This window comes from Ptychodera flava, chromosome 11, assembly GCF_041260155.1.
Source record: "Ptychodera flava strain L36383 chromosome 11, AS_Pfla_20210202, whole genome shotgun sequence".
Classification (NCBI taxonomy): Eukaryota; Metazoa; Hemichordata; class Enteropneusta; family Ptychoderidae; genus Ptychodera; species Ptychodera flava.
In genome coordinates, this window is record NC_091938.1 from 24,455,958 (window position 1) to 24,511,539 (window position 55,582).

The 55,582-nt window shown below is 38.3% G+C and overlaps 1 protein-coding gene across 1 annotated transcript; it reads right to left on the minus strand.

Moving 5' to 3' along the window:
• Positions 1-12,105: 12,105 nt before the first annotated feature.
• Positions 12,106-45,127, minus strand: LOC139143892 (neuronal acetylcholine receptor subunit alpha-10-like). Its single transcript, XM_070714485.1, has 7 exons — positions 43,700-45,127; positions 34,715-34,854; positions 33,631-33,675; positions 32,531-32,640; positions 21,223-21,425; positions 14,613-14,939; positions 12,106-14,127 (listed from the first exon to the last, which is right to left on the minus strand). The coding sequence occupies exons 1-7, from the start codon at positions 43,779-43,781 to the stop codon at positions 13,604-13,606; spliced, it is 1,431 nt and encodes a 476-aa protein (XP_070570586.1). The 5' UTR covers positions 43,782-45,127; the 3' UTR covers positions 12,106-13,603.
• Positions 45,128-55,582: the final 10,455 nt, after the last annotated feature.

A 55,582-nucleotide genomic window follows, 5' to 3' on the forward strand; every position in this document is an offset into this window, starting at 1 on the left:
TTCTTTACTTCGGTAATTTTTGTTTTGACTGGTGTGTCTTTTAGATTTTTGCGGAGGTTTGTGAATTTTTAGGCAATAAGTACCACTGCGGGGTACGGATTTTATGTTTATTGGATCAAGATACTTACAAGTATCCTGGTTGATGTGCTTGTTCTCGTACATTTTAATTAATAGTTCGTTTACTTTGTTTACTGTTTGTTCTGGCTTGTTGTGTATAATACTGAGTGTTACGTAATTGCCTTTCGCATTCGAGTACGTAATCGTTTGTGTTGACAATAACGAAAAACCGACCCTTGTCGAAGGGTTATTTTCCCAAAATTTGTCCAATGTTTGCAAGCTGGTTTATCGCGATTCTTTTGGCACGCGACATGTTTTGTTTCCTTGTTTGAAAGGGTATCTCTAGAAGTGCGAGTTTAGAAGCTTCAGATAGCTTTCAAGTTTTTGTTTTTTTGTTGTTCGTGGAGTCCAATTTGACTTTTCTTTGAATTGGTGTTGTTGCGATTGTTTGTGTCTCACGATGTAGCGTAGTCACATTATACGACTTTATTTGTTGAAATCCTGAGGTGGTTTTATTCTGTTTGGTTTTGTTGGTGTCCGAATGAATTTTAAGGCTTTTGCCTAGTACTATTTTTCGGAGTTTCATAGTTTGAGCGATGATAGGTTGTTGTTGAATTTCATGTTGTTGTCGGCTTTTCTCTGGAAATAGCTGATTTATTTCCACGGCCATGTTTTCTGTTACGTTACTGTGATTGTTTATTTTGTATTTAATGTTGTGTTTCAGTTGTTTGTTATGAGTACGATTTTTGTTATTTCTTTTAAGTGTTTGTGTGTTCTATGTCATTTTATCGTATTTTCTGGTAGTTCCCTTTTTGGAGTATTTGGTGGCCCTGAAAAGGGCCGCTTGGTATGGGTTTTTGTTAGCGCTTGGCGCGTTTGTTTTGGCGATGAGCCTAGCTTTTTTATGCTTCTTTTCGCCGATTCGATGTGCTTGGTGAGTAGGTGTTTGCCGCCTTCTTGTCACTGTGTGTGCGTACATGGACAGTCTGCATAGCCCTTGAATGTGGTCTCGATTTTGATCAAACTTACAATTTAGGAGTATATATCAAAACTGATAAATGATTTATGTGATTACTGTAGCTATAGATAGGCTACATTCAGGACGGGCAGCGCCCGGGGGCAGCGACGGGCAGTAATTAGTAGGCAAAACAGGTGGTTTTCACCGTGGGCAGAACTCGGTGCAATGATACTGAACATTAATAGTAAGCCTGTCACCTTGAAGGTAATGCTGTAGGTGAAACAAGGACTTCAAACACACGATGGTACAAACAACACCACAAGTGAAACGTACACATAGAAATACACGCGTTCCTACGTTGTGCCCACCCGGGCCACGCGATTAATATGACTGATACTGCTGGATAGTGTTAATTGGGTCGGTAAACAGTCAATTAATAGTTTAATTGACTACCTGGGTGATTGGCAGGTCGTGTCCAACGACGCATATGCAAAGCAGGCCAAAAGACAAAAGCCCCCAAAGTTATTGACAGCTGGCCAGGGGTCACCATGAATACGTAATGAAGCTTCACTACGCAGAAACTGCGTAGTCAAGCCCTTCTTAACCGGTCAAACTCTCTTGGCATTTTCCGGCATGTGACATGGTTTCTAACCTATAGCAATGAACATTTTTTGGGTTACAAGAGTAACAGTACAACGAAATCATTTAAACCGAGCGGCTTATACGTTTAGCAGCTGTGCGAAATTAGTGTGATCGACACGGAGATGATGCCGTCTCCTGTGAAGTGCATTAGTAAACCCGGTCTATCGCTTTTTCGCGTGTGCAATGCATTTCAGCTCTGCTGAATGAGTGCATCCCTTCAGTTAACAAGCTACAGGCACCTATGCAATAGTTTCCAATGCCAGGAATTATGTGGAGTATACAAAGTAAGGCGATTTTCTTCTCGACGGGCAGAGCGCGAGTGAATGACCTCTCCGCTTGGAACTGTCTAGACAAATCATCCACGTTGGCTGGTTCTACCCAATTTGCGAGGCTTGTAGAGAGCTGTACGCAGTGTGGGTCCAGTTCAGACACCATATCAGTAGCAAGCAACCGATGATCTTCTTCAAGAATCGCAGCGGACGCAACCCGGTACAACGTTTAAGTTGAAGACGCCGACAAAAAAAAAACGTGAGCCAAGTTTTTAAAGAGTGTGACTCAGGGTCCCTGTAATCATAGTAAACGTCATATCCTATTATGATGATGTAAATGTCGGATGATGTGTTATTTTACACCATAATTACCTACACGCGATTCCGGAAAACTCTGTTCATCAAAAAATACCTAAAACTTGAATGGGCTGTTATACAAAATCTCCTTTCTTATATGTAATACTTAGGTTTTGAACATTGTTTTCTGAAAAAGCTGATATCATCCTAAAGGTTCTGCATGGAAAATGTCTGAAAAAACACAACAAAAACTGTACGTGGCCGTTTTGATAATTAGGACTTTGGCATTTCCAAGAATATTGATTGTGTTTATCAGATCCAAATTGTTTTAGACTGTTAACTGCGATTTTGATATGCTGATCACGGAAACAGCCGTACGTTGGGGCTTAATGGCTCCAAATAGCGGATATGAACCGTCTAAATGTTTTAGGCGGGCTGATTTCCCTCTAAGGCAACGGAGAGCGATTCACAGAGGCCCTTGACGTCATCACTAAACGGCATGGGCGATCTGGCGAGCCCTTTAGAGTGAACAAGGCTGCTTGTCGGATCCGTGCGAATTAATCGCTCGCTTGTCATATACATCTCTCTCGAAAACTGTTTTGACTGGCGATGTATAACGGTCACGTGACCCCGAACGACCTGAGAAAAGTGTACTTATCTCGCTCATATCTATCTCACGTAGTAATCACACATTAGTAGCCAGCCCAGCACGCATTTACTTCGATTAAGTATTGACCGAACACCGGGATGCATTACGCCATAAAAAACACCAGAGCGTCAGGTTTTGAACTGAAAAAGATGATGCACAGAGTAGTGGCACTTCTTTTTGATTTTGATTCTTCCTTCCTTCCTTGAGTTGGCAATTTACTTGGATAACAGCAGCAGAGTCTGAAATCTCCGTTAGCTGTAACGTATGACGTATTTCCAAGTAGTTTTATTTTCTATTTGTGGAAAATATTTTCTTGCTTTGCTCCCAAAATAGTGTTAAAATTGCATTGTTTCCAATTTAGTGATACAGCCGTATTTGTGAAATGTCCAGTGTGAAGCTTATATTATGTACCTTTGAATTTTAGTCCGGACCAAAATTCACTTGATACATACCGCGTGATAAAGGTAAAAGTTTGGATATTAACATATTTTAGAGGCGGAAAAAGAATCGGCCTTTATTTTATAGAAGAAAATATCGAAATTTTAATTAAGAGTTTCGGCTATGCCCCTTTGATCAGTAGTATTGTTTTCAAATACCTCCAGTGTTTATTAGGGTGCATTGTTCAAGCATGAACATATCCTTGCTTTGTTTTCCACAGAGACTCAAGTTGAGGATCCTGACAATGGGATCAATGAGAACAAAGGAAACTTTATCGCGCCCAGAAAAAATACTCTCTTAAGGTAGAACGCGCCTCGGGGACATATATTCGGACTTTCAAACTTTTTTCAATTCTTTTCTGATACACCACCTGTGGGGGTTCATTTTAAAGCTCTTGATGTAAGAAAACTTTTCACCAGCTTAGTTTTGCGAAAATCTAAAATTTTGGTTTTTTTCTTCATAGGGTTAACACAGGGATGGTGGCCATTTTGAATTTTAAATATCGGTAAATCTTGGGTTATTTGTTTCTCTAGTACCAAAATTTGCTCGGTGTACCCTAATTTTTATGCTTGATTTTGAAAGAGAATGGTTGAAAGATTCCTTAAGGAGAGTTTGAACAAAAGTTTAAATCTTTCACTATCGAGGCGCATACTACCTTAATCCGCAACGATGTTTGGCCTTTCTGTATATTTCTCGAAGGTCACGACATCTCGCTGATAAATACCATAGATATGTTGTCAACATCTGAAAAAGCATTCTCGCCATTTTCTCATGAATTACGATGGCACGAAATTGTCGTTATTTGTTTCAAAGCTTCACGAGCTCTAAGCTTGAAACATCTGCCACCAGTAACACAAATGAATTATATATTGACTTGATCATGAACTCTTTAACTGTCCTTGTATCAAATTTCCTTTGAATTATTGCTTGTAGGCAGCCATATTTAAGTGCGGCACCCGTTTATTTATCATGTTATACATGCAGTCATATCAGTGGTTGATAATAATTGTAGATACATCCGTTGATATCCACAAGGAATACTTTTAGTTGAAAGTAAATCCATGAAAATGATGAAAAATGTTGCATTCCGTTGCCATTCAAAGTTAAACTGAGCCTCGTACTTTCGCGCTCGACTGGCTCATTTGAGCCCAGTAGACGTCGTTGGAGATTTGGAGATTATAGATATCAATCACTCAAAAACATTCACCGTGAAGAGGTCAAGGTCGTTGACAAGGAAACAGGCTAAGGAGGTCTCTGTGTGCAGATTAGTTTCAAGGGAGTGGGTTAGAATGAATGTACAAGTAGTGCAGAAAATATGTGTAAGATTTTATCGAAGTTAGTGTGGTAATACAAGGTGTTCCCAAGACACTATAACGACACGTCAGCTTGGATAAACTTTGTGACTATAATGCTGGACGTGCCACCACATTGGTCGAGTTATTTCCCGCGAGCAAAAACCGTAAAACCAGTTATTTGAAAACAGACGAGGTAAAGAAGTTTAGTTCCAAAGTTTGCTCTCCTTTCATTATTCCAATCTTTAATTATTTCAAATTAGTGAATTTACTTTTGCGATTATTTTCAACGTGTTTAATTATAAGTCAATGACAATTATTTTTCAGGCACGCACAAATAGATTCGAACCCCTTGCTTATCATGCTACAGTTTTTTAAAATGAAACCCGTTACTACTGACAGGTGTAAAGAGATCTATAATAATCCAACTATTTCCTAGGGCCGTGTGATCATTCCATCTTTAGTTTAACTTTCGTATCTTTTTAGGGGTTAAAAATGTTTAACTTTCGTATCTTTTTAGGGGTTAAAAATGTAATAGCATTACATCGGCAAATCGAACAAGCCAATACAAACCGTCAGCCGTACGTGGCTATGAAATGCAATTCTGATTTCCAGTTCCCGTGTCTACATGGAATGCAGCCATCGCTCAGTCACGTGACAATCAGGTTATTAGCAATGCCCAAGGAAAGTATTGATAGTCTCCATCGGTAATAAGATTAATTTAGTGTCCCGTATCGGTTACACATTCCGGAGCAAGTCATTGATTGTGAAAATCTTATTAAGTTGGTGGTCAATCAAAAAGTCGATGGATGCTACAGTGACTCCGTAAAGGAAGGGCATTGCGTTGATGTGAAATGTCGTGGGATGTTGTATACAATGCTAATTATATAGAATCTAGGGCACTGATAAACTCTACTTGCAGAGTTCTGAGTGTGATGTTATTCCTGGTTTAGTCAGAGGTGGTAAAAGCATGTTCTTCTGGCCAGACGCTGTGATGACAAGAAGTGATACCTGGTGCATATATTTGTATCGTTTGTATGTGTACAGTTCACAAGGTGACACAATCGTACCTGCAGACGATTCAATTTATGCGTAGCGAATTCTGAACTTTTGAACTTTTCGGTTCCAAACGAATGATGCAAGTTGTGGAATGAATAAATGTAGTAGACCGTACGGCATTGTAGAAGACGTCATGTTACGTCCCCATCATTTTTTAATCATTTTTGACACATAGCATGTACAGATGCGACCAAAACCGCAGATACAGTCCACCTTGCATTACGTATGTAAACATTTAAGATGCACTGTGCCAATTCAAATCTATTTCGATTCGATCACATGTCAGGTCTACAAAAGCAATATAACCGTCCTCGTTTTGAAAGTTTTTTTAAAAAAAATACTAAATGCTGTCTTCTGGTAATAATTGATATTTAAGGAAACCAAGAGTGTACTCTGAATTATATAAAATGAACAACAATAATTGTGAACTGTATGTTAAAAGAAAGAGATTTAAGTGAACCTAATGAGAAAAAATAGTTTCAAATACTACAGTAAAATAAGATATAAGTTTGATATATATAAATATAATTATATCTTATTTTACTGTATTTAAAACTATTTTTATGATTGTGTCTGTGTATCTGTGTGTTTACGTACGTATGTATGTGTGTATGTATGTGTGTATGTCTGTATGTATGTATGTATGTATGTATGTTATGTATGTATGTGTGTATGTCTGTATGTATGTATGTATGTATGTATGTTATCTAGGTATCTAGGTATCTATGTGTGGACGTATACAGCTACAAAACGATTCCCTTCGTTTGCTCTGCTTTTTTTTCTTTCAGAGAAATTATTCTTGCCGATCACGGACGTGTTGATCCCAAGCAATGTGTAAAATTTATTACACCACATGTATTTCCTCCGTATTTCTAGCTGTGTTAAATACGCCAAATTTTACACACTCACGCCCTGCTCTGCCGGATAGATCCATCTTTATGTTGTCTTCTGGTTTTTGTCTCTGAAGATCACGAGTTATCGGTTGCAGTCAACATGTAAACTCAGACAAGTTTGTCTCCACGGGGGGTAACAGCGCCGAATCGCTACAAATGTGAGAAATTCTGCATGACGGATAGCGCGGTGTGTGAGAACACGGGAACGGTGATACATTCAAGCGAGGTTTCGTGTTGACGCTTCTCTCGAAATGCCACGAAATCAGTTCGCGCGTCGTGCGGGGAAACCGAATCGATCGATAACAGCGAGCTGCCAAAATACATGTTTCAAAAAAAAGCAGCTAGTCATTGATGAAATTGTATTTGTCTAGCACGTCAGATGTTATTGCTTTCATTCTTGATGGTTTGGAACTGGTTGCTGCACACAAACCCGAATCAGTGCACAATTATGGTCTCAGACGAGACTATGAAAATGATATCGATCATTTTCCAATGTCCGTATATGCATTATCTGTTACTTGCTCACGATAATGTATGAATCTAGCCCCATTCCCATTACTTCGCGGATTTAGACTTTTTCATACGTGATTTCTTCTATATATTCTTCCCAGTGCGTTTTGTGATAATCATTACGAAAAAGTTTAACCAGGGCGCTGTGTAATGTGGTAAATTGTCGGGCCCTCTGTTCAGTCATATGTCTTGGACAGGATGTCCCGCGGAGCAATAGAGGAAGACGAAGCTATAAGGCTGGATGTACGAAGTATTTTAACACGTGAATGGTTTATCCCATCCAATTATCAACCACCACACACTAGAGTGTGTTCGAAGTGTCCCAGTAGCAACCTACAGCTACTTACAAATTACGTGTACATACTTTTCATTTCAATTCCAAACACAATATTCTTTATTTTGTGTTGGCGGACCAGACATCAGTAGACCTAATACTCCGAGGTTACCTTGCATTGATTCCCTTGTTTTCACTCTGCACGTATACTGTTAAAGATAAAGATATTATGCTCATCCTCTTAAAATTATGAAGCATTTTTTGTAATTGGAATGCTCAGTCTCGTCGCTCAATTTCACCATGCTTTCTCATCTTCCGCTGTGAAGTACAGTCATTCCTGCTCATCTCCTGAAATCATATCCTATTATAGTGTTCAATCTATGCAGGAAGTATTCGCCTCGAAAGTGAAAGATATAAACTTTTGATCAAACTTTCGTAAATGAAACGTTCAACCATTCTCTTACCACATCAACAATACAAATCAGGGGTCACCGTGCATAGTTTGGAACTAGCGAAACAAATTACTCAACATTTTGCGAGATTTGAAATTCGAAATGGCCGCCATCCCTGTGTTAACTCTATGGGGTAAAAATAAAATTTTGGATTCCCGAAAAACTAATCCGGCAAAGGATTTTCTTTCTCCGAGAGCTTTAAAATGAACCCCACAAGTATTAGACAAATCACAATCTATTGGTTTTCATTTCAATGAAGCGTGCTGAATACAAGGTACCAGCCTTACCTACCAACTCAATCGTGTTCACCGTCTAGTCGGTACTAAAATTTATTCATAAAAAACAACATTAGTTACACAAAATCACAAAGACTTACTAAAGGTAGAACGCGCCTCTGGGACAGATATTCGGACTCTCAAATTTCGACAATTCTTAGTTATGTTGTTTTGTAAAGCAATAATGAAAATATTATTAAATGTTTAAGATATTGTCCATTTTAAAGTATGTTTCTTCTGGATGTACACAGGACAGGTTTTAAATCATACAGCAATGTGTTAGAATTCTAACACCCTTTCTTTTGCTGAAAACGAAAAAATAACTTGGCTCGCGGACATGGCCAAGGCTTAAGGTAAATGATTGAACATTATTTCAAGTGTTGGCATCAATTGCTTGTCAACAAGTAAAATGGATTGTGTTTCCATAGTCACTGTAGCCAGGCAACTAGGGTCATTCTAAAACTATTTGCATTGTTTTTTATCAAAAGACGGAAACATGATTTTGTCGTTTTCTGAAAACGATAATAACTGTCGTCGTCTGTTGTATGTGCCGCCAATAACTCGTGTCAAATCCATGGTAACGCTCAAACAGCGGACTTAGACCAAGCGTTCATTGATTTTATGTCGAACAAGTCTCGGGGGCTTTGTCCAAAGGCAGAATATCAAATCGTATTAACGTGCAGGTTACATTATTTTGCGGGAACTTTCATAGATCAGAACATCGGGACGTTTCGTCTTCCATTATTGAGTTAGCCCACAGGTATTTGAGTTCACATTTTGAAAACATCGTACACTTAAAGAACCCACGAAAACGGTGTAATGCGAGCCCACGGGAGGACCCTGAAACTAATCTTTATTACATTTGGTGCTCTATCTTACATCCTTTATTCAGGTCCTTGGAGACAGTGAAGTTTCATCTCGCCCGCTAGGTTTCAGTCGTAAATGAAGTGTTAGATTTTCGGCGATGGGCTATCTTTCACCGATCAGAATGTAATAACAAATAATGGCCCTGAATTTGCTCGTTGACAATCTTTGTGTCTTGCCGAGAGATACGGCGGGCCATGCATTACAATAAAAGTTTCAAATCCTATGTAACCTTCCGCGTAATGAAGGTCTAGTATCGCATGCCACATGATAAGTGTGGATATACTTTATTATTTTATTAATCGCCTATATTTAAACCAGATTGTCGACGTCACCGGCTCATGCTGTCTACGACAGTGAATTGTGTTCCGACACCTGTCTCCACTTCTGATGCATTCATCAGCGGGTGGGTAACAGCGGCCCAGATGTCGAAAACTCCCGTAGCCGCGAGAACGCGAATCGGTGGACAAACAAAACGTGCCTGCGCACTGTTTGTCGATGGTTCTGCATTGAAAGTGTGAGAAATCTTAGAAGGAACGCCGACCTTTTTTACGGCATCGATTGTCATGTGATAGAGTGGTATTTTATTTTGTAGTGCACCTTAATTGCATTTCATTGATCCACTGCTACGGGAGTGCAGCGCGCATAACATAAAACCGGCAACACCGGCTTGTTCGATGTGACATTTACCTTCACCTTGCGGTACAAGATCAGTCGGTTGTCTTTTAAGTGCTCCTTTCAATCGCATTAAAGAGTACAGAGATGCCATTGAAGTTCGTTCGTCGTTTTATAGCACTTTTATTAGGCTTCTGTTTTGCACATTCGACGGTTGCAAATATATCACTCTCATTTCAAATGGCTGCACTGAAAGTAAATTTCACAAGACAGTTGCGTCGGATTACATCTATACGCCGTAAATCCGAGTTTCGCCCGGGCAAGGGGATTCGCCACAGCGTCGTGTGTGAGAAACGGTGACGCTGAATTTCCTTATCGTTGTCACAAAGATCGATTTTGTCACGCACAATGAAAGTTACGCCGACGCAATGTCTTCATCTACAAGCCTATACATGGCCAGTAAAATGTCAACATCTGAATCAAAGAAAATTTCGAACCTGCTCGTGAATTCTAGGCAGTATGATAGCTATCTATCTCTGTTTGTGGTTTGGTTTAATTCTGTTATAGCTATATTTGTCACCCAAAGGCTGTCGAATCTTAACTGGTTGTATACTGCAGGGTCGATATCATAATAGGAGGAATATCAAATACATTGGCAGAATCTTGTCACGTATTGTATTAGATTTTTTTTAGTTTCCAAGCCTTGTCGCTGCAATGCTGTGTGAATTGTACAGCTCGTTACTGTCTTCGTTTGAACACCCAATTATCTGTCTGTCACTCATGAGACGACATTTCTCGAGGTTTGCGTCACCTAGAGGTGAACAATTTTTACCGTTTAACTGACACATAATCAAACGATTCGTACTCCAAGTTGCGATTAGGTTGTGTTTTAGGCTAAACAGAGAAAGATTAACCGAAAGACGTTATTCATGAATGTCGTGGTTTGACAAGAAGGCCCGGTGCTAGCCAAATTACGTGACGGCGTAGATGGCCATTTCGTCTCATTGTGAAATTGATCTTCGGTGAGATGTGTTAAGAGAATTGCCTGTCTGGCAATGTCATGAATTCAAAAAATCCTCCCTACAGGGCTGATTTCGAGACAGTACGGCACACTTTTGTTGCAGTATTCATTCATCTTTCGGTGACTCAAGCCTGAGGCCCATATACATTCATTCTTAGGCCATCTTTTATCAAACCCCCTCCTCCGCGAGATCGCTCGTTTCATGACTATGCTATCAATATCTATGAGCTCTGTCTTTCCAGACTAGTGTACAAATTGTGTGCAATGAGACACATTTGTTTCGAGTTGATCGACAGTGTTAGCTAATGTGTGAACGTCATCGTGTCAGAGGCACATATCCTAATTAATGACGACGTTGACATAATGACAAGTCATTTACTGGCAGAGCTAAGCGTGGCACCGCTGTGACGCGTAATTTGATTTGATGTGCTGTAGTTTCCATTAGACAATGACAGACTCTAATTATGGCTGCCATAAAGTGAGATGCATGATTCGATCGACACTTGTTATTTCATGATGTCTTCGCGTTCCTCTGTACAACCCCTGAATATAACTTATTCCATATTACATGTATATTAGCAGAGGAGGAGGTCACCCCAGTGAAATACAGTCAAACTCACATATTGCAAGGCCGGTTCCGTCACCTGCTTTGCATGCATGTGCTTGGAAGCAGCCAGCCATCCATTAAAGATTGATGTGTGTTCTGCGTGAGGGTGCAAAGTTGGTGTTGTCCTAAAGTTCTCGACAGACAGGTGCGCTGAAGAACTTGAGAGAATCACATCACCGACTTGACAAAGCGCCCTCTGGAGACGTGTCCGACTACATTTGATCTCTCTCTCTCTCTCTCTCTCTCTCTCTCTCTCTCTCTCTCTCTCTCTCTCTCTCTCTCTCTCTCTCTCTCTCTCTCTCTCTCTCTCTCTCTCTCTCTCTCTCTCTCTCTCTCTCTCTCTCTCTCTCTCTCTCTCTCCAATTTGCAAATTTTTCCCTTGACCTGAGTAGGCCACCTTTGTACAATGACGCCATTTTGGTCGTTTTCAAACAATGGTCTTATACATTAGACTATTGATATTTAATGTATCTTTGAGGAGCTAAACAGTGAAGCTGGCACTTTTCGACTTCGCATTTGTCTGTCTGATGTGCAGAATAATATATGTGTATATAAGAAGTAAAGACTTTGAGTAATGACCAGAAAGCTGAGATATTTTACACACATATCAACGTAATATTTGTTAATTTCAAAGTCGTGCAACAATGTTCGCAGTGGTTATTAATGCTTTAGCTTCAAACTGCGTCAAGGTAAAATGTCGGTCACTCTTTATTCGTAAAGTATACGTAAAGAACGATCAAATCCTCATCGTGGTAGAAACCATTACTTGTCTGAGGTGTCCTTCCGGGTGAATACACATACGACTATGTACATGTACACATCTGCCATAAATAATCTTACAGGAAGCGCGAGAGGATGTGCCATGAGGAAAAACGAATGGAGGGAAAAATGAAAGCCAGCGTGATTGAAAATAAAAGTAGCTAATTGACGATGCATTGTGTGTAACCATTTCCAGAATTTATTGCTCTGTTATCAAGGGAAAGGGGTTAAAACATTTTAAATCATTTTGTGAGTTGTATCTTCGCTCAATAATTGTACACCGACATATTAGACTACAGCTCGTTCTCATTTTACTTCGCAAATAGGGTTAAAAATGATATTGTAGAGATTGCTCAAAAGAAGAAAAAGATCAATGTAATTGTCACAATGTGAAATGTCGTTTCTTGTAAATGTGCTTAACATGACAGTCGTATCACCGGTTTCAATAGGGGTTTTGAGCGATGGGTAAAACTTGTTATAAATACTCAAAATTAGAAATAAAATGAAGTAAATCAAATGCAATGAAATGAAAATAACGTAGGTTACAAATCTAGAAGATAACAATGTTATGAACAACTTCTCCAGGATCGAGAAGGAAGTTCTATTATTTATTAAAATTGGCTAATAAAAAAAATAACTCGATGCAACGTGTAAATTTGACATAACCTATTTGTCATGAACAAGTAATATTCTTTAATTTACGAACGTAGCGAACAAAAAGGGAGAAAACTGTCTTTATATCTGCAGTGGCGTATTTACTTTACGGAGTCTAGAACGATTGTCACTCGATCATTGTTGTTAACACTCACTAGTTTTGAAATGCACACCGTTCGTAAGTACATAGTTTGTAAATTTACCTTCTAGATAGATTTAATCCGGCCACACATCATCCCATAAAACAAAGATCTTGATAAACGTTGATCACACTGCACAGAAAAATGCAGGGCACAATTCAAAAGCTACTACAAGAAATAGCATTAACAGGCAGAGATGAACTGATTCGGTATATTTGGGCTCGGTTCTCGTTAAATAAGCAGTGTTTTGGATACGTTCTCTCAAGTAATGCGTATGTCGTGCTCGTGATGAATCGGTCTCAGCTCTTTGGAACATTTAGCGTTTTTGCGTATGTATAATATGTTTGTGATATTGTTTTATACAATTTTATTTACAAAAAAGCTTTAAGCGTTCCATTGCGAATACCTGTACCTATGATCTACGGAGAACTTCGGCCGCCACGTGTATATTTCAATTTGTCGCCATATCTAAGACATTTTATCTAACAAACATCGTCACGACATTTGCTTTCATGCATTGCCATGGCGCTTTTCTTGTGATGCAATGGAAAACATATAGTAATCAAATAAAGAAAAGGTTGAAATGACATTCCAAACAAAGTCAGTGAATATCTCTAGATATCAAGGTTTTCTTCTTGCTCCAGTCTGCTATATATGTACAGATATGTACAGAAAACATAACAAGACTACAGAATCTCTGAAAATCAGTGAAAATATGCATGGATTCCAAAGAATTTGTATTCAAATAATTCAACTTGAAGTGTCCCAAAATGTGGCATTCACCGTTTGAATCGACGAAATGTGAGCTTAATAAGACCATGAGTTCAATGGTACTTTACGCACGTCAATGTATTTGGCGCAAATATTTTGCGATGCTCTCACAACTGAATTTGAAAGATAATGATTAAAATTGTTAATAGCGTCCCGAAAACATATAAAATCAGAAACAACCTGTCCATAACCATGGCAACCTGTTTCCACTCCTTTTTAACGTATTTCTCCCTACTCTTCTGCTCATAAAATCCGGACACCTTCCTGAACTCTGCCAAAAGATGGAAAATTGCATGGATATCGTGAGAATTTTGTCCTCTCGTCCCGCTAGCGCCCTCTTGCGTCGTGTTATTTCTTTTCAGGGCATTGCCATTAGAGTGCATTATGTCCAACGATTTCATGGTGTCTTCGATGGCGCACTTGCACGGCGTCCGATTAGGCTGCCTCCTTGGCGTTGGCGATATTTTCTCGAGTTTCATGCGTAGAACGCCCGCAATGTAATGGAGGATGAACTTCCTCATCCATCCGGGAACTGGATACATCTCGCCTCCATTGTAATGCAAATGAAGTACTGTGACTGACATGGCCAGGGACAGCGTAACCATTGCCATTGTCATTGCATAGTATTGACCTAGACATTGAAAGAAAAGATCATCATGACAGACAGGCAAGGAGCTTTACCAATGACAGTTGAGATTTTAAAAATATACAATAACGGCAATAGACAATGGTGTGTCTATCTTGAGGCATATATCGATTATATACGCAACATAGAAGTGAAATGTGTACATCACAAGTACACATACTTTCATACATAGATAGATAAATAGATACATAGATACCATACATAGATACATACATAGCATATATAGATACATACATAGATACATACATACATACATACATACACATACATACATACATACATACATACATACATACATACATACATACATACATACATACATACATACATACATACATACATACATACATACATACATACATACATACATACATACATACATACATACATACATACATACTTGCATGTGTATGAATACATACATTCTAACATCTCTTCCATAGTATACTTCAAATTCTACTATACCTTACCTATAAGAGGTACCTCGCTGGAAGGCGGCATGGCTTCAGCCAGTAACAACAGGAAGACGGTCAGAGACAGAAGGACCGTTATTCCCAGGGTAATCTTTTCTCCAGCTTCAGCAGGCAAAAAGAAAGTCAACATTGTAACAGCCGCCAGCAAGACGCAAGGCGTGATCAAGTTGAAGAAATAGAATATGGGACGCCGCCTCAGGTGGATTACGTACGTTACATCTGTGTATGGAATACCGGGAGCATCCGGGTAATGTTCCACGTTGCTCTCTGACGTCATGCTTTCCATGTCCCATTCGCCATCGCTTTTGAATACCGTAACGTCACCTGTAAAAGGAAGACCTGCCTGTAAGCCAAGGTTCTCTATTCTCGAACACAGGAGAGTGCATCGCCTTTATCCATCAAAATACACGTAACAGTGCGATACAGCACTTTTGAAGTTGGATTGCATTGGCACAGTTCGAGGACTTTTTAGTAGACATATGTGGATACAGCATGCATGCTGCATCCACACAACCATATCCCAACAGTTTGCAAGCTATAGAGAGGAAAACCACTTGAGAAGGTGAACCACAATGCCATCTACATTTTCATGCATTTGGCGATTAGTTTCTGACTGTACGAATTCAGTACGTAAAATCCCTTTGAATACGTCGATCAATTGAGGACTGTGAATTTCGACACCTTTTGTGTGTCGTCAAAATCTCAGAAGCTGCATCTATCGTAATGTACAGTTTACTTTCAACAATATACACATTTTATTCAAGCCACTCAAAATAGCAACCCCGCGTCATGATTAAGGTCGTGATGAAAGATATCAAGAAACCTTCCAAATCTGTATGAAGTCAGGAGGAAAAACAAGAACACGTTTACCTCAGCGGTAGCCACTATAAAGCGTTTAATTCTAGAAGCCTTACGGGCACGTGAAATTTTCTCGAAATTGCAGTCTGTTCCTTACTACTTAGCATACTGCTGCGCTGTCTTTGATATGTCATTCGGATTTACGGCCACAATGTAACCATTAATGACTATTTCTCTTGTGAAATGGATGGCAGAGATTTCTCAAAAATATTTTTCCTGTTTTGATTCTTCTATCCTAAGAGCACTGGGTAATCCAAGGCCACTCTATGAAAGGAGGGATCTGATTGGACACAATGCCTTATAACGCGTACGTAGATTCAACGTAAAACAATGGAAAATTCAGTGGAGTAAGAAGGAAACTCTAAATTCCATTGCTGACTACACGATAGACATTATTCTTACATCATTAAGTGAGAGGATGTTTGTGTCTTCGTATGCTTTTAAATTTCGCTGATAGATCACACAGCCAATATTTTCGATTTGCATATCTCCGACAATGAACTACGACCATAGACTAGTGTCTATGCTACGACCCAATCATTGTTTTTACTCCTAGCAATGCGAAAATAAAATCCTTCGCATTTCCCTAAACGAGAGAAATTTAACTTATCCCGAGGTTGTTTTATTTGTAAAACTAAGTTTTAGGGTTCTCAATAATGCAATTATATTCTCGTTTCTGAGTGCCTTAGTTTGTATATTCAATTCGTGCATTCCTCCGTCTCTTTTTTACTGCCAGTCTTTGTCAGTATGCTTCTGTCTCTGCCTATGTTTCTGTCCCTTCTGTCCACAACTTATCTCTGTCTAAGGGTGTGTCGCCCTCGTTCCCTCTCACAACATCCACAAACTAATGACTCCTTATATTTTGGCCCTGTAATACATACACTTGATGGCCATCGGTAATTGTTGCCAGCAAGGCAATTCAACTAGTTACGGTTGCTAAATTTTCGCTAAGACAGTAGTTTTTGATGTTTTTTTTGTACTGAATTGCGTTGTATTCGCCGAAACCTAGCTCTTTCCATAGCACCTGCAACGCCTGTATATGTCTATCCAAACCATAAAAAAATCGAGAATGTGTCTTTGCGCCGATAGCCACACCTGGAATAATTTTCTATGGCGTATCGATGTCACAGATCATCATCAGAAAACATCTCGTTCCGTCGCAGCTGCGTGTCGTCAGGAAATGTAACACGAGAGCAGACTATATAATTGCGACAGAGGCGCGCAGATTCTTGTATTCCTCGTTTTGAGTTATCACCGGTGTGATATTGGTGACAACATTCGAGAATTTGATGCTCTTATCATAGAAGATTCAGTCTAGTTTTTCACACTTGTACGTTCAAAATTTCAAGATCTGCATTTATTTTCATCGTGCATGTTGCATTTCACTTTTACACTGTGTGAAAAGTGAAATGATGAGAACACTGTACGTTTAATAGTCTGCATGTTAAATCACGGGCAGATCAGAAAAGTCATGTCTTTGATGGGTTTTTTTTTGTACTGATAAATTATGACACGTATTTGTGAGTGGTGACCGAAATGTTTTTAAATGGAGCTAGGTTGCAGTTTTACACTGTAGACGGCTCGTCTGTTCGCTAAAAAGTCGCTAGGTTGCCGATAGCAGTGACCTATGGGTCCCAATTATTATTATTCTCTTTCTTCTTGATTTGTGACAAGAGTGTAATTTAAAGTTTTCCTCTTCTAAGGAATGATGCTTGGCAAAGTTTAAAAATCTCCATTTGAAACGCGTGTTACACAAAGGCAAATCGAAACTCGATGAAGATTTTTCTATGATTTTGAAATTACTATGTCTGAAAATGTCAAATACTTTGACTGAAATGAACCCTTTTAATGTTGACCTCCTATGAAAGTGATTTGGGTAATTGAGACATTAATAGTAATTATAGTCATGTGATCAACATTCATACGGCTGCTTTATGTTTGCGTCATTTTACCATCTGGAATTATTATAATCTCAGTCATAAGTAGTGCTAAAAAGCTATATCTAATAATTGGTGCAGAATTTAATAGTTTATACGACGCATGTAAAGAAGTTCAGGAGTAAATATATAATTATGTAAGTTTCCCATTTCAGACAACTAAAATATTTGAACGCGTTATATTTATTAACATTATTGTCGACGGATAATTTACGTGTGTATGAACAATCTGATTATTAATTTTAATGTCCCAAGGAAATCATAATCAAACTAAACTGTCATCTTCTTTCCGTAGTAAGTCATATATTGTTCCTAGAACGCTGTAGTGTACAATGTGTTAATGTATCAATTAAAATTCGCCCAAGCAAATATCCGCACTGGTTTACATCTGATATTATATGTCTGTTAGAGAAAAAAATGCAGCACACAAACGATACAAAGCATCAAAAACGGAAGACGCGTACACAGCATTCAAAGAACTACGAAAGGAATTTAAACAAGCCAAGAAGCTCGCATACAATGATTACCTCGATGACGTACAAGATCAAATAGTAACAAATAGTAAACGCTTTTGGTCTTTCATAAATAATAGACGCAATTCTCGTTCTTTCCCAACGTCTCTTACGCATGACGGGATCAGTGCTGTTACACCACCCGATATGGCTGAACTTTTTAATAGGTATTTTAAGTCTGTTTTTAGTACTGATAATTGTGATGTTGTCCCTGAATGCGAACCTTTTGTTAACGATTGTTTAAACAATGTCATTATTACTGTTGATGAAGTGACTAACATTTTGAACAACTTAAACCCTAATAAGGCTCTAGGTCCTGATGGGATACCCGCCAGAATCATTAGTACTTGTTCACAACCGCTTGCTCTACCGCTTACATTGATTTTTAATAAGTCACTTCAGACTGGTGTTTTTCCGTCTCTGTTCAAAAGAGGTAATATTGTTCCGGTCTATAAATCTGGCCTTCGTAATGAGGCCTGTAATTACCGGCCAATCTCACTTCTCCCTATTTTTAGTAAAGTTTTTGAAAAGCTGTCTTTCCCCACATTTATAATCACGTGCAGAATGCACTGGCCGACAATCAGCACGGATTTGTTAGGGGGCGCTCCACTGTCACCAACCTTGTTTCTTACACAGACCATTTATCCAGAGTTATTAATGATCGTGGCCAAGTTGATTCTATTTACCTTGATTTCAGTAAAGCCTTTGACTCAGTCAATCCTAGACTTCTACTGCATAAACTCTCCCACTTTGGCATTCATAGTAACATTTTGAATTGGTTCTACTCATATCTTAGTAATAGAGTGCAGCGTGTGGTACTTAATGGGCACTTCTCCTCATGGAGTAAAGTAACTTCTGGTGTACCTCAAGGGTCTCAGTTAGGTCTTCTTCTACATGTATTTGTTCTCAATGTTAATGATATCAGTTCTTCAGTTTCAAGTTTCATGTCATTGTATGCAGACGACTCAAAATTGTATAGGCAAATTTCTAACAACTCGGACTGCAGTTCTCTCCAACAAGACCTTAACCACATTGAGAGATGGTGCACGACATGGAAACTAAAACTGAATTTTAAAAAATGTATGGTTATTTCCTTTACGAACAAGAAAACTCACATTATGTATGATTATAGTATTAATGGTGACAATTTATGCAGAGTAACATCAGTTAAAGACCTTGGTGTTCTTCTCACCCAAAATCTAAACTACTCTGCGCACATTAATACAATTACTGTAAAAGCTTTCAAGCTGCTAGGTTTTATAAAACGTAACTCACGTAATTTTAGCAATGTCAACACCCTCAAAACCCTGTATATAACACTTGTCCGGAGCCAGCTTGAGTATGCCAGTCAAGTATGGTCTCCACACCAGCTGTATCTCATTCACCGTCTCGAAAGAGTTCAGTGTAAATTTCTCAAATACTCAGTGTGCGGTAAAACTGGCATAACCTACTCATCTGGCTACTACAACCAACTCTGTATCTTCTTCAAAATCCCATCTCTACAAGAGCGTAGGAGTTTTATGGATGCCACCTTCTTTTACAAATGTATGTTCTCTTTTATAACAGCTCCGAAATTCCAGAGCGTATCTGTCTGCATGTGCCTTCTCGCACTCTGCGCTCAAAACAACATTTTAAATCTAATGTATCAAGAGTCATTGCTCATTCCTCAGCATTTTTACAGAGAGCTATGAAAAATTTGAATAGTATTTTAAACAATGAGACTTTTGATATTTTTAATTGTAACTATGGCCAATTTCGCAGATTTTTATTTAATAATGTTTATTCTTTTTAGATCTGTATTTTTTACCAATGATTGTTTTTTTAACTGTGTTACTGTCTTCGTTTCATTGTTGTGCTCTTTGTTAGTTTCTTTTTCTTTTTCTTTTTCTTTTGCTGGAACTGTAATTGGGCGAAAGCCCGTTGTTCCCAGCCAGTAAATAAATAAATAAATAAATAAATAAATAAATGTATCAATCGGCTCTGAGCCCCTCGGCAGATGGAAACTCACATTTATGTTACATAACCCCAAACGTTGCTGTACAGCAAGGATCGATAATTTCAAGGTAATTGAGATAATCATCTAGAAACATTGATTAAAGCATGAATAAATCATGATAGGCGACGTCTAATTGTATGAGTTCCAGCAAATTTAATCGCAGGAGCAGCCATCAGGCTATTCGTCAAAAAGAGCCGCGTGTCCTTACTTTTAAATCCACTCACCAATCAATCAAACCGTCCATCTATCCATCCATCCGTCCATCCATAAATCACGAGTCATAAACCTAATCATCCGGACACCAATTTAAAAGCTTACCGCTAATTAGCTTCCTAATCAGCTCACTGTAAAATTTATATCGAGTAAATTGTTAGAACAATGACACCGGAGCCAGGTGACTCCAGCGATGAAGACAGATTAAACATATTTCTGCGGTTGAAACCCTTTATTGTTGAACCGTTGAGTAGTCTGTACCATTAGCAAAACCTGAAGTCACGGTGCTTTCATATTTAATGTTATATTTTCGACCAAGATTATTTTCAAGGTATGTCTTTCTGTGTGTCGTGTGTTTTTAAAAGTCCCTCTAATGCAAAGGGGGCATTATTCTGCTAACGGTGTACACAACAAGAAAACTACAGGTAGATTTCAGTACATGCAACCGGGTCTGATCAGTACTTGCAACAGTCCCTAAGAAATATTAAACTCTCTAACTGGACCTGTAAATTTGATCAGATATCAGGGGTGTATGAACAGGTCTGTATCAGGCCTAGTATTAAAGGAATGTACACAGTGATGTAATTGCTGAGACTATGTTATATTCAGTGCTGTAACCACATGACTGAAATACTGGTGTACAAACAGTGATGTGTCAGTGATGAATTTACAGGGCCTGTTACCGGGTTTGAAAGTTTGTCAGATTTCAGGGGTGCATATTTTCAGAAAATGGGCCGATTTTGATGACAGAAATAAATGCAGACATAATTGTGTGCTCATTAAAAACTCTATTGACCATGTTACAGGTATGCATTCACATTGCTGTGCACAGCCCTGTAAATACAGTCATGGGGCGGGCAGATATTTCAGGCCCTGTCACATAACTGTGTCTACAGAACTGTATATAGCCATATCATCACAGCACTGGCCACAGACCTGTACATCAGCCCCTGTCACAGCAATGGGACGTCTTTGCTGACACAGACCTGTACCACAGGGGTGTGTCAGGGTCTGTACAGGGCCTGTTACAGGGCCAATGTTTTTGTTTTTGTTTTTTTACTGTGTACTTGTAAAACTGACCAAACACCTGCCTTTGCCCGAGATAGCGACTTCGGTGCCGTCATGCTGCCACGGACCGAACTTCAGCTTGCAGTCTTGTTCGTCGAACGGGAAGTAGGTGACGTCGATCTGACACTGGCTCTGGAGTATGACGGGAGCCGCCCACATCACGTAGCCATCACTGTACACCACTGCAATGCGGTCTTTCATGAAGTTGATGTATTCGTCGGCGGCGCTGCGAAGACAACAGTGCATTAAACGGTCATTGGCAACGTTCAAGAGAGAATGCCCTAATTAATGTTCAAAGTTTGCTAAAACTACAAGTTTGAACATCAATAAATAAGTTAACGATCGAGTTTGTCGTATTGGAAGGAAAGATAATCTGATCCCGCTTTATCTATTTTGAAAATCTTCATTACAAATGAATATTTTATTCATTATACTATTATTTCTACACATAAAAATTTTGATAAAATCTAATCTTTCAATTTCATCGGTACCATTCATCACGAGAACCGGTCCTATCTCACAATATTTTCGTATATCAAACGATAGATCTTTCTTTCAAAGAAAAATCTATGAATAAAATTTGAATAAAAAAACCCCGTAGAAACCCGTTATGACTTGACCGTACAATGTCATGTACGGCTGGTAAATTTGCCATCCATATTGTAGAGGTTTAAACTGTCTTTGGCGTGTAAAAAACTCGGTCAATGACATATGCAAGAAGGATATCTATCGCTTGCTGAGCAATTTGAATAGTCCAGTTTTTCTCGGTTACCCGATCATCTCATAAGAACTAGCCTAAATGACTTCAAAACATAAGCATGTTTGCACGTCTTTAAGTGATATATATACCGCTGTGTTGGGCACGCAGGACGCGATTTTTAACGACACTATCTTGTCAGACAATATTTCGATATTTGGCGTAAAATTATACATATTATTGGGTAATGAGATAATAATATTCTGGTAATGTCTTTTTGTAGTATGTGAAACATGTCTCACATTTCAACGTCGTAAAAGGACTGCGCGTATCTAAGTTCACACGGAGTTCAAGTTGCACTCGGCACGAACTGTGACATGTCGGCGTCAACTATGCTATATGCACTTCACATTTAACTTGGTACGTTAATTGAGTCACTATATAGAAAAACCATATTCCATTAATCATGTTCACTCATGATACAATCATAATCCGATTTAGTTGTGCTTTCAATTTTCAGAGGAAATAATAGGTCATGTGATAGGAATTAGTGGTTAGCAGATTTATGACAGTGTTCGAAATGTAACTCGCCGCCTCTAGACATCTAGCCATGAAAATCATACAAAATTCAATCTTAGAATATTAGACCTTAGAGAGACCTACGTTTAGACTTTGTAGGGCTTGGTTTCAACTTATGGTAGTTAGCGCCTCGAAGATGAAAGACTTAAACTTTTGCTCAATCTTTCCTCAAACAAATTTTTAACCACTCTCTTTCATAATCAAGAATAAAAATCGGAAAAGTTTGGTGATTTTGTGGAGCGATTCAGCCATTCTCTTGCAAGCTTGTAAATCAGGGTCACTCCAGAAAAAGGCTTGTTCTCTACAACATTGAAACACTTTTTGGCAGGTGTCATGAACTGATAGATAAGTATGATGTATCACTTAAGCAAATGATCACTGATGGCGTCTGTGACATTTGTCTGTAGATTAAAACCACTTCCTATTTTGACGTACGGATTGATATATGGCGGGTGTCACACGTGGGGGAGAATTCGCTCACTATTTTCGAAACACCTGACGTTACTTCTTGGTTATTTTACCGGTGGTCCATAATATTTCCTCTACGGATTTGACATCGTTGTGTGTACCGGTACTTGTTTATTGTCTATTGGTGCTGTGCTGGGTTTTTTTTTGGTTTTTTGGAGGATGTTTCGTTTTGTTATATCGAGTTTGTCACTATGGAACTAATAACTATGATGTAAATTATGCCTTGGTACTTTTGTTCTGATTGGTACTAGACAAACAAGTTACCCAATATTTACCGATATTTAAAATTAAAAATGGCCGCCATGATCCTTGTGTTATCTCTGAGGGGGAAATGAAATTCCCGATTTTTACAAACCTAAGACGGTGAAAATATTTCTTACTCAAAGAGCTCTAAAATGAACTCCAGCAAGCTGTAAGGTAAAGGAATATTGTAGAAATATGAGAGTCCCAAAAGAGGTCGCCGAGGCGCATTCTAAGTGAAAATGCTACTTATTAACTCTCTGAGCGCTGTAATTGTTTGCCGCCAAACTTTTAGTGCAACATTTTACCAATTTTTATGAATTTTATGTAATTTTTTAGATAATTTTGGACCAAATGGACATTGCATTTCATTGGCCAGTTTTTTCCTCAAAATTTTGGCAAAAATCTGGGAAAAATAGGCTCGGGTTTATTTCCATAAAGGGGACACAAATAGACTTTGCGTTCAAAGGATTAACGTGATTATAACTTTGCGGTGTCTGAACTTAAAAGTATAATTAATTTGATCAAGTTTTCCTTCGAACTTAATTTACCCTTTACAATAACACTGGCTCAAAATAATTTTAACGCCTTGGAAATTTACTTCATTAAAGAGCCATGCCTTATCCTGTGCCATGATGGGCAAAATAAAACAAGGTACGATGACAGCGATCAGCGTGAATCCGAGAAAGCCGTACAGCCTCAGCATTGTGCGTTCTGCTGCATCACATTTCTGGATAGGCGGTTTTTTCAGCATGCGCAATAACAGATAGCTATGAATATCTTCTAAGGAACGACTGACGTAAAGACACTCCTTTTTTCAGGTTGGACAGCATCCGCAGAGCACGTTTCCCCTTCAACGGTGTTCTCTTCACAATCGCCGGTAAATAGCACTACGAGCACAATGCGATCGAATGTAAAACCTTGGCCACGCTTCCGTGCGCTGCATATTAACTCATTACCGAACCTCATGGTTCAGGGGATTTGATGCATCTCTAACGATGACACAGAGCACCACACACCGGTAATTTGATAAAATCTGTTCGCCGGGAAGTAGAACAATACATGGCGTAAATTGCGGAATCTGTCACCGGCAAGCAACATTAAAGGATGAAATATTGAAGCTCACATGTGTGTCGGAAGAAGCCTCTCTTCCCGACATAGAAAATCTGTCTCAGCTGCCTCAAATTCTGTTGTTGTTTTTTAAATAAGTGGACGATCTCAATTGGGGAGTAGACAGACTACAGCTGCCCCAACTCATTATAATCCGTAAATCATTACTGGTTACTCAGTCTGGTCTTCTCATCATTGTCGTCTGCATGCACATTCCTGTAACTTGCTCATATTAACGTTGAAAATTGTCGTCTTCATGAAAACATTCTGTCTAAAATTATAAAAAAATCTCCCTCCACTACTCGAAATTTCTCCCTCGGGTATAATGTTTTTGAATTAATTTTCAGAATCATAACCTCTTTTTATGCCCTGTCATCGCAAGGGGTTCACAATCTCCATTCTTCTAGGGAGGGTACTTTTCGAGTGTCTTGCATAAATACTTCACAATAACAAAATGGTCACGTGATCGCTTTTCTAAAGACTACTTGTCTAGGGATATTATAATCAATATATGGAAACTGCATTGTTTTAGAAGAAGACATGGAATTTTAACATAGAAGCAACTATACCCATGGATAATAGTATTTCAAATATACCCTCGGTCGTCACTTTTTCGAGCCAGTGGAGACCAGCACATACTTATTTTCTCATCCCGTGCGTGACGTATTTTTGAGAATCACGACATGGAATGAGCATGTGGCGTGTTATAAATAGCTTTATATCAGCACCGATGGCCCCCGGCCAAACTGGTCAGGAAAATGGCGATATATTTTAAGGATGGCCAGAACTCGTAAATATCTACACAGTAGCGCACTAGCACTTGAAGATGACAAATAACGTTATTAATGATTAAGAATAATCTTCCTTTGCTAAGTGGCATAGAAAAAATGACCTGATTAATTTTCCCAATTTAATAATATTAACAGTGAATAAAAGCCGCATAAATTCATGAACTTTTGAATTGATGTAATAATGGGCAAGTAAAAACAACAAGTAAGAAACGAGATTCATATCCTGGACAATATTTATATTGCGCATTTGACACATTATTGGCTCTTGAAATATTATTCCATCTACTAGGCTTATGTTTACAGTATGTGTGGAAAGTCTTAATTCACATAGGGTGTTCGGAATACATGGCTTTTCACTTCAAATCAAATATTGCTCAAAGGTGAGTTTTCTCCGTTTGACTTAAGTATCAAATTTCCTTCACCCGCTCACATGACCCGACTATAACTTTGTGTTTACAGGAATGCATCTCTGTTTGAAAGTTTTCTTGAGTACAGAATCGTTGCCAATCTATTCCTTATTGCATCGAAATCTCACCGACGCCACAACTTTGACGGTCACAAAATCTTACATTCTTTCTCCAAAATCATACCTATCAACATCAATGTCGTTCACTTGAAATTCATAACATTTAGAAACGAGTTAGGTTTGCCAATTTTCAAAATTTTTTGCCAATAATTGATAAACCAGCAATATCGGGGTAGTCTTAATGATACTCTGCTAGTGTCTCCCATGACGACAATTGGGCCAGTGTGCTAAAAACGCGACTTGCGGATAAAACGCAACATATTGTTTTGACTTTTTTAAATGTGAATTAATTTTATTTTATAGCACTGGCACAATCCATTTTTGTAGTCTTCGCTTTCTAGTTATTTGTAGTTTGTTCCTGATAAGAAACTGTACTTTTAAAATATTTTCCATTAGTTTTAACAACTTTAAATTTGAGTGGGTGCGTCTTTACGTCTAAGTATTGCACTACGATCCAACGGCAAGACCAATCGATTAAAAGCGTTAATTTAAGTCCAGCACCACAGCTCAAAGACATCTGAATAAACGTGGGAGAAACGCTATAGGGTACAAACTTGTGCTGCATCTGTCTAATAAACTAACGGGCAAAAATAGTATGTTTTAATACGGGTATATAGACATTTCTAGCTAGTAAAACACCGGGCTAAAATGTGGAAATCCCGAAGAAGAGAAATTGTCTCTCCGCCCATGCAGCAATACGAGGGTCACAATGAATATAAATTAGGGTGATACCAATGTCGGTGTCAATAATCAACAGGCTTTGATCTGCATCATCGTCACGCAATGCATGTAGTTGCTTCTATGTTGAAATTCCATCTCTACATCTAACACATTGCAATCTTCATAAATTGATTATAATATTGCCATTTGCAAAGTTGATAATAAAGTCACATGTGACCATTCCAATGAAGATCTGATCAATGTCATCGGAAGCCACAAGGATAGACTGTCCTTTCAAAATGCCAACCGGAGAATCTATCATGAAAATTACGCATACGTGACCTGGATGGTTTTTCCGCGAAATGGGTCGCGTACGTGCGCTGAATATATTATTTTCACACATGGATTGGCGCAACTCACTATAATTACGGAATAATTTGAGAAATGACAGTTAAAAAACGAGCCGAGATTAGTATCGCGCAAAAACAAATCAATCGTGTGAATAACCGCAAACGCACTTTTTGTGACTAATGAGATTTCTTATGAACTCAGGTTTTTACAAAACATCGGTCTCACAATAAATTCCATCTGTGCAAGGCTATTGGCTTGCTATCACGTTGCGATTCCCTGTACGATTTTCTCAAAACTGGGACATTGGTACCTTTCGTCTTATGCTTCGAATATTTTTTTTTTTTCAATCTTCGACAGGTTCGGTCAAGGGAACCCATCTAACGGACTTGGACAGCCCTGCAATATGTATCTTTACGCTCTGTATAATGACGTGACAACTTGTGACGCTTTTCTCTTCAGAGGCTGAGTTTACAAAACAGAGCACGATTTAGGCTGTACCGCACTCGTATAGTATTCAGTGAAAGAAATAAAAATGGCGATTGTTACGTCACGGCATCTCCTCCGGACCTATACCTTCGAAATACTGTTGCCATGGTGTCAACCTAACATTGGAGAGCATTTGATGCAAAATATCACTCTACCGATTTAAAATCACCATTGTTTTATTTCTGTCTTTGATAACAATCTCAATATTTACCAAATTACGTTGCCCTCCCCTTGCTATTAATGGAGAACTATCAAGGGTCTTATGAGCGACCTGTATCTTACGACACAGCATCTTTATTGGTAGACTTTTTATACATATTTTCTTTTTCTCTGTAGATTCCATCACCTAGCAGTATTATGCCTTCACTGTTTGTCTCTACTCGTCTCTGATGGTTTACACAACAGCAAATCAAGCGTCCGAGTCTCTATTGACATTTAACTTGTAGGCAGCGACTTAAAGGCCCCTTAATGAGTAGACACAAAGTCATGCACTGAATATATCTACCCCTCGTGCATCAAAACATTCTTCAATTTAACACATTATAGACCGAGCTATTGTAATCACCATTTTGCTTCTGTCTTTGATAGTATTTTCAATATTTACCGGGTTAAATTGTCGTCCCCTCGCTACCATGGGCGAACTTTGATGGATCTTGCGAGCAACCAGTGTTTGACGGCAAAACATGGTAATACCTATTTTCTTTTTCTCTTAAGATTCATTAAAAAGTAAGGTTGTGTCTTCACTGTTTCTCTCCGCTCATCTCTGGTAACGAGGTTTACACAACATCAAACCAAGCTTCTTCAGCCACTACATAGTGTGACATGTAAATAGCTTGTAGGCAACGACTTCGAGCCTCCCTTGACGAATGCACACTGAGAAAAATCAAGCTTTGAATATATCTGTCCATGTAGACTTCTAGATCGCACTAGATAGTACTGGCACCAAAACCATTCTTCAATGTAACATATAATAGATCGAGCTAAGACGTTGGTTATTTTTCAGAAAGTAACCCATTTTGAACTTTTGAATGCGAGCTTAGTATGCATTTCATAGTCGCTGCGCACAGGAAATTTCAACTGAGTTTTATCCACATGCACAAGGATAAACAGTCAGTGAAAGTATTTTTGTTCAAATGCAAAGCAAAGGCACTCTGTTTTATTCACTCTCATCTGATTATTTTTGAAGTGACCGACTTTGATCGACATAAAGTGTTCAAACATGCACCGAGTCAATTTCCTCTTTGAAAATATTGGTTTGCCGCATTTAGTAAGATCATTTTCCTCTGCTTTTTTCCAGGGCCGCAGCGCTGCCTGCCTTTATATGTGTAACAAGCCGCAATGACTCGTGTATAGAACGTTTCATCCCTGAATTTCGAATTTCTCGGCGTTAAGGTGAAATACGCCCAGGGGAAAATATTCGGACTCGATCTCAAATTCTTCCAATCTTTTCTGATCCATCGCCTGTGGGAGCTCATATTAAAGCTTTTGGAGTGAGAAAACCTTTTTTTTGAAAATCGAAATTTTTCCTACACCGGTGACACATGAATGATGTTCATCTACATGTACCATTTTACTTGTACTCTACGCGTAAGCTTATCTTTCCTTAGCAGATACAAGTCGACTTGTGTCTGTCTGCTTTTTTGTCGTAACGTTCGCGACAAAGCAATTGTTCAAGCCAGCTGCTGAGTTGGCTGTTTTGGTAGTTTTACAGCAGTGTTTGCTGTCACACTCTGCGGCCTATTTCAATGCATGTAGTAACGGCGCTCGTTTTACTACACGGACTTTTGGCGTGCGGGTATTGTAGTGTTATGTGTTCGAAGATTTCTCTCTGATTCTTCGATAGATTTACGTGCAATATGCTTGCACCTTTATCAACAGAATTCAAAAATGTGATGCATGATAATTATGCCTCTACATCAGGGGATGCTATTCATTATACTTTGGAGGTAAGTGAGGGGTCAGATTCGTTTTTCTTTTTTCATGAGCAATTTACAAAATTTTATCGAAATTCGATGCCTAGACTCTTTAAGGCAGAGGGCGTCTTTGTGACAGATATTAGGATGCTCAAAGTTTACGAAAAAAAAAATCTGACCTACCACTTGTGGGGACTCATGTTAAAGCTCTGGGAGTAACCGTGGCTGAATTGTTCATTGTCGTACCGTGAAAATGATTATTTCCACGTAGAGTTAACATGGGCATAGCGGCCATTCTACATTCTATATGTCGGTAAATGTTGGGTAATTGTTTCTCCATTACCAAAATTTGCACGTTGACCCCTGATTTTGATTCCTAATTTGGTTAGACAATGTAAAAAGCAAAGCAAATTAAAGTTTCAGTACTTCACTTTCGAGGCGTAAACTACCTCCTACCAATCCTTGTGTGTTTAGGAGAATTTAGTCTAACACAACATTGTATTTCGACTTATCAGTCGTCTCGTCTTCCCTTTGGACCAAATATGTTAATCTATAATTCCAATCTGCGTAAAGCAGGAGCCAAATTTCGCACAATGGCAGACTTAAAAAATGAATTACGGGCACTGTGACAAATATTAAAATACTAAACACGGGCACTTCCTTTCACAGTGTCTCACACAGACCTCTATTCACAGGTCACATCGCGCCGTTGGAATGATTGGAAGGGGCGTAAAACATTATGGTGATGTTTAAGAGGGTTGAAGCAAAGCTATAACAAATCACAGCTCTTTGTCGAACACCAGAGTTACTGTTTTAAAGGGAAGTTACTCTTGATACAAGCGCGGCACGTTTGAACTCGGACACTCTGTCGAATTCCACTTCACGTTTGAATGTCCCCGTAAATTTTATTTCCCCATTCCACATCAGACTTATGTCAGTGAAAGGAAATGCGACACGAATCCTGCATTAAATGAAAGAATATATAGTGTTTTAGTGATAATTTTAGCCCTGTGACCGAATTTGTCTCTCTTAATTTTAGTATTTTTTTTTTTCATTTATAACGAGAGCATGATCTAAAATTATATTTACCGTACGTGGCATTCCCAAGTTCTCGTGTTCACCGCAGAACAAGAGCGAGAAAGATTTAGCACTCACTACAGAGAAATATGTACGGTTTTTTCTGGCCTTTGTTATTTCATTCTAAAAGGCACCATGGTATTTGTCATGAAACTAGTCGGAGAAAGATTTCGTACCTGGTACAGAAAAACTATACCTTAAGTTTTTCCTAACCTTTATTATGTGAGAATATTTCATTTTTCGAAATTTTAAGTTGTTTTGAAGGCCACCAACGAAGTACATTTAAGTGACACATTACTTTAATAGTTTTGTTGCGCTCCTTCGAGATGCCAGCTTCCGTACTGAACAAAAGTCACTGTCCGATTACGAAATCAACAATAATCATTGAGACAAATGTAAATTTACGTTATTTTCTGTCAGATAGCAGATAAGTTTGTGTCTTAAAACATTGTTATTGAAATTTCAAAAACTGAAGGCATCATCATACTATCCCCGATGTGATACAACACAATAAAAACAACTTATCAGAGGTAACCCTATTTTTCTTTACGTCAATGACACGTCTTGAAGACACATAGTGGACTTGACTTTTCTGTATACTATGAAGCTGTGTCCCAGAGTGTCGCTTCGCGTTACGGGAGCTACTTATGAAGATGTGTATGGTTATGGATTTTATAACATCAATTTTTAAAATATTCTTTACGCATTTAGAAATGTTGGTTTTGACATTTAATCGTCTCATAAAGACCTTTTCTTGGGAACTGATGGCAACGGAATAAGACTTAAGTTTGCGTACTGGAGACTACGTACCGGGCGGTGTTCACTTTTTGACAGGAAATGGTCCGTCAATTATGAACTCATTTACAAAAATATTTCATGTGTGACATCTCACATGTGATATACATAATATTGATTTTCAACTAAACCAAAAAGGCCCCAGGGAACAGGAAAACGCTTTGGGCAATGGTTAATATAATCTCCGAAGGCTCATTTCCTTCTATCGGGAAATCTAATCTAATCACATGACTCGAGGTTTAATGATCGAATGAACTTTGAAGTTATTCTTCAGTCTTGATAAGTTTGTTTTTTTTAATTTAGTAATCACATAAACTCACGAAGTGATAGTGAAGCGAAACAATCGCAGACATTGGTATGAAGCGTAGTGTATTGTTTTTTACTACACAAAGCCATCAATTTCTTTATTGCAATCACTGATCATAGACTTAAATTACACCAAAAATCGCTTGGCCAGATCAGGGTTTAATCAGCATTATTCCGTAGATAAAATCCCTAGATATTATCGTTTGGTTGACTGATCAGAAAACAATCATGGACGAAATATACTCTTAGTCTTGATTACAAAGTCACTTATGTAACTTTTATAGAATATATAATAATTGAATAACCTTCAACCTGTCATTTCTCATCTTCATCCAAATATATGTCATTAGATTTTTAAAGTACACGTTGCCCCCCTTCTTCAAGTCATATAAAGTTATGTTTGGCGTTTAGTAATTAACAACAACGTGTAACGTCAGCTTTCACCGGAACGCGCCCTGAGGTGGAATAGTCCTTTTAGATTCAGCACAATCGAATGTGGGCGATTTCTGTTCCTTACGATCTAAATCAAATAACACTAAAGAAGTACGTTTAAGTCCCGGAAACACAAATGCGTCTCTTGTCGGTTAGCCGCTGTTTTTACTGAATTGAAAATTCCGAAGGTAAAATGCGTACCTCAAGTATTTCGAGTGTCGAGAGACGAAACGCTTGTTAACTGAAAAGGTATTAATAAGGTTTGTATAAACACTATAGGAAGGTTACGGGAACGAAGGCGCTCTGAAATAATGAATAATGAATAAGTACGCACATATGGCATGTATCGTAAAGAATACAATATAGAATAAGAGATTTCAACATCTAAATCGGTAGGAAACTGCCGCCACTCTGAGGCAATTGTGTACATGCAATTTGATACCTTCAAAGGTTACCATATCTATAGCTTATATCAGGAGGCTCTTTCCCCTTGTTGTTTGTTTGTTGTTTGTTTGTATGTTTGAGAGAGACTGAGAAGACAGACTGACAGACAGACAGCAGAGACAGACTACGGAGACAGCAATTAAGAGATAGAGAGACGCAGACAGACAAACAGAAGGAGGGACGAACAGACAGACAAAGAAAGAAGTCAAACAGATAGAGACTGCGAATGAGAGACAGTGATATAGACAGACGGAGACAGAGAGTCTTGCCTAGCTTACTATTCTATGCGGCGTAATGAAAACGATATCGCGAGAAAAAAGTCCACATCATCAATAATATAAATTTTACTGTTAATAATTGTTCTACTGAGGGGATTAGGTTACACCAGACTCGGAACGAAAAATGAACTTTGGAATTCAAACAATGTGATTAGTGCGATAGAAATCAACAACCTACTTTTCGTAAAGAACAATGTCCGGTAACCACATCAGATGAGACGGCAACTTGACATTGGTAATTCCTTGATACGCATCAGTCTCCCAAGTCAGGTATTCATCGGTCCAGTTCTGTCGAAAAGAAAGAGTGAAATGGTTTTTTGTTCATAAAATCGATTTGGACGTTCGACAGAGTTGAGTTCCGGTGTAGGGACTATATGTTGGTGTTTATAAGTGGAAGATGCGTTTGTTTTTATCATTCGAGAAAATTGAGAAATGCGAATAGAGTATGTTTGATCATAGATAGTTTATTGTTCTACCCCCTAAAAGCAAACTAAACAACCATGTTTAGATACACAGTATTCAGGTTGTCAACTCGGCCAATAAATATTTACACTTCATTTTATGGTTCACAAGCGAATTTGTGCTCGGACTGAAACAAAAATGTGAACGATAACGCTGCATTTTACACAATTAGAAATGCTGTGTTTACAAGCTAAATAGTGATTGTTTCAACATACTTTGGGAAGCGGAATAAAAACGTGCAATTTGCATAATAAATGAAAAATAGTGAAACATAATCAAAGTTAAAGATCGTTAATATATGAAGTATCAATTACATTAATAATAAGTAATAATATGTCGTAATAAGTACGATATTATTGGGTCGTTAAGGCAAAAAATCAAAGCTGATGGAACATTTTGGCAGTGAAGTATCGCAAATTGCAAACATCTTTAAAATTCCGAGCAGTACGTTGCGAGAAAGAGGCTTATACAGATTCCAATAGAGCTTCTATGAAACGGCAATGTGATAAAAGTAGATGTTGGAACAGTTACCGCGAGACGTTGTGAAAAATCTGATCTACGTGACTCGTTTATTATAGAGACACCGTGCCTAAGAGTCTGTGTATTAGACCACGGTCAAGTTCTCGTATTCAAAGAAGTATGTATACTTGTAAATTAGGGTACAAAATTTATAGAGTTCACGGACACCATGTCATCACATTTGCAGGTATAATAACTTCGAAGGATCGGAAAAAATTTCGTATTCAAGGATCTAGATGGGGTTCTGTTAAACGATAAGTATCTTGAAAGCCATCGATACAAGATGTAAAAACTTACAAATGTCAGCCACGTATTTATCTTCAGAGTTTGAATTCGTTCATCCTGTGTGAAATAAAGATAAAGAAAGTGTATGTGTAACAATGAGTTTAAAGGCTCCAACTGACACGAAAACGAGAACAGATATTAACTGAAGTGATTTGAAAAAAAACGATCGCGTCCCTCCTGTAATAATTATGAAGTATATGATAGCTAACCGCAATTACAAAAACATCTGCGGATGGAGACACTATGAGATCTTTATCTATATCTATCCGATGGTAAAGAGCACGTAATTAGGGGGGTCCTGTACACAAACTTTATTTTTCCGAATATTTTCATCAGCTACATCTCAATATATAGGACGGTGTTGGACATATAACGATGACATTTGATAAAATGATATGACATCAGACATAGTAGAAACGACCTGACATATTAAAGCTGACCACTTGTTGAGTTATCGCCTCCGAAAGGGAATAAATGGATACGTCATCAGTTTCTGCGTGCTGCTATAATTTTTTGATGATGTTAAGCCTTTTCTTGTTGTTTAGCGTTCATTTTCAAAGTGAAGCATGCAGGTCTTTCTTTGGCATATTGCTTCTCAGAGCTTTTATGTGCCCATTTTTTGATCCTCAGTTCATCGCCAATAAGCTTACTGGCCTTACTTTTATAGTGATTAGTAATGTTTTATGTATCAACGTCAGATTTCGACATTTGTAGATTATCAAAACGAACACCCATACATTGACACAATGCAGCTCAGTGTTTGATACACGTAGCAGACAACAACATACAATCTACGTTGTTCGTCTGCTTTCTGGTAAATATTTCGCCAATCAAAATTGCAAATAAGTCGACCATGCTTTACCTTTATTTTTTGAACATGATTTCAACATTTGTTTCTTTGTGTTTAAACTTGGGTCCGTAAGTTTCAAATCGAAACTGCTCAGAATAGAACACATAAAGTGCACCCATGGGAACCACATCGAACGATTCTGCCAATAAACGGTCTGATGTTACCAGGTTAACATCGTGTGAGCAGAAAACTGGACCACTCAAAACTTCTGTAAAACGAGAGTACTATTTCGAAGAGACTACTCACCATGTCGATTATCTGAGATACAAAGAACTTCATGGTAACTTGCGTCACGTGTGAGGCGTTGCGGACTGGTCTGACCATGGCATTGTAGTCATCCATCAAATCTCTGAGGAGACGATAGTGTGCCTTTGTACCAAATATACCTGGATGAAAACATTCATCACTTTGCTTAAAGCAAGACTGTGCTAGACTTGCTAGATTGAACTTTGTTCGCAGTTGTTTTGCCTGTCTTTTAAATATTGAAGTGAAACTGGCGATGAATATGTTTTATTCGTCTGTAACTACAGACATATTCTTTGTCTGCTAGCAATAAAGGCCGGTAACATTGTCAGGACGAATTCTTCAAAGAGGGAAGTGTTACGATAATAAAATTGTAATTTTTAAGGCAAAACTTTTGTGAACTATGTGTGTAATTTTGTTAATTTTATAACGAACATTTAACCAAGCGTGTAAGATATAAAAAGATTAGTCAATTTCACTACAGAGCTCGGTTGTTCTTTATTTAACTCAAGTATCATTACTGGTGTATCCATTAAAATACAATGCAGCTACAATGGAGTATAAGCAATGTCAACCGGAAAATGTTAGAAAGCCAGATCACCAGAAGTGTGTCAGACTCGGAGACATATATGCAGTACACGCTTTTCATTGGTGAACGTTCTCCCTTTATAATGGACTTAATTGGTTGATTTGCACACTCAAACAATGCCTGCTAATATACTTTGCATAAAGGAATACTCTGATTTCGAAATGAACAATGTGTTTCCGATAAACAATCATCGAATACAGGAGTCTATAGGAGTATTCCCTCACTTTCAAATTACAGCACTTACTATATTTTGGTAATGAGCAAGAAATCAAAACAACGTACAACACCAGTACTACCCGTGAAATGTACCAGTCCTGAAGATATTCATTCAGTCAACCTGCTTCAGCGAAACGTCAGAAGAATGGGTATCTTCAATATATAACAAGTGATATCAATATGTGAACATTTCTATTTCAATTGTCGTACAAATGCTAAAATACGTCTCATAATACTGAGGCGCCTACAAATCACTTCGTGGAATCAATGCTAATCGCTCAAGCGTCTAAGTATTATTCAGAATTTACAGGAAATACTGAATATTAGAGAAAATGTGTATCTAATGTAATTATAACTGTCGATGGCTTATTTATGACCGTGAAATAGACCATGAAATTTGCGCATGCGTTGCCTAGGTACCCGTATCGCATACTTGACCTACTTCTAGGCAGATTCATAAAGCTGTTCATTCCAGCAGCTCTACACTTACTCGCACAAACTGACCCAAACACTAGAATTTTTTCCACACTTATTAAATTCTCTTAAATGAAGAAATTGTTCGAACACCTATCCAGTGATATAAAAAGGTCCACTAGTTTGAAAACACCTTCTTGAGTCTGCCTTGATGTTATTGCTGGAGAATATACATATTTCTGGCGATCTACAAAACACCTGGTAGGTATATTACAGTCTTGTTAAAACACGGGCTTTATATCGATCATAAGTGTGATAGATAGTGATGACCGCCTCGCGTAAGACATTGCCCCAAATAGAGTAGTAATTTTTTATCATTTTCTTTGTTGAGGTAATCAAAATAGTTTACAATATCAATAGTGGGAGGGTACATACAAGTCTATTACAAAAACTACAATTCAATGATATCAATAAATGTCAGTCAAAAAGTCTCAGAGACTATGCGCATATAAGATTTTCCAACTACACGTAATAATTACACTGTATTGCGGCTCTAGGAATAAGAGTTGTTAGAATGCCACCCCATTTCTTGTTGTGTAAAGTCAATTTTTGACTGCTCTACAATATTCTACTTTCTGTATCTTTTGTGGTTATCTTTTGAAAATCGTCAGCTTTGCTCTGGACCGATTGAATGAATGGAAAAGACTTCTAGAGGAAAACAAGGAACAAACAGCAAGTAAATAGTCAATGACGGCAAGCACTAATGCAAAGAGTCAGGTATTGAGAAATGTCGCTTATTGAAGTCTACCTTGCCCAGACAACCCTCTATAACATAGATGTTTACAAATCTGTTGTGATGTTATCATCAGAATATATGAGTCCTATATGGTAAAGTAAATTTGCAGTTGTCTAAAACTAGCACCATTTTAAATCCAAATGCTATATTTCAAACTTAGAATATCGCGTTTGGCATAAAACCAACGCGAATGGCATTTTAAGCTTCGATGCACTTCGAATGGGGGTTTTGGAATAGTTGATAAACGACCAAACCCTATCACATCCATTGACATCCATAAAACTAAGGTTTACCGTTGCTTTGAGATTTGTGAACTCTGGATGATGTGTTTCTAGGGATTATGGCGTCACTACACAGACGAAAAGGCAATCATTGTATATTTGGTCACTTTTATCTCAATTTCTGAGTGTCTTGACATTCTTTCATCGTGTAAGGACTGAAAATGGTTCATGTTTTCTATTAAGTCTACCAGTACTTGCAAAATCGTTACTTTTTAACAGTGGCATTGACCCTTATTCCCAAGTCTGTGACGACTTTGCTTGATTAATTTGTCTAATCCCGCGAAACATTGTACGCATGTGTCTTGACGTGAACTATGCTACATACATACGTCTTGTGCAAGTCTGCTTTCCATATTAAGGCGGTAGAAGTCTCAAAGCGGAAAGTTTCAAACTTTTGATCAGACTGCCCTCGACAAGCCTCTTAACCCCATAATCTTCCATTAAAAGGTATGGTGAATCAGGGGGTCATCTTGTAAAATTTGGCATTCAGAAAAACAAAAGACTTAAAATTTATCGATATCTGGAATTCAAAATGGTCACTAACACGATACCCTGTGTTAACTCCACGAGGAAAAAATAGTTCTCGTTTTTCATAAAGACCAGGGTGACTTTAGTATACCACAAGATTAAAACTTAGTTCAAACAAGCAGAGGACCAGAAAAATAAATGGTAACTAGGCACCATGCGCCTCGTGGACAGATTTTTAAAATTTTAACCGAAAAATCACCCCCTTGTCCAAACCTTGTGTCGGCTGATGTTGATTCTTTCAACGAAACTGAATTTGTGCCTTCGTGGTTTTAAGAAAATGTAAAATTCAAATTGTTTGTCAAGGAATAAATTGACATGGCGGCCATTTTGAATTTCAAGAACTGGTATATTTGCCGCGGTGTACTGCTCTTTTACAAAACTGTGAACTATAAACCCCTGATTTTTATTCCTGAGTATGAAAGAGCTAGAAAGATTTAAAGTCTTGCCTTTAATCAAATGTTGAAATCTGGTTTTTTTCCAGAATACCGCGAGTCAAAACCAAGGCGGAATCGTACAGGGACAATAGCCATTTGGCTCTCTCAAATGTCAAACCTTTTTGTATCGCTCTCCTTTTACTGTTGTGGGATTTTTATACGCCCTCAAGTTTACGACAACGTGTGATTCAGTCTGACATTCGTTTCCTTACATTTACGAGCTGAAATTTAGGACATTTAAGACGCGTAGGATTCCGTCAAAATGTATTTATTCACACCATGTTGTGTATTGGAGCCCATGATGTTTCCAACAGGTAGCGGAAGGGGGACTGTTATCTTTAATATGAAATTTTCACTCTGCTGGTCAGTTTTTATACCTGAGGAAGAATACTGCGATTATATTCTTGTATTCCGAGGCCAAGATGAGGGAAACAGACGAAAAACGTCAGGATGAATCTAACGTGATGGATGCAGTGCCATTGAGAAGGCAAAGAAGCCGCACTGTCCTTAATAGCTCCACGTATTTCTGATTGGGTACATGGCATTCAGGAACAGCCGTAGCAGGGCCATTAACAGGCCAGCAGGCAAGACAAGAAGAAATTCATGATAACAAATGGATATGCTTCAAAATAATTGAGAGTTGAAAAGCACGGAAAAAATGTTTTCCTTTTGAAAGCATTTCAATGCGAGAAACTCCGTTTCATAAAGTGCATTCCTTTGAGATCTACCCTGACAATTTCAAAATCATTTCTACTGCTAGCTCGCTCTTCAGATCAGCTACGTACGCTAACTCAACTCACTCGCTTTGCACACAGCTTTGAATCCTGGGATGTCGCCAGCTAATTAATGCAATCTGAAAAAATATGTTCCTTAGCTCTGCTACAGACAATCATGTTCAATTAATTAAAGAATGATTAGATACTCATTATTCTCCATTGCTATTCTTTACCCTCTATACAGTGTAATGCACCTTTGCAGTTCTCATACCTTTCCGAGGTGTATATAAAGTCCGGATTTAAATTCACAGGTGAGGTAATTTACAACTGATTTTCCAGTTTTCGCAAAAAGTATTTCTATTCCTCCAAACTAAAAATCACTGCGTCATTTTCGCATTTGTACTTTACAGGGGTTTGCATATCGTTAACAAGTTCGATTTGTATGTGCATGCACTTTTTCTCGTACACGCTCAATAGCTTTCAGTACATGTCGACGAATTATCCCCATGTGTGTATGTGTAAATCTAACAGCAATCATGTGGGTCAAACCACCAGACAATTTATCATACGCTGTTAGGGAAGATTATACACTATCAGGTTGCTGGAATGTCAGAGAACACTGATAAATTATCACAATGTACACATACTGTTCGACGAGCAATGCTTCATTAGCTTCGTTTCTATTCACATGGGAAAGTGGTACATAGGAACAAACATGGCTTGTAAACATTGGGATTTCCAGTCAGCTATATTCTGCACGAATCACAACTTTCGCTGTGACATAAATTCAAACAAAACATGGGGGCTAACCCGGAACAAGCAATTTGATTACATCGAAAGTCAGGCATCATAGAGCGATTTCCCTGTAGTAGATTCTGGGGTCAACTCTCCCGTGATTTTTTTTAAAGCAAATATTGTTCAGGTAATCAGCCTTCGCGCAATTCCCGAAGCGTCTTGTCCATTCCGATCACGGTATCATAGCAATTACTCTAGTGGGCTATACGGTTTCGCCGTAGATTGGCTTGTCTGTAAGGGAAACTATCACGGTACTTAAAGAGAATCTTGAGACGCTGCTGTGAAACAGATTCCTCCCGATCTGAGATGACTAATCAACAAATTGATCCACAGTGGGGTTAAATTGAGATCACAAAAATGACATTGTAAGTAGCTGTTTACAAGTAATATCGAAGTCCTTGAAACATTATACTACTTGTGTATAGTGCATTCTTCTAAAACGTCCAAGATTACAGAAAGTTTTCACGGTATCCAAGGCGTTTTATATCAACAAGCATGCATAGAGACCTACATACACTCTTTGATTAGGGAATATTAGAGTCATTACGCATGTGTCGGAAGTGGTACTATTGTACTCACATGACGTTAACATAACCTTGACATCGTCGGTGGATCATGAAGTAACCACATCTCAGTTTGATTAAATTCTTGGCATTCAATATGTTAGCTAAATAGAACGGTTGCAAATTGGAAAGATAGCAATGGTTTAGAGTTTGTGGCAGTGATAATTGAGTGTCCAGCATTGGATGCCCACAAACACGTCCACACGAGTAATAGGTGTATCTCCATGCTTCGTAGCCAACGCTTGGTTCAATGCACCGCCTCGTTAAGTACATTGGCACTGCGTACTTACGAACAGTCTGCCGTGGTAATACTGTTTCCTGGCGATTTCATCTCACGTCTTGTGTAAATTAGAGTGCTAAGGCACTCATTGCATGTTCCTAATTTAACATACATCGCCATTCTGCACATGCCCGAGTCCATGCGGAAATTAAAAACTTTAATGAATGCTGGAAATAAGTCTCGGAGGTGTAATTAAACCAAAATCAGATTGCAAATTGTCAAGCGACGCATAAGTTCAAGACGTCGGTGAAGTTAACACCAAAGAGGGTGGATAAATAAATCTATATGTATAAAAGAATCCACAGATCATTCTTTCAAATTATTCCTGGTAACAATATCCATAGTGCATTGAACTCACGTAGCAAATTCTCTGAGTGTCTTGAAGATTAAATTTATGTATTCATCAGCTTTCATAGTTGCTTGTTGTCCGTCTCTCCTTTGACGTATGTATGTATGTATGTATGTATGTATGTATGTATGTATGTATGTATGTATGTATGTATGTATGTATGTATGTATGTATGTATGTATGTATGTATGTATGTATGTATGTATGTATGTATGTATGTATGTATGTATGTATGTATGTATGTATGTATGTATGTATGTATCTATGTATCTATGTATCTATGTATCTATCTATCTATGTATCTATGTATCGATGTATCTATGTAAACATTACATGTATGTAAACACTGTATTATGTTTACATTGCACTTATGCATACAGATACGTGTGTTTTACAAATCTGTGTCAATGTATGTATGTATCTATGTAGGCGTAATATATATGTATTTATCTGTGAATCAACCCGTGCCAATCTACATTTTTCATTTGTCAGTATCGCCTGTATCTATCTACCCTATATTTATTTATGTATCTGATTCAATATTTATTTGTCTTGTGCCCGCACATTGTCGTTTCGGTGCATCGGTTCACTCATCTCAGCATTTTTCAATTCTCCACTGATTTGTATATTTATATGACTAGTATGGATTAATTGATATCTGCCATGGTTTGCTCAGGCAATTTAGATATGGGTCTCATATAGTATAGAAACACGCACAGTAAAAACATATGCACGTTTACTTACATTCAACGTGAGAGAGCAAACATTATTTCGTGCATTTGACGATACCTTTCTGTTAAATCGTTCAATATCTTTAAATTTAAGAATATGACAATGAAACCCCCATTAATGGATTGTCGACTTATGTGACGTGTCTTATACGCCTTCCTGTACGAAAATCTTTGTATAGCAAACCTCCTGTATTGTTTACAATATTACAATGTGCTTTTCCCGGAATGTAGCAAACTGAAAGACCACGGGTGACTGCACTGGGTCGCTTCCTGCTTGCTGAATAAACCACAGCTTAGGGAGCCATTTATAGTGACTGTATACACATGTACCTCATAGGTTAGTGTTGTCGGATTGCACTTATACTCAACATGGGGCCCTGTAATCAGTCCTGCTCCGAATATGAACTTTGCTGGAAAGGCAGCAATGATTTCAAGCTCATTGCCGATATTTTTTTCTTGCATTTGGTGCGCCTGCGTATAACCTACACTTGCAATGCAGTGCAAATACCGCAACACTGTTATGACATTTATCTATGTTAATCAGTACGTGCAAAATTTATGATCGGGAAATTTGATATTTCCAGCCGCGAGGTTTAGGTGAGGGTAGTGTTGGATACATTGCTCTCCAAGGTCGCCTGGATGTAAGCTAACACTATGATGAGCAATCCGTGTGGAGTCATATTAAAAGTATACGATGGGTCTAAGACAGGTCTATAGGAGTCATTAAAAGAAATTCAAAGAGTGGGAAGAGTATGTAAATGCACGCATTTTGACGTACATACTCTTTGTTCTATAAAATAACCACGAGTGTGGCCATAACGTTTGAGGAGACGCGATCAGAAACTGCGTGTTCTCCGACATTGACGTCACACGTTGCAATGATAGCATACAGAACGAAGTACGCATAGTAGTAAGGTTTGATATAATTTGCAGATTTATATTCCGGAATTGGTTCTATTCGTATGTGAAACTTATCTTGCAGTTATTTGCCACACAAAATAATTTTAACTATTGTCATTGGCTTTACGTCTGAGCAATGTACAGTAAACACGATCCCGAATCAGGATATATAAAAAGAATATGTTCTTTTTACACAATTGCCATGTAGCATTTTTGAACGAAGCTGTGTATCGATATATATATATATATATATATATATATATATATATATATATATATATATATATATATATATATATATATATATATATATGCTTATATTTGATCCATTGTAAGCGACAAGTGGTAGTAGTTGTACATTTAGTTCATCCGACGTTAATTATCGGACGTGAAAATGGCTTATGAAAAGAACCATTCATTTGTGTTAAATATATCCTTGAAGTTGATGTATGTGTATTGAGCATTCTTTAAAACGATGACGCAATGATGCTTGTACACAGAATAATTTTATGGCGCGTTGTTGTCAGGGTCGATCGTTTTGCTCTGACCTCCCATCGCTAACACGTGTCTTTTGTATCGTACAAGGTCGTGTGCGTGTCCCTTCATTGTCCTTGTCATCAGGAATGAAAAATCGTTTTCTTTTTTTTTAGTTTGTCCCTGTCTCTGAGTATCCTATTCTGCTATTGTCTGCCTGTCGATCTCTCGCTACGCATTTCTATAAAAATCGCGCATCTGCCTCCTTTATACAAAAGAATCGTGTTTATCGACCATTCTTCCAGCTACTCACAAAAAATCATCGGTTATCGATAACATCATATTCCCATCGACGGTGGATTCCCATGTCAATTGTTTTTACTGTACTAAAGAAACTGCCAAGCAGGTTGTGTTATCACTTCAGGTAATCGATCTCATTGGCGACACTGATCGATGTATTGAAAATAATCGCCATTTTCCTATGACAATAGGAAAAATTATATGTAAAAATTGTATTGCACTGAAGGTAGTATCCGCCTGGGAGCGAAAGACAAACTTTTGCTCAAACTCGCCTCAAAGAAACTTTCAATCGTTCTCTTTCAAAATCAAAAATAAGAACAGGGCTCATTGTGCGAATTTTGCAGACAAAATTGCCTTATTGTTTACAGATATTTGACTACATTTAAAATGGCCGATATCCCTTTGTTATCTCATTGCGAATAAAAATTAAGAATTTGATTTTTAAAAAAAACAAGATAATAAAGACTGTATTTTCTCCATTTCAAAATATGTCCACACAAGTTGTATATCAGAAAAGTATTGTCAAGTATTGAGAGTCCGAATATATGTCTCTTTGAGGCGCATTCTACCTTAAATATCGGAAGATGGGTTTGGACAGAGGTACTTTAATCAGTTTACTTACCATCAAAACTTGAAAATATCAAATGCAGTATAATCGCCTTCAGCACTATATGTCCATTGCGACCGGGAGCAAGAAACTTCATTTTCGGAGCCTACGGCAATACCTATCCGTTCCTGGAGATGTTCAACTCCGCTGCTTTTACCGCACTGGGACGTCCGTCAGTGCAGCTGACGTAACCGAAGCATAAGCAACACGTCACGGCCCCGACGCATTCATGAAACATAATTCGTTCATCAGCAGGTGCAATAAGTACGTCACTCGACGGGATCTGTCGCCGGTAGTCACGGTTTACGCGTAAGTCCCTAATACCGTGTTTCAGTTTCTCGCATGTGACATGAATTTATAGGCTGGAACAAGGCCCCATTGCCTCGCCCGAGCTGCAAAAATCAATCGAACGCTTATCGTAAACACACATTCGGCCCCAAAGTCGTTTTTCTTTTCCCGTGAGACGAGGTAAAGGCCAGCGGTAATTAACTGTAAGCGCGGTACAAGTCGATCACGTACAGTTGATTTGCAAGAGAGGAACCTTGGGATAATGACTCTTTTTCGGAACCATCAACACCGGCGCACGATGCCGTGCTACCTTTACGCGCGGAACTGCCGCCGAGTGGGTGAAGCAAATATTGCGAGTGGCAGGCTGGCGTTGTGTCTGTTCAAGCGCATCATTAGCATAACGCGAAGTCGGAGTTTCTTAATGTAGACGACTCATAATCATATTAAAATCATTGAGGACGGGACATGACCCCAGCAGTTCGCATCCTTGTTCCCGACATTCGTCACACAGATGTCCTTCCGATCTTTTATAGGACTGCATAATGCATGAAAAACAAAATGACACTCGGTGTCATTTGAATCGCATAACATGTCACTTTATCGATGTTCACACGAACACTTCCCCGCGACGGCCATTTATGAATTCAAACAACCTGACAAATGGCTTGATGAAGTCTGGACAAAACCAGAGGAAGTTGCCTGGGTCTTTCTATAAAGGCAATCGCTCGTAATTAAAGCGACTAGCAGCGGATGTAAGCAACATTTAATATCGCATACGTCAGCCGATTTTGTGGAACAGAATGCATATAATTGGGTGATTGCAAAGGTGAAACTTTCCGAGTGAGAATTCAGTGTTAACGTTTGATGCTAGCCCCGGCCGGGACTTTCAAGCTATGAGTTCACGTCTCATCTTAAGGCAATGCAATCAGTTGTTAACGTATAGTAGTTGACGGCATATGCCGAAACCGTTAACTTAATCCCTCCGAGAACCGCTGTAAAAGCCGAAACCGTTATGGCCGCTTCAATCTTGTCACCCGTAAAACTTTATGGTGTAATAACAACTCCCTCGTAGATTACCACGTGTAGAATCGCCACAAATCTTCACACAGGAATCAACGCAGGTGGCCACAATTTACAAGTGTATCGTCGTCAAATCTTCTTTTATATATGCAAAAATGAATAATTAAAATATTCAATGATAAAAGTAACTGCCCGCTATCGTGTAACAAAGGCGCTAATGAACAGGCAGCAATAACGTTTTCAAGGACGCCTACGAAAATATAATAATTACATACGACATAGAGTCTGAACAGAAATAGATAAACACTTCTGTTCACACGAATGCTTGCGAAGCGTGGCTATCAATCTGGCAAGTAAAAATCCTAACTTAGAAAACGGAAATAATAAGGCTACGGTATAACTCACCATGTTAAACGGTAAATTGAGCTTATTGAAGGGGTTAAATTATATTGCGTCCGTCTAGTATATCGTCCACATTAATTGAACAAATGTAAATAAGATTGCATCTGCCCTGAAATTTGCATTCATTAGGAAATTGTTTGGCCGTAAAGCAGAAGTTCAAAGTGGATGTATATTTTCTCATAGTCTGGCAGAGACCCTGCGATTCGCGTTCTTCCCTGTTGGAACACGCGCGCGCCCTTCAGAGACGCGACGCGAATCCCAGGGTCTGGACGTTCTTGCAAGCGACCGGTCGGATTTCTGCCTGATCCGGGTACTTTATAGAACAACACACATCCGTTAATCAAAACAAAAATGACAAGTAGCATAGCAAAATAAAATGAAAAGTGAAAAATAAAAACATACCACGTATATAGGTCTACCGGCTACTAGTATATATTCTCTCCGCCCAGTTAGATAGGTTTTTCTTTTGACGTCACTACCCTTATGAATATTCATATACTTGCAAGAACCGACAGTCGCTGTGTCTGGCAGCGCGTGCTCACAGCTGCACAGCCTTCGAACGCAGGCCCATCGCGGCGCGCACAAAACAAGGCACAGCGACTGTGGAGAGTGTAATTTTCTCACGTTACCAAGTGTTCGATAAAGATGAAGCAAAACCACACGGGCACAAAATATTGCTATGAGGGTATTGCTTAACCTTTCACCCTTACCCTGAGCTTGTCACTGCGACAGCCACACGACAAGACGCACGTACTGGCTATCAGGAATTCCAAGGATCATTCATCTAATTCACATGATATCCAAATTCAGAATATGTAAATATCCCGATTTATATATCCAATATTAAATAGTATGGACAGAGAGTAGTGTAAAGTAATTTTTCAGATTAAATTGATTAAATGCGTTTGCTTTGGAATAGTCGCTTTGGAATTTTTTGTGAAAGATTCCAATACAGGAAACGTCTTCAATATCAATAATACCGATATAAAACATAAAAGATGAAAAACGACTCATTTATAAAATTGTTATGCTAGACTTTTCATAAAAATGACGTTGAATTCAGTTTTTTTTTTTATAAATAGAATGTAGTTTTAGATTTTAATTGAAACTAACAATAGAAATTGGCTAAGCTGGTGACACAACATGTAAAATTGTACCCTTCTCAACGGAGTATTATAACAAGGAGACTGTATACCTACTGCTTTTAAACAGTTTTGTTGGGAAACACATACCACACATGTGATACATGTAAAGAATATCATGCTTTCAAGCGGGATGCTGCGGTTGTATAGTTGCTAAGATATGAGAAGCTTGAAATTGTGAAAAAAAAATTTGGGGAAAGAAAATTGATTTTAGAATGTGGAATGGCAGTAGGATGAGTTACGGAAGAAAAATGCCATTGAACATCTATCAAATCTTTAAGTTATGATTTTGATCGGATAATGAACATTTTATGAATATAATATCGGTAATTTTATTTTTAATAGTATCTGTATATCGACAAATTCGGTTGAGTTGTTAGCTTTTACAGGGAGACCAAGTACTACATATCAAGGTGATCCTAAGATTTGTTTTAAAATGTTTGATCGACAGAAATGTTTTGATATAAATTTGAAAATCTTTGTATATTAAGGAAATAATAAAGTGAGTTGACTGAAGAACAAGGATGCATGAACACCATTCGTTGGCACTGAGTTATTATTATTTGATATATTACGGGGCAACGGAAAAGGTGACCCAAGTGTGTCAACAGTGCCATGGAGCTCAACGTACTGTACTGTACATAGCTTGTGGCGTTAAGGATCGTTTCCTTGACTTGTGAGAAATATTGTAGTACGATTTTTACCCAAGTTTTTTTTTCTTCTCCATGTAGCTACTGTGAGCGTGTATGCACGATGTGCATTTGCCTGATATGGCCATGCATCATAAATTGTACATCAAACAGTTGGTCAATCAATCAATCAATCGATCGATGGATATATAAATCAATATTTAACAAAATTGCACAAAAAATGCATTTGATTCTCGTAATATCATCTACGAGCTATTATTTTTATTTATTATTCATTTATTTGTTTGTTTCTTTGATTCTTTGTTTTCTTTCTTTGTTTATATATTGGTGCCAGTGCTACTATCTTTCCTGTAGTCAAAAACATGTAACTATGTTTTCGTTTTTGTAACTTCAGTTCTGAAAACCTTATCAGCAGGATGCATCGGCAAACTTTTATTAAAAGTATCTTCCCTCTACTATGATTACGTATTTCCGGTTTTCCCAGCGTGTGAGATGCCATCGGACGATGGTCACAACTGATTGCTGTGGAAAGTCTTGTACCTCTTTACGGTACTTTGACGTTGAGATGAATTCGGTTCTACTTCGTGCTTGACGAGGTTTTATAACGGAACATGAACGATTAGATAGGGAAGATTGTATCAAAGAATAAACAAATAAAAAGAAATCAAGAAGATGATAAATAGTCAACATTTTCCGCGTGGGGGGGTTTACACACACTGCACTTTACTCAACGCTGCTGTCATCTAAGCCATGCACGGGTCTAGAAAGTTGCCAGGGAGTTCGTGGCTATTTCAACATTCACAATATCAATCAGCGAAATAAAATTTCATTGCACTTCCTCGGGGAATCGGCATATTGTTAGCCTATACACGTCAAGGAACGGATCAGAAAGGACCCTAACGTTTCTCTTAATTAACTTCCCAGAAGAAGCAATTAAAATGTGTTCACCGTCGGTTACGATGACAGCCTATCAATGCCTTGTGATACTCGTGAAAGACGCCCACTTCATCATCATTCAAAGTAACATTATTAAAAACACTGACAGTTATCCTTGCCGTTTAACATTCTATGACCGTGTCACTTCTGCCCAAAGCATATTGACAGTATAAATGTGAGAATCAAAGATTTTTTTCTCAACACTCGTTTCCCGCTTGGTACTTACGTGTTGATAAATCCTGTACGTGTATTTTGGAACTGATCTAAATCGTGTAATTCTGCCATGAGCGACGGTAATCTGCTTTGTACATCTGCGTCGTAAAACGTCTCTCCTTATCTGAACTTCTGACTCGGGCACACACCCTTCTCAATACTGAACAAGGGATCGCAGCATTTGTCAGTCTCAAGGAGTTACGCACCTATGACCCAAGCAGCGCCAATGACAAGATGCATTATGATTTTGACTAAGAAAGTACCATTTTGACACGATTTGATGGTCTAACGTGGTCATTCGCTCAGTGGTGCGTCCACGTGCGTTGTAACCCGATGAGGAATTAAACGAACGGAGAAGAGAATTGCACTGATAGGCAGACAACCCTTGACCTATAAACTGATCGAAGCATATGTGTATGTGACGTGATTTAGTGGCAGTCAGCTTACTGAACAAATACAGCGTAGAGTATGTACACTGTAGCATCCAATAGCGCTGAGCTCAACCCCTTTTCAACTCAATGTAAAACTATACCAGTCCTGAAGAATCACTTTTCAAAACTTTATCAGAGCCATCAATCGCAGACAGATCCGATAGTTATCGGCACGGTAATCCATGTAAGAAAGACCTGAGTACGAGCGGATGGACATACATACATACATACATACATACATACATACATACATACATACATACATACATACATACATACATACATACATACATACATACATACATACATACATACATACATACAGACAGACAGACAGACAGACAGACAGACAGACAGACAGACAGACAGAAAGATGTCATAAACACGTACGCAAAAGTCACTAAGGTCTGTAAGGCTAAATGACACGAGATTTTGCCCGCAATCAACACTACCGCTTAAGTAAATATCTCTGGATGCTGCCAGTGTGAAATTTTCATCCATTAAAGCTCTAATGAACTGAAAGGTATTCTCGCCGGCGGGCTAATTCTAATCATTGGTGTTTTTACCCGTTAGCGACCCATAAACCATGCCGTTTTCTTCTCCAAATGCCGGCAGTCGTTCGTCAATAAAACGTCAACTATATGAGAGTTCTTCCTTTTAAAAGAGATTCATAGGGTTGGATTTTCCATTGTTCCTGTAATTCTGTGCTTTTTGAGATTTAAAGATTAAGTGGTGTAACAAACCTATAAATTAATTAATCGAATTTACTGTGACACCGCCTGTCATGTTTAGTTTCCAACTGGCTTTACTCAATTCAACCGAAGTCGAGAGTATGCGTCACGATTGTTTTTACGACTCGACCCAGGTGGTGCCCGCAGAGCGAGGCCATTTTACGAAACGAGGAGACTTGCGTCGTTACATAAGTGTACGGGCTAGGTTCACATGTTTTTGAGAAGGATTTCTAAAAGAGTTTTGGATTCTTGTAGGACGCTTCCTGAGAAATCGTGTATAGAAAACAACAACATGCAGTGTTTTTCGTTTCGAACTTGTTACTGGTGTATCTCGCATATAGGTTAATGCACCTAGCGGCCGTAGACACGACTAAAATTACTAATTAAAACGTCAAGATCTTAATAATGAGTCAATTTGCATACGAACTGGACACACACCATATTGGCGACAAATGCACAAAAAACGCTAATAACCGTTTACGAGGATGTTTGCGTAGTTTGGACGCAACATATGGTTGAATGATATTAAAATAAATGGAAATACTTAACACTTAATGAAGGAACATGAGAATTTCGTGTGATGGGTTTGCAACGTGTCACAGTGAGTTTTAAATGTTATTTCTGACATGTAAATTGAATACCAAGATCTGTATTGATGTTTGTGATCGGATTTTTTGTTTTGTCTTTATTTATATCTATTATGTGATTGAAACCACACCTTAAACCCTTTGAGCGCCAAAGTCAATTTTTGTTGCCTTTATAAAATGTGGCACTGCCCATTCAATTTTTTTTCAAATTTTGCAATTTTTTTCAAAATTTTGATGAAAAACTGTACCCGATGAAATTTGATGTCGATTTGGTCCAAAATTATCTAAAAACTTACAGACAAATTCATAAAAATTGTTAAAATGTTGCACTAAAATTTTGGTGGGAAAAATTCCAACACTCAAAGGGTTAATGTGTTGTGTGGGAAAAAAGAATATTTTGATAGTATCAGTCGGAGGAGCACGAGCACGAGCATGGGAGAATGAGGGCCACGCTACCTCTATCCCCGACAACATCACAGTGTAATTTCTACACGCTATGAAATAAAACGGTGTCAACTTTGAAGACTGAGAGCCTCTTATCCGTCCACGAATTCCAACGAACTCTCGCATAGCAATATCCTGATGGAAGACAACGGAGAAACTCGAAAAATAATATTTTTCCAAAGAGGCTTCAAGCATTGAGGTCAAACCTGCCTAACACAGTAACTGAAAAAGGCGCTTATAAAATGTTTCCATTAAGATAGTTCGCGCCTCCAAACTGAAAATTTTAAAAATTGACATTTAGCAAAAATTTTTCTCAGTGAAATTTCAAACAATTGCCTTTCGAAATCAAGAGTAAAAATCGGGAGTCACACTGCAGAAACATGCAGTGTGTCTTGTTTCCCGTTATTAACCACTTGAAACTTTGCCGCCATCCCTGTGTTAACCAATTGGTTGGGGGCTCAGGATTTTCCGTTCACACAAAAATAAGCGGGAACTTTCTTTACTCAATGAGATTCAAAATGAGACCCCGCAAGTGGTAGGCCAAAATTTTATTGTAAAAGTTTGAGAGTCCGAATAACTTTCTGCAAGGCGGCACATTTTACCTTAACAGCGCTAACGATAGGATTTGCAAGGTGCAAGCGTTTCAAGGTGTAGCGTTTCCAAGGTGTGTCTACTATCGGCAAGATAGCTGATCAAACTGGTGATCAGTGTCCTGGTTTAAAACCTTGATTTACATCACCTCTGAAAGTTTCCACGACTGGTACATTGAGCTCTTCAAAAGATCGCGGTTTACTCCAGTACTGGGAAGTCGATAACATCGAAAGACAGTCTGATGGCGACTGCTGATATGCACATTAGGCGCAAAAAAACACCCAGACAAGGTGTAGCCGTGACGTCATTTTCACAGCCATCTACGGAAATCGCTTGCCAGCGAGACAGCTTGCATATGTTCACTTCAATCGAAAGGCTCTGTGTTAAATATCTGATCTTTCTGATATAAACAAACAAGCCGTGGACAAAGTACAAACCCTGTCAATTTATGCACTCCCATTGAAGTTGCGTACAATTGGAAACTCCCTTTACATATATAGTGGAGCAATAATCATGATTCCCTTAACTTTATAAGGCGGCAGCTGAGAAGTTGTAACTTGTGAGAGGGTGGAATCGACATATTAAAATTATACCTCTGACTAGTCAGATGTATTTTTGAGATAGGTGCTCTTCCTTTGGCCAACCTTCGCACACATATGCGAAGCAAACGGGTGATGTCTTGCGCTATAAATGGCGTTTATGATTACCGTTTTTGCACCACTGAAAAGTTCACTATCACCGTAAACAAAAACTATAAATTGTAAAATGAAAGGAATGGAGCACAGATATTAGGCAAAGCGACAGATAAAAAACTAAAACCCAGAAAAAAGAATGTATGAGAAATGTATCTGACTACCAAGCTACTTTTGTTTATTCTGGTACATGAAGCGGTCTTTTGTTAAGGTTACTATTGACAAGTATAAATGTTCATTTTGCTAAGTCTTTGATCTTCTGTTCACTATCATGCTTGTTTATTTTTCACCCTATGAAAGCATAGACAGAAGAAGGGGGAAAACTGTCTATGATAAAAGCGATGTCTTCATAAGCTATGTCTTTGCTGACTTTACAGTAGGAAAAGAGCTCCGGGGGTTTTGTTAGAGCTACTATAGATCGGGTGATACGTGTACTGTGTGGCCAGGAATATCAAGGAATATTATCCCTTTTACATTATAAAAGTGAACATTTGGAAATCTTCGAAATAAGACTAGCATTACTCCTTGTCACTGAAGAGCATGTAAATACTGTAGTACATCAATTCTACCGAGGGAAAATGTACACAGACCTTAGTACGTATAGCACAAGGAAAGGACAAGCTTGCGGTTTTGCTAAACTTTTATCGTAGGTTTCTCTTCTTTCTGACTTCTTAGAATACAAACGCCACCGGTCTATAACGGTGCTATCTTTCTGCATGTCAAGCTAGTCTTAATATTCTACGTGTACATCCGTTCAATTTACGACCATTTAGCCGTTGTGTTGTCTCACGTCCACAAGCGAGAATGGATGGAATTAAGATGGAAGAGGGCACAGATTTGATTGAAGAGTGTGGAGTTCATGATAACAGCTGAGTTAGCGTTGCGTGTAGCGAAGAACGATTAGGGCTTGGATTCATGCCTGAACTGTACCCGTTCCGATAACTGCTGTGCGCGCCAAAACAGGGGGCCAAGCAAACATCACGCTTGAATTATACGTTTTTAATCTTTTTCATGGACTAAAAAAGTCACACCTGAATTCGTGTGTAGACCTTATTTTGGTTCGTCACTCCGCATTTTACAGTCACCGGCTGATCGGTTTCAGATATTGGACTCAGAGTCGCGTTGGACATGTGCCCACAACACTTGTCACATACCGTTTCTGTAACGTTTTCGAAGCCAAAGCAAGCAATTGATTAAACGCTTACAAATGAAAGCGCTACGGGTGAATGCCACGCCGGTTCGCCACAAAGCACTCCTTGGAGAAATCAAAAGTAACAAAAGTCCGCCTTGAAAAAAGTGGCGGCGTTTCATTTATTTCAATTAGGGACTGTCGTTGTTCTGTTTGGTACCAGAATTGGTTTTAGATTTCAAAGTGGGTTATTATTGCGAAAGGTCCCAGACTGCTAACCAATTATGCGGTTACCATGCGGCGAGAAAAACACGCCAGCATTATTGATAGCAAAGCGTATTAAGTGGTTGAGTATAAGAAAATTACATGCTGAATGAAGTTTTGCATTCAGTTTATATATCATACTGTAAAAGAACATGGGCTTTAATATTACCAGACTTTGAGATCATTCGCTGCAGCTAAGATACTTGCATTGTGTACACATGTATTTCTATTGTAGACCCTGAACGAGAAATTATTTGGTAGTGAAAGAGAGATGGTAGGACCTGAACGGTTAATTCTGTACTGAACAATCAAGAATTGTATGATTTTCCCAGACAAAAGAATCGCTATTCTTTATTTTCGCTGTTCTCAAGGGTTTTGCATCATACCTAGAGCACATTATATTTGACTCGAAAAATGCTATATTTCTGCCTTTGTGCTGTGTTTATATTTGATGTTCATGAATGTTGGGTTCGCGCACTTTTCTCCTTCGATATTTAATGCGACGTATTAATATTTCATAGCAAACACAAGGTCTCCATCTAGGGTTCTACGGTCCAATTAAATGCCCATCCAACTGTACTGTCGACAATTATTCTTTGTAACGAGTCATTAGATAAATGCACAGTGTATAATAGAGAGAAAATATCTGTCAACAACATCTTTCTCCTGGGTAAAACATTCATTTTATGACTTCGATTGTCTGACTGATCAGCTAGCCCTTGTTCAGTTTGTTTGTTTTTTTATTTGTTTGTTGCCTTTTCAATTTCATTAAAATAAACAAGTCAGCTTGCTTCTAACGATTAAAGTACGAAGTGAATGCATAGAACAACAACATACAGCTATACATTATAGGAGGATAAACTTATGTCATTAAACAAGAGCCATAAAGGTGAATGTGACATATCTTTTAGTATGACTCATTCATACATCGCTGCGTTACAAGGGGATACGCAACCTCCTGGTAAAACACTATACACCCGAAACACACTGGGTCCAATTTCATTATGAAAAAAATGGCGTTTTCTAAGGGGGCCTTCTATAGTTTTTGAAGTAACTGGACCCCCTAGGACTACGTCAATCTTTAAATTTGTTTGATTTGGGTCCAGTTTTGTTCAGTCTTGCCTACAATACATTGTACAACCCCTGCCTTATGTCAGATGACATTCTTTCATCGGCGACGATTGTCGATTTATTAATTTATTTATCAATTTATTTATGAATTGATTCATTTTATCTATTTACTAACACTGGTAAGCTGTCTCAGTTAAGGTCAAAATTTAATCTGACAATGAAAGCTTTAGCATTCAAGAACCTATCAATAAAAAATATAGTATAATAACAAAAACTTCTTAATAATTCACTGTCATACAGCGAAAATTCCATACATGTTAAAGTGTTATTAAATGAATTTTTATTTGCAGCAGATAAAAGTTATGGCCGAATATCTTGTAATAGTTGAATATGAATCAAATTTCACTGTGGAATTATGTTACTTCAATTCAAGGGTGGAAAGCAGAGAATGGACCATTTCTACAGCAGCTGACCTGGATTAATATTTATGAACCCGGAAGGAAGAGTGACGAATATGATACATACTTGAGATCTCACTAGTAAGTTAATAACACGGTGTGCATCGAAATCGTTTGGACACCAGTGAAATGCAGTAACATAAAGAATTAAAATGGGAATAGAAACCGTTTTTATTTTGTCGAGGTTCACCAGGCCTTGCACATCCTATCAACTGAATTTACTATGCTTCCTTAATGTGCTTCCGCGATATTATGAAACAGAACTCTGTTGCATTGGGATGTTACACATGACGTTCAACTGTAAAGTGCTTGAGTAAGAGCGCCGCCATACTCGAAATCTTAAAATTCCTTTTGTTTGTTTCTGCAATGGCATTATATATTGCGCGAGTCGACGAATCTTCAATTACATTAAAATTATTTTGGAGAACACAGACGGGTTCAAATTTTTGTGGTATGAAAACTGTACTTTGAGTAATAAATATATCTTTGCTGACAGCCATCACCTAAATACAATGACTTGGTTCATCTTTAAAATCTGCTTATTGCCTTCATTACATTGGAGCTTTCAAAGTTTGGTGACAATTTTAGCTATTATTGATAATGTCTTCAACTATATGTATAAATTGTGCAAATTTAACAGTTAATGTTTGAATATTGGGATCCAAAGGGAATGTTTGTCAGAGTTTAAACCTTAGCTTGGAAACCTGCTTAATTGCTTTTTATGTCCACTATAAATCTGTTATACCAACGGCATGATGACATCCTCGTCCAATCAGCATCGCCTTGTTTATCTCAGCTGTTATCATGCAATAAACGTAAATGTACTCCTGTCTGACTCTGAATTGCTCG

Excerpts from the sequence above, each read along its gene's own strand:
- LOC139143892 (XM_070714485.1), bottom strand. The coding sequence starts at position 43,781 with ATGAAGTTTCTTGCTCCCGGTCGCAATGGACATATAGTGCTGAAGGCG. Across the intron at positions 21,426-32,530 it reads GACATTGTTCTTTACGAAAA|CGCCGCCGACGAATACATCA; the intron begins GTAGGTTGTTGA and ends TTGTCTTCGCAG. Across the intron at positions 14,128-14,612 it reads CAGCGAGGTACCTCTTATAG|GTCAATACTATGCAATGACA; the intron begins GTAAGGTATAGT and ends TTCAATGTCTAG.